A 60,948-nucleotide genomic window follows, 5' to 3' on the forward strand; every position below is an offset into this window, starting at 1 on the left:
GATCTGGGGACCCATGCCAAATCTTTTCAGTCTCCTGAGGGGGAAAAGGTTTTGTCGTGCCCTCTTCACAACTGTCTTGGTATGTTTGGACCATGACAGTTTGTTGTTGATGTGGGCACCAAGGAACTTGAAACTCTCGACCCGCTCCACTACAGCCCCGTCGATGGGGGCCTGTTCGGATCGCCTTTTCCTATAGTCCTGGATCAGCTCCTTTGTCTTCCTCACATTGAGGGAGAGGTTGTTGTCCTGGCACCGCACTGCCAGTTCTCTGACCTCCTCCCTATAGGCTCTCTCATCGTTGTCAGTGATCAGGCCTACCACTGTTGTGTCGTCAGCAAACTTAATGATGGTGTTGGAATCGTGTTTGGCCACGCAGTCGTGGGTGAATAGGGAATACAGGAGGGGACTAAGTACACACCCCTGAGCGGCCCCAGTGTTAAGGATCAGCATGGAAGACGTGTTGTTGCCTACTCTTACCACCTTGGGGCGGCCCGTCAGGAAGTCCAGGATCCAGTTGCAGAGGGAGGTGTTTAGTCCCAGAGTCCTTCGCTTAGTAATGAGCTTCGTGGGCACTATGGTGCTGAACGCTGAGCTGTAGTCAATGAACAGCATTCTCACATAGGTGTTCCTTTTGTCCAGGTGAGAAAGGGCAGTGTGGAGTGCGATTGAGATTGCGTCATCTGTGAATCTGTTGGGGTGGTATGCGATTTGCAGTGGGTCAAGGGTGTCCGGGAGGATGCTGTTGATGTAAGCCATGACCAGCCTTTCAAATCACTTCATGGCTACCAACGTGAGTGCCACAGGGCGGTAATCATTTAGGCAGGTTACCTTTGCTTCCTTGGGCACAGGGACTATGGTGGTCTACTTGAAACATGTAGGTATTACAGACTCGGTCAGGGAAAGGTTGAAAATGTCAGTGAAAACATTTGACAGTTGGTCTGCTCATGCTTTGAGTACACGTCCTGGTAATCCGTCTGGCCCAGCAGCTTTGTGAATGTTGACCTGTTTAAAAGGTTTTGTTCACATCGACTGTGGAGAGCTTTATCACACAGTTATCCAGAACAGCTGGTGCTCTCGTGCATGCTTCAGTGTTGCCTGCATCGAAGCAAGCATAAAAGGCATTTAGCTCATCTGGCAGGCTCGCGTCACTGGGCAGCTCGCATCTGGGTTTCCCTTTGTAGTCTGTAATAGTTTTCAAGCCCTGCCACATCCGAGCCGGTGTAGTAGGATTCAATCTTAATCTTGTATTGACGCTTTGCTTGTTTGATGGTTCGTCTGAGGGCATAGCGAGATTTCTTATAAGCGTCCGGATTAGTCTCCCACTCCTTGAATGCGGCAGCTCCAGCCTTTAGCTCGATGCAGATGTTGCCTGTAATCCATTACTTCTGGTTGGGATATGTACGTACAGTCACTGTGGGGACGACGTCTTCGATGCACTTATTGATGAAGCCGATGACTGAGGTGGTGTATTCCTCAATGCCATTGGATGAATCCTGGAACATATTCCAGTCTGTGCTAGCAAAACAATCCTGTAGTGTAGCATCCACGTCATCTGACCACTTCCGTATTGAGCAAGTCTCTGGTACCTTCTGCTTTTGTTTTTGCTTTGTTAACATGAATCAGGAGGATAGAATTGTGGTCAGATTTGCCAAATGGAGGGCGGGGGAGAGCTTTGTGTGCATCTCTCTGTGTGGAGTAAAGGTAGTCTAGAGGTTTTTTTCCCCTCTGGTTGCACATTTAATATGCTGGTGGAAATGAGGTAAAACACATGAGTTTCCCTGCATTAAAGTCTCCAGCCACTAGGAGCGCCGCCTCTGGATGAGCGTTTTCCTGTTTGCTCATGGCCGTATACAGCTCATTGAGTGCAGTCTTAGTGCCTACATTGGTTTGTAGTAAATTGACAGCTACGAAGAATATACATGAAAACTCTCTTTGTAAATAGTGTTGTGTCGTGTCTTTGCTATGGATTTAATGATATGACATGCTATTTTATAAAATCAATTCTCTGTAATTAATATTACCTGATTAAACAGGTAAATGTAATTAACTAGGAAGTCGGGGCACCAAGGAAGAATGCTTATATAGCTGTTGTCTTCCGAATAAACTCTTAAAGACCTGGTAATCTTTTATATCAATAGCAGTCAATTATTAATCGTCACCTTATTCAGTCTCATCTGAATGTCGTAAAATTCTTGGTAATCTTCACAAACCCTGGCTAACAAGTTGAATCAGCAATACAAAATGTGGTTTAATTATTTATTTACTAAATAATCACATAGAATTACATATACACAGGATGGATCATACATTGATTACTAATTATGTCATAAAATAAAAACATCCCTAGCGGACGAAACTGATATGACGGCTGGTTACACAAAGAAAGGGGGTTGGGTTTGAATGAAAGCGTGGGAAGACTGAGGAACAAAAGGATTGGGTTTCTATCGGACCTTATGAAGCTATGCCATCGTAAATACAGAATCTTATGCATTCTAAATAACCGCCCATTCGGAAAAGGAAAATGCAAAAAATACATTTACTCTGAGCTGCGCTTCAATAGGTTGGTCAAAGATGGAAGGCTGGGTTGACCAGCAGAGATCTCCCTTGTCCTTGGAAGAATATCTCTGGGCGGATACGTTGTAGTCGGTTGTGTGGTAGAATGGATACGTTGTAGAACCCTGTCATTCTGAAGAGATTGTCCGTCCTTTCCTAGGCCACGCACAACTCGACGTCTAAGATGTATCACTTCTTTAGTGAATAAGAGTTCAAAGTTCATACCAAGTTGCCATACTATAAGCTCATGCTATATTCTGGCTGGTGTAGTCAAATTCATCCTTCCAGCATGGCGATCGTCACCTCCACCTTGAAATTTGCCCTTCTAAACAGATGGACATCAGTCCTCATGTCATTGGGAACACAATGTTAATTTCATTAGGTTGTAGTCCTTCAATCATTCACAACCAGAGCTCACGCTGAGTTTGGCTTAGTTCGCCGTGTATTGGGTCACGGGGGCCCTTATAGAAATGTAGAAAAGGGGTTGGTTCATCATTTCCAACCAATTCACGTGGGCATGGCCACCGATTGAGCATATTCTTTCATATTCTCATTTTAAAAACTCCAATTTCATTTAATCTTTTCACAAATAGTTTCGTATTTAAACATTTAAATTGCACAACAATTCCATGTGAATCTGATAAGTAGAATGTGTAGATTTGCCAAGATACAGTTTGTCATCCAATCATCAGTAAAAATGTCTCAGACGACAACTGATCTGACATCATATTCTTTAAGTGCCAACGGATACATTCAACTGGTTGGATTACTGAAATATTGTTCGGTTCACAACCTTTTGATGTTACCATACTCTCTCTATGTTAACAAAGGGCTTTCCAAGAGTCCATTCTGTAGAGTAGAGAGAGAAAAGGGGGAAAGGTATTTATGGGGTCATAAACCTCACCAACAGGGCAATGTCATGACAGTGGTCTACAGCTTATCATGAGATACTCTACCTCAGGCGAGCAAAACCTTGAGACTTCCTTAGATTTCGTGCACCAGATGTTGTTTACAAATGTACACATGACCGCCACCCCTTGTCTTACCAGAGGCTGCTGTTATATCCTGCCGAAACAGCGTAAAACCTGCAAGCTGTATGTTATTCATGTCGTTGTTCAGCCACGACTTGGTGAAACATGATATTACAGTTCTTAATGACCCGTTGGTAGGATATATGTGATAATTTTCCATTGATTGTACGTTGGCTAATAAGACCGATGGTAAAGGGAGATTACCCGCTTGCCGCCGGATCCTTACAAGGCACCAGGACCTTTGTCCTCCATATATCCGTCTCTTTCTCCTGCGAATGACGGGGAGGAGGGCCTTGTCGGGCGTCTGAAGTAAATCCTTCCCATCCGTCTCGTTAAAGAAAAAGTATTCCTCCAGTAAGGGGTGAGTAATCGCTGTCCTGATATCTAGAAGCTCTTTCGGGTCATAAGAAACAGTGGCAGAAATATTTGGTACAAAATAAGTTACAGATAACGCGAAAAAAACACACACAGTAGCACACTTGATTAAGGGATTGTAAAACGGCAGCCATCTCCTCCGGGTGTGCAAAGCTCAGAGACTCACAGGTGTAATGGCTGCCAAAGGTGATTCTAACATGCATTGACTCAGGGGTGTGAATACTTACGGAAATTAGATTTTTCTGAATTTATTTTTCAATAAATTAGCTAACATTTCTAAAAACACATTTTCATTTTGGGGTATTGCGTGTAGATGGGTGAGAAGAAAAAAAATCTATCTAATCCATTTTGAATTCAGGCTGTGTGGAATAAGTCAAGGGGTATAAATACTTTTTGAAGGCCCTGTATCTATATGTACACACTATGGATCATTATCCGTTGTTTGACTTTCATATAAAAGTCCAATTAGAATATAATGAGGATGTTCTCAATATGGCTTATTCATACTCCTTTATCACACCCAAACAGTAATGTCAACACAAGCTAAAAATAATAACCTGTCTAAATTGTAAAACCAATACTGTAGGCACACAGACAGTTGAAGTTAATGGCTCAAATGGTGATTGTAACTAAAGCTACAGTGTAGTCCACCAGTCGACTAGCCCTCTCTCTCTCTTTGTTTGTCATGTTATTGGTTGTCACATCTTCATTGTAGTAAAGGTGTCACGAGGCAGTGGTTTCTTTCTTCCTGTTTTTTTGGAGCTTGTTGTCCAAGCCTATGAATGACATTACATGTGTGTACCGAGTCTGTCCAGAGGGTTATCGTTTGGGAGAAACAAACTAATAATTGGATTTCTATAATCAATAACTAAAAAGTCTATTGAGTGCTCTCCTGTATACGGTCAACTGTGAGTACTGCTTTTTACACGTTACTGTATGGGCATAGAGTCAAATATTAAATATTAGCAAAAAAATATATATTAGCAAAAAAGACTATAAAATAAAAGCTATATTGTATGCTCCAAAAATATTGACAATTATACATTTTCTCAGAGAAATACACTTTGTTTAACAAGTAAGATATATTTTTCAAAAAACTACAGTGGTCAAAATTATTACCACCCCCGTTTTCAATCCCTTTCAATACCTCACCTTGCGAGGATAACAACATTGAGCCTTTTTCTAAAATGTTTTAGGAGATTGGCGAAAACATTGGGAGAGATGTTAGACCATTCCTCCATCCAGAATATTTCCAGATCCTTGATATCCTTCATCTATGCTTATGGACTGCACTTTGTAATTCAAGCCAAAGGTTTTCAATGGGGTTCAAGTCCTGACATGGCCATTGCAAAATGTTGATTTTGTGGTCAATTAACCATTTCTTTGTAGGTTTTGATATGTGCTTGGGGTTAATGTCTTGCTGGAAGATCCACACTCGGCCAAGTTTCAACTTCATGGCAGAGGCAACCAGATTTTTGACTAAAATGCCCTGGTACTGGGTAAAGTTCATAACGCCATTGACCTTAACAAGGTCCCCAGGACCAGTGGAAGCAAAATAGCCCCATAACATCAAAGATCCACAACTATATTTTACAGTAGATATGGGGTTGTTTTCTGCTTAATCCTTATTATGACACCAAACCCTTGTTAAACGCCGAACCCTTTAAAAAAAAGTATAATTGAGCATACAATACAGCTCAGTATTCGTATTATTTATTTTAAAATGCCCAGCGCAGTCAAGATTGTTAAATGTATCCTTTATTTAACTAGGCAAGTCAGTTAAGAACAAATTCTTACTTACAACGACGGCCTACCCCTGCCAAACCCTAACAACGCTGGGCCAATTGTGCGCCTCCCTATGGGACTCCCAATCCCGGCCGGTTGTGATACAGCCTAGCAAAATTCTTGCTTGAGAAAATAATCTTTATATATAGATGCCATTTTTGTTTCTTGTTGATCATTTTCATTTAAAAATAATTACAGTAAGGTACTTCATTTTTACCCAGACATTATTTGGTATTGAGATAAAAATGGCTTCATTCCACCTTTAGACAGTCTTTTTTGCTCATCTTTATCAAGGGTACCAATAGTTTTGGACCTGACTGTACTTGATATGGTACTTACTGTGGGTTACTTCAGCAAGATATCCAATAAGTGGATGTTTACTAATAAGTGGATGTTTTATGTTTAAATGATGCAGTCTTGAAATTATCTTTGCTACACTTCAGAAATCGAGTCATGTTGTGTTGTATTGCTTTGTTTCCCGAAAGGTGAGGGACCATGAACTCCACAGTTGGGATGGAGAATTTCAGCCTGAGCACCACATATGACCCAGACAAACTGTGTAATCCAGCTGACTACCCCAAAGAGAGGTGGCCCTTTCTCTTTATGTACCTGGTCATCATTATCATTGGGATTCCCTCCAACTCCTTTTTCCTCTATGTGTCCTGGCAGCACATCAAAAAGAGGAACACCCTGGGCATCTATCTGTTGAACCTGGCCCTGTCTGACCTCCTATTCACTGTGGGACTGTCTCTTTGGGTGGAATTTATGTGGCATGGTGTCTGGTTTCACGGGGATGCAGTGTGCATTCTCTCCGTCATAATCCTCTTTACTAACTTCTACACCAGCGATGGGCTGCTTTGCTGTATTGCCCTGAACCGTTACCTGGCTGTGGTCCACCCGCTAAAGTACCCCATCCTGAGGAGGCTCGACACGGCCTTGATGATCAGCGTGGCTATCTGGGTGCTGGTGGTCTCCTTCAACGCCTCCACCATCATCTGGATCGACTCGTACAACTCAGAGGAGCAGAGAGCCATGTGTTTAGACATGTTCCCCTTGAGGGACAGTCTGCTACAGGTCAGCGTGGCTCGTTTCGTCCTGGGTTTCCTGTTTCCTGTCCTGCTGGTGTCGTTCTGCTGCCGGGGGATCTGTGTGGCAGTACGTGCCAACCAGGCCACGGAGGAGCAGGAGAGGAGACATGTGTCCCAACTCCTGGCGATGGTGCTGCTCTCCCTGGGGCTCTGCTTCGGACCCATCCACGTTATGATGCTCTTGCGGGGGCTGCTGGAGCACTGTGGGAGACCCTCCTGGCTCTTCCTGCCCTATAAGCTCAGCATGGCGATATCAGCACTCAACAGCGTGGCTGACCCCTTCCTCTACTGTTTCATCACCAGGCTGGGCAAGGCAAATGTCACACAGGTGGTACACTACCTCCAGCGGAAGAGAAAGGGGAAGGGTCAGGAGGTGGTGTAATGTAGTAATGTAACCTCAAACCAGAACATTGGAGAGTTGATGGTCTCAGATACCTCAGTTTACATGCTGCTGTTCAGTCATTGTTACATTTCTAACATGATATAGCACAAATACTGGGACTGCATGAAGGTGGACAGTTAAACATTGATTTGATTAGATTTTATCAAATAACAATGCTGATGTAGTAAAGTGGTTCAAGGTCTATTTTTGTGTGCTATTGGTATATTTCAGGTGTATTCAACCGGGGATCCGCGGACCCCTGAGGTACTGCAGCAGGTGCGCGAAAATATCAATATATACATGAATATTGCTAGCAACAGAAAACACATATTTTTAATTACAGTAGAAAACTGGAGAACATCTTCTTTCTAATGTTGTCAGCTATATTTTTCAACTCCTAATATTGAACAAATTACACTAATTTAAGCTAATTACACTTACTGGAGTATTTGACATAGGCTTTGAAAAAGCACCCGCTAGTACCAGTCGCAGCAAGTGCACATGGCTAACAGCTGCTATTAGCGAAAATGTGTTTTGGAGTTACTTTTCTATCTAATAGGCTGTTAGAGTTTACACTTCCTCTTCATAATGTGGGGAGATCAAAATAATAAAAAACTATCTACCAAATCTATTCATTTTAAAACGTTGATTATACTTTACATTGACGTTCACCTGATAATAAAACGTGAATTATAATTGTTTTGCTAACATATGATGGGGGTCCCTGCATCGCCGGTTTGCCTGAGAGGGTGTCCCTGGGCAACAAAAGGTTGAAGACCCCTGCTATAGTTGGTTACCTCTGAAACACTAGCCTGTAATTAAATGGCAAGACAAACCTGAAAGTAAAGAACTAAATTCATCCTTCTGTAGTGTCACATGGAGGGATGAAATGACTAGTAAAAGGGTAATGTGATTGCTATCAGAAAATCATGTCTTAGTAATGATTTCCTGGCACAATGATCGAAACCACAACACAGTATGTGTCTTCTTGACAAAGCATGAGTCCATATCTGTCACTCACAATCAGAAAGCAGTGGGATCTCATTTTTGTTTCAATGTATTTGGCACCCTCTTCTGTTCTATATGTGCAGCCACTACACACTGGAGCCAGACTAAAACAATCACTCCCCCTCTCTCTCTCAGCTTGCTGTAATACAAACACATAAAAATACCCATAGTGTAGTTGTATTGGCAGGCTTCTCTGTACAGTGTGCATTGGTTTCTATTTGAGAAGTGACTAGATGCCCAAACAAAAATAATTATTTCCTACTAATAAACGTTTAAATAAGAGTGATAACTCAGTTTTGCTCTAAATAAGAACTTGGTATGGATCATTAAACATGGAACATTAACAGAATATTTACAAGGATTTGTTTAGTCATTTCCATTACTTAGTTAATTAGCTATCTTCACTTTCCTTGTGTTGTATTAAATGATAGTAAGAGCTCTACTTGTGTTGTTGCCCTTGGAGTTGTCTTTGCCTTCTTAAATTGTGTTGGGAAATGAAAGTGCACCAAGAAGAGGTCTACCACCTGCCAGAACTGCTTTTAGCATTGGCTGGCTGACTTAGCCTATTAACAGTGTCCTTTATCGTTGCAGAAGAAGTTCCTGATCTTTCTGTTTGTGTAAGTTATCTCATAGGTTTGTATATAAAAGTGTCTGGTAGCCTACAGTTGTATGTACTTTACCAATACACACACACACTCATAATTCATTGGTCATGCACAACCATTCCTTTTTTTTCTCGTTTTGGCGCCAAACATTTTGTCTGCAGCTCAAGCCGTACTTATCCATGCTATGTTATCTTCCCTTCATGCATTTGTTGATTAAAGGTATAATATCAAGGTGATCATGATTAAGAGTTAAGCTAAAGAAATGTAAATACATACTTTATTTATCCTCATAATTGTATTGGGGTTGCTCCTGGATGGAGATTTTGTCAGTCAAAGTGAGATAGACTACAAGAGAGCGCCATGTTTTGACTGTGTTGTGGTTCATGCCAACCTATTGATTGTCCCGGGGGAGGATAATTGAGTAACATTAAAATGTGTAACTTAAGGCATGGTTTATGAGCTTGATTGCAGTGTTTGCTATTGGTAATATGTAGCCTATATTTATTGCCTACATATATTGATATTGTCAGAATGCCTATTTTGAATTAATTGGTCATTTGTGTAGGAATGGATTGTTTTATGGTGAAATTCATTGTGGGTAAAATGTATTTAAACCCACTCATTCCCTGTTGTGATTGACCAGTCATGGGGTCATGGCTATACTATGCTTGTGCATGCAAATTGTTATCAGGAATTAAAGGCATGTGTTAGCCTGTCAGAGCATTGACCTATGTTGCTTTTTGTCCTGTTTATTATTTTGTAAATATTATAAGTGCTTTCGGTACCTATTTATTCTTAACTATGCAAATAAAAGCATTTACCTTGGGCAGAAAAACTGCACTATCCTTATCTGCCTCTTTTCTGCACATCCACGTTTGTCCAAAAGTCACCATTTGTTGTTAATTTCATAAAAATCACATGGCAGTGATGTATTGGTTTCCTACTGTAGCAAGGTTTATGTGTGTTCAGCTTGTATCTTTCCTCTCCATGCCTGCCAGACAGCGTGACAGGCAGGTCCCTCAGCAATCCTCCTGGTGAGCTGACCCCAGCTCTACTCGGCTCTACCCAGCTCTAGGCTACTCAGGGATCCAGGCTCAGTCTCAGAGGAACACTCCCTCTCACCTCTCTTAATCATTCATCCTTCCTGTGCTCCCAGCACTTTTACTGCACCTCTTCCACCCATTCTTTAGCTATCCCGCAGAGTACTTTGAAGTATTTTGGTGGGGGAAAACATTTGAATAAAATTGTCAGTCTATTTCTGTCTGTGTTTCCTGCCTTCGGAGTAGCCTACTGTAACGTTTGGCAGAGGATGATGTTCCTGTTCTTGATCTTCGTTCACAATGTGTACCTGGCTGTCTATATTAATTACTACTTGTCTATTTCATTGAGAACTTCTTATACGATCATTATCAGCTCAGATTTATATGTTTCAAATAAGTTTAAAACCCAACCAGTCCTTCATTGTCTCTTATTTTCATCCTCGCTATGTTTTATTGACATAGTACATTTGAAACGACAGTTCAGAAAGGAAACACCACATAGAAATATGTTTAACCATTTATTAAATAATGAATAATGCAAGTCTTGGCGATATAGGCACTGCTCCTTCAGGGTAGCACACTGTCCAAGCAAAGCGTCAATATATAAAATGATCTACAAGCAGTGACCACGGTAAGCTATGCCAATCTCCCAAAACAGCAGAAACATACGCCAGATGACTTTGTGTAGCTACGACAGAAAGCATTGTTTACGTATGATCAAATAGACCAGTTAAAGTCATCTTGCCGTAACAAGACTATACTGTGTGTGAATATTAACCATGTGTAGATTTGTTTTGCGCCCCAAGTGGGATTCGAATTTACAACCAAGTGACAGTAGATGTCCACCTTACCACTGTGAGCTAACTGTCCAGAGCCATGTATTCTTGTGAAGCTCATCATTTTATTATCAGAGTGTGCCAGTGGACCTCTGGTAAATATGCTTTAGTGAGAAAGTGTTGGGATCAGCTACAACTGTGTTTACCCACCCCCAAAATGTATATTTATGGGCAATTCCCCCCACCCACAACTTCTCACCTGAATGCATTTTTGGAAAATGTGGGTTTGGGCAAAGACTGAAATTGTGGTTGAGACCTCAGGAGGAATACCGTCCCATCCATCTACTACTTCACCCTCAAGATCATGGGCCCATGATCCTCTGCTGCTACGACATTACATTTGATTGATTCTGAGATTGTGGCACCTACCTCAGTTCCTGCAGTATTGCTGTCTGATCATGATTGTGTCAGCCCTATGATCCAGTAGCTATCTATGTTACATTGGTAGAATATCATATACCAAGATGACAGCTCATCCTGCCTCAGCGAAGCTACCCGGCGGTGCATTAATATTGCAGGTGGTTGGCTATGTTCATGGCAGGCGGGTTCATTCTACTTACGGTTGCTTAGTTAGATAGGTAGAATATTTTCCATTTGCCAAGATGACAGCTCATCTTGCCTCATAGAGGGTACCCGGCATTGCGTCATATGAGAAATAGACATACGACGGCATTAGCTCATGCTACACATTGTTAGTATTCACATATAGGCCTAGTCGACAGTGATGTAATGGTAGAATAACCTTCACTGGACTATTGAGAGCTCCTCAGTGGCGATGAGTTTATCTGCCAGTACCATGCCTTGTTAAGTTTGCTATGATGTGTCAGCCGTGGTCAATAGCCAAAATATTGTTGTCTTGCTGGCTACTTGATACAAATTACATTGCATATACAGTGCATTCAGAAAGTATTCAGAACCCTTGACTTTTTCCACATTTTCTTACATTAGAGCCACATTTTAAAATGGATTTAACCAACATTTTACTTCATCAATCTACACACAATACCCCATAATGACAAAGCGAAAACAGAAATACCTTATTTACATAAGTATTCAGACCCTTTGCTATGAGACTCAAAATTGAGATCAGGTGCCTCCTGTTTCCATTGATCATCCTTGGAATGTTTCTACAACTTGATTGGAGTCCACCTGTGGTAAATTCAATTGATTGGACATGCTTTGGAAAGGCACACACCTGTAAATATATAAGGTCCCACAGTTAACAGTGCAAGTCAGAGCAAAAACCAATCCATGATGTCGAAGGAATTTTCTGTAGAGATCCGAGACAGGATTGTGTCGAGGCACAGATCTGGGGAAGGGTACCAACAATTTTCTGCAGCATTGAAGGTCCTCAAGAGCACAGTGGCCTCCATCATTCTTAAATGGAAGAAGTTTGGAACCACCAAGACTCTTCCTAGAGCCCCCGCCCGGCCAAACTAAAAAGGGGAGGTCAGGGAGGTGACAAAGAACCCGGTGGTCACTCTGACAGAGCTCTAAAGTTTCTGTGGAGATGGGAGAACCTTCCAGGAGGGCAACCATCTCTGCAGCACTCCACCAATCAGGCCTTTATGGTAGTGCGGCCAGATGGAAACCACTCCTCAATAAAAGGCACATGACAGCCCTCTTGGAGTTTGCCGAAAGGCACCTAAAGACTTTCAGACCATGAGAAACAAGATTCTCTGGTCTGATGAAACCAAGACTGAACTCTTTGGCCTGAATGCCAAGTGTCATGTCTGGAGGAAACCTGGCACCATCCCTACGGTGAAGCATGGTGGTGGCAGCATTAGGCTGTGGGGATGTTTTTCAGCAGCAGGGACTGGGAGACTAGTCAGGATTGAGGCAAAGATGAATAGAGCAAAGTACAGAGTGATCTTTGATTAAAACCTGCTCCAGAGCAATAAAGGACCTCAGACTGTGGGCGAATGTTCACCTTCCAACAGGACAACGACCCTAAGCACACAGCCAAGACAACACAGCCAGAGCCCGGACTTGAACCCGATCGAACATCTCTGGAGAGACCTGAAAATAGCTGTGAAGCAACTCTCCCCATCCAACCTGAGAGAAGAATGGGACAAACTCTACAAATACAGGTGTGCCAAGCTTGCAGCGTCATACCCAAGAAGACTCAAGGCTGTAATCGCTGCCATAGGTGCTACAACAAAGTACTGAGTTAAGGGTTTGAATACTTATGTAAATGTGATATTTCAGGTTTTTATTTTTAATAAAGTAACCAGAATTTCGAAAAAATCTGTTTTTGCTTTGTCATTATGGGGAATGGTGTGTAGATTGATTAAATTGTTTTTCCTCATCAATTTTAGAATAAGGCTGTAACATAACAAAATGTGGAAAAAGTCAAAAGGTCTGAATACTTTTCGAAGGCATTGTACTTGACTCTCTAAAGAACAATCTCAGCTAAAACCCCACACATACTTTCTCTGTTTTCATGCCCATGGGGGGGGTATAAGGGGATACACAAGAGATGGATGGGTGAGAAGGGGACTGATAAGCAACCTCGGTTGCTGGGTGGAATTGTCAATTTTTTTCTCAACGATCTACACAAAATACTCATGTCAGTGGAAGAAAAATTGTAACATTTTGTAAAAAGATTCATGAAAAATAACACTATCTTCATTAGTTAAATATTCAACCCGAGCCAATCATCTTTGGCAGTGATTGCAGCTGTAAGTCTCTAAGAGCTTTCCACACCTGGATTGTGCAACATTTGCACATCATTCTTTTCAAAATTCTTCAAGCTCTGTCAAATTGGTTGTTGATTATTGCTGGACAACCATTTTCAGGTCATACCATAGATTTTCAAGTAGATTTAAGTCAAAACTGTAACTCGGCCACCAGGGGCGGAAATCCCAGGGGGGACAGGGGAGACACGACCCCCCCATCCTGGGAAAAATATGATTTGTCCCCCCCCAATATATCACTGTAAACATAACTATGTAATTTAAATAATATTAATAATACGCAATGAAAGCAATTGTGCTGATTATAGACACTTAATAGCGCATTATTAAGTTTCAAAAGATTGCGACCCCCCACCCTTTGCCTCACAATGGTTTGATCCACTGCCAGTTCCTTAGTTGGCAAGGTAACAGAGGGTTCGTCTGTCTACTGTCTGAAAGGCACTCAATGCACGTAACTGGCGTGAGGTTAATCCAGTCAATCGCGCCATAGCAATGTTTTGTTTTATGTTGGCAGGGTTCACACACACACACACTAGCTGAATTTGCAGAGCTAGCGCACAAATATTAACTATTAAGCTAGCTAGTACCTATTCCATTTATGTGGAGTCGTCAAAGATGGAATCTTTGCTATCGTCAATTTATTCCAAGTGCTTCAAAGTCCCTGTGATAAGGTTAGCAATAAACTGAAGTCCAAACTGAACAGAACTACACTCTCTTCTACCATTGTCTTAAATATATTTAATAGTCTCGTTGCAAAAGCTAAATTGTTGCAAGGGAACTTTTATTTATTTATTTTTTCACCTTTATTTAACCCGGGTAGCAAAGTTTATAGCAAACACCACTGAAACGGAATTGGTGCTCGCTAGCTTTGCAAATTCAGCTATTGTTGGAAGCCAGCCAATATGAAACAAACAAACGATTAAAATTACAAAAGGTTGCAGCATATGTTGTGTAAATGGTGAACTCATACAGCTGTCAACTCTTGTCACTGCAATCCGTTTCACATTTGCTAGCTACCTTTTAGATCGAAGCCCATATAGAATGATAGAAGATAAGATGATAGAAGCCCATCTCCTACTGTAAATAACCTACACACTGTGTGTGTGTGTGTAGCCAGCCAGGTAAAAAAATGGCAGAAAAAAGAAAAAAGACGGACATCAGAGTATTTTTCAGTACACCAAAACGCAAAGTAAGAACCCTAGTAGCCTAATATCTCAAAGACTAGTTGATAAAATGTTCATAAGAAAGAAGTGAAATGCTAATGGAAATGTTTCACAATGATGTCATTAGGCAGAGCAGGAAACAGATGGCACACAGACAGCAGAGTTGGGGACAGATATGCAGGGACAGACTGGCAGAGACAGGGAGTCTCAGGTAAGTTTGTTGAGTCTTTGTTTGGCAACATTATGAAAGGTTCTCAATTTTTTTGACTTGTAAAATAGGAACATAATTGGAAAATGCCATGGATACCCCCACTCTCAACTTAAACTGGTGACTGAACTAAGATTTGTTAAAGGCAATGGTATTGCTGTGATTAGTTGTGTAGTTTTGGGTACCGGTAGTTAGGAATACGGCAAACACCTTATTTCTTTGGTTCCTCAATATACATTTACCATATTACAACGTAGGCTACGTGTTACAGCACTACTTTTGGTGTCCCCCTCAGGAATTGCTCTTGAGAAAATTTAATGTAATTGTCCCCTCCAAAGTTGATATCCGATTTTCGCCCCTTTCGGCCACTAACATTCACTGTCTTCTTGGTAAGCAACTCCAGTGTAGATTTGGCCTTGTGCTTTAGATTACCGTCCTGCTGAAAGGTGGATTCATCTCCTAGTGTCTTGTGAAAAGCAGACTGATGCAGGTTTTCCTTTCCTCTGCTTAGCTCAATTACTTTTATTTTTTATCCTGAAAAACTCCCCAGTCCTTAACGATTACAAGCATACTCACAACATGATGCAGCCACCACTATGCTTGAAAATATGGAGAGTGGTCCTCAGTAATGTGTTGTTTTGGATTTTCCCCAAACATAACACTTTGTATTCAGGACAAAAATTCATTTTTTGCAGTATTACTTGTTGCAAACAGGATGCATGTTTTGGATTTTTTTGTTGTTCTATACAGGCTTCCTTTCACTCTGTCAATAAGGTTAGTATTGTGGAATAATTACAATGTTGTTTATCCATCATCAGTTTTCTTCTAAACACAACCATTCAACTCAGTAATTGTTTTAAAGTCACCATTGGCCTCATTGTGAAATCCCTGAGCGGTTTCCTTCCTCTCCAGCAATTGAATTAGGAAGGACACCTGTATCTTAGTTGTGAGGGGATGTATTGATACACCATTCAAAGTGTAACTTCACCATGCTCAAAGGGATATTCAATGTCCACTTCTACCAATAGGTACCTTTCTTTGAGAGGCATTAGAAAACCTCCCTGGTCTTTTTGGTTGAATCTCTGTTGAAAATGCAGTGCTCGACCGAGGGACCTTACAGATAATTGTATGTGTGGGGTACAGAGATGAGGTAGTCATTAAAAATTCATGTTAAACACTATTATTGCACACAGAGTGAGCCCATGCAACTTATTGTGTTACTTGTTAAGCACATTTTTTCTCCTGAACTTATTTAGGCTTGCCGTAACAGAGGGTTTGAATACTTATTGATGCAAGACATTTCAGCTTTTCATTTTTAATTAGTTTGTAAAAATGTAATATATGTTTCCAAAATCATACTGCAAATGATGCGTTTTAATGTTCAACAAAACTCTCCTGGTCAGAAGATACTATCATCAATATGTATGTGTGACGGCCCCTCTCTGCTCTGTCTACTGGGTTTTGCTTCCTGCAGGAGATTGGTGGGTGGAGCTGGGAGAGTCGTCAGTGCTGATGGGTCACACCTGTGAAAGCTCAGCTGTGGCAAAAATACACTGTTTCCCCATTCAGCAAGAGATTCCTCTCTCCATGCATACCTTTGGCAGTGCATGCTTAATTTACTGACCGTCATGCCTCATCTGATTGTTGCAAGTGTTTACTTTATTTATGGAATAAATTCATTTTGTTATTCCTTTACTCAGTGTCTGTTTTCCCATTGTTTGTTACAATCTTGAGCCAGGTTGTAGTAAGTGGGACCTCATCTGGGATCTCTGGAGTTACTCCCTTGAATTGCATTTGTTTGGTAGCATTTGCTAACTGGTTAAGGTGGTATTTCAAAGTAAAGTGTTTTGATTATTTCTTGGCTAATCCTTTTGTCTATGGGGTTATGCATAAATACCCACCGCCAGAAACAGCATGAAGACCACGGTTGAGCTGGTAACAGGTCTTGGAAGCGCCATTTGTATTTTTTCCCCTCTCCTGTGGTTGACACTGCTTCTGTTTTTGTTTGGTCTCCATTATTTGTATTTTTTTATTTTTTTATTTTTATTTAACTAGGCAAGTCAGTTAACAAATTCTTATTTTCAATGAGGGCCTAAGAACAGTGGGTTAACTGCCTGTTCACGGGCAGAACGACAGATTTGAACCTCGTCAGCTTAGGTATTCGAACTTGCATTGTGTCAACAGTCCTTTGAGGATGTTAACTCTTCTCAGTACTGCTCCTGTGTTGGCCGCTCCGCAGCAACCTTTTACACTGCAGGTGGGGGCCGGGGCGGTTCTGCTGCCGTCAGAGCCAGGAAATTGAGCATCCTGTGGCATACTTCTCCAAGAAGTTCAACAGTTATCAGCTACACTACTCTGTGGTGGAGAAGGAGGCTCTTGCACTGATCTGGTCTCTCCAACACTTCAATGTGGGTACGGGTGTAGTGCCTCTAGTTGTACATACTGATCACAACCCACTAACCTTTTTACACTCGATGCAGTGTCTGAACCAATGGTTGATGCGGTGGTGTCGGTACATTCAAGCTTTCCCCCTCAAGATTTGTCATCTTATACCTCTTACATCTAGACGTTCCGCTAGCGGAACACCTGCTCCAATATCCAATGATAGGCGTGGCGCGAATTACAAATTCCTCAAAAATACAAAAACTTCAATTTTTCAAACAAGACTCTCCTTTATCTAACCACACTGTCCGATTTCAAAAAGGCTTTACAGCGAAAGCAAAACATTAGATTATGTCAGCAGAGTACCCAGCCAGAAATAATCAGACACCCATTTTTCAAGCTAGCATATAATGTCACAAAAAACAAAACCACAGCTAAATGCAGCACTAACCTTTGATGATCTTCATCAGATGACACGCCTAGGACATTATGTTATACAATACATGCATGTTTTGTTCAATCAAGTTCATATTTATATCAAAAACCAGCTATTTACATTAGCATGTGACGTTCAGAACTAGCATTCCCACCGAACACTTCCGGTGAATTTACTAAATTACTCACGATAAACGTTCACAAAAAACATAACAATTATTTTAAGAATTATAGATACAGAACTCCTCTATGCACTCGCTATGTCCGATTTTAAAATAGCTTTTCGGTGAAAGCACATTTTGCAATATTCTAAGTAGATAGCCAGGCATCACAGGGCTAGCCATTTAGACACCCACCAAGTTTAGCCCTCACCAAAGTCAGATTTACTATAAGAAAAATGTTATTACCTTTGCTGTTCTTCGTCAGAATGCACTCCCAGGACTTCTACTTCAATAACAAATGTTGGTTTGGTTCAAAATAATCCATAGTTATATCCAAATAGCGGCGTTTTGTTCGTGCGTTCAAGACACTATCCAAGGGTGACGAAGGGTTACGTGCCCGACGCGTTTCGTGACAAAAAAATTCTAAATATTCCATTACCGTACTTCGAAGCATGTCAACCGCTGTTTAAAATCAATTTTTATGCAATTTTTCTTGTAAAAAAGCGATAATATTCCGACCGGGAAACCTTGTTTTAGTTCAAAGACAGAGAAAATAAAAACATGGGGTCGCCTCGTGCACACGCCTCAGTCTCATTGTCCTCTGACCCGACCACTATCCAAATGCGCTAATGTTTTTCAGCCAGGGCCTGCAAAGCCACCATTCAGCTTTTTGCCGCCTTCTGAGAGCCCATGGGAGCCGTAGGAAGTGTCACGTAACAGCAGAGATACCCTGTTTTGGATAGAGATGATCAAGAAGGCCAAGAAATGGTCAGACAGGGTACTTCCTGTACAGAATCTTCTCAGGTTTTGGCCTGCCAAATGAGTTCTGTTATACTCACAGACACCATTCAAACAGTTTTAGAAACTTTGGAGTGTTTTCTATCCAAAGCTAATAATTATATGCATATTCTAGTTTCTGGGCAGGAGTAATAATCAGATTAAATCGGGTACGTTTTTTATCCGGCCGTGAAAATACTGCCCCCTATCCATAACAGGTTAAGGGGGCGGATGCGTTGTCCCGTGTGCCCTCTCCTTAGCCGTCCTGTTTAATACTGTTGTCTGTTCTCCAACAATTTGGTCTCGTCTCTCTTCCTCTCCTTTTCTTAATTTGCATCCAGGTGCCATGCTTGGTGTGGGTTGAGTAAGTGTTGGACCTGGGTGGTTGGCTGTTCAAGGAGTGCAAGTATATTTGGATTGTTTATTAAAACATCTTGGTTTTGTTTCGGGGACATGGGAGGTCCCTGTTTTTATGGATGGGGGTGTGACGGCCCATCCCCTGCTCTGTCTACTGGGTTTTGCTGTGCTTACTTCCTGCAGGAGATTGGTGGGTGGAGCTGGGAGAGTTGTCAGTGCTGATGGGTCACACCTGTGAAAGCTCAGCTGTGGCAAGATGACACTGTTTCCCCATTCAGCAAGAGATTCCTCTCTCCATGCATACCTTTGGTTGTTTCGTTGTGGCTTTGGCAGTTGACACCTAATTTACTGACCTTCATGCCTCATCTGATTGTTTTACTTTATTTATGGAATAAATTAACTTTTATTCCTTTACTCAGTGTGTTTTCCCATTTTTACAGTCTTGAGCCAGGTTGTAACATATGGGTTAGATGATTACCTGATAACAACAAGATATATATATACACCCCGTGGAGACTGACATATGTCTGCATATTAGTGTCTGAAACAAGATCTTAACAGAATGTTTCCATTAAGGGCAATGAACTCTTGATCGCCAACAGCTGATCACCATGTGGGTGTCTAGCAAGCCCATGACATGCTAGGTAATGCTAGTCTCAACAGCCAATACAACACAGCTGGAAGCTATAACTAGCCCTGGTTGGTCATTGCGATGCAGCATCAGCGTCCCTACTAAGTTCAAAGGTGATAACCGAAATCTGATAAAATATTAGGGTCAGTGGCAGCCCACCACTTAAGGCAGGTGGGGCAGAGCCCCACCAGTTTAGCAAAAATAAAACAGCCTTGCCAGTTTCGCATGTTATTTAGGCATTAATACGTGTCACATATCAGTTTGTAAAAAATATAATTGCGTTCACATACAAACATGGTCTCTTTGTTTTCTTGAGTAAGGCAGCTCGAAAATGCAGGTGTTTCAGCCTAGCTCAGTGCTTTCTGTGGTGGTGGGGCACGCCAGCAGAAAACACGGAGCGTTGCGTCGTGATTGGCTCAGTGTTCTGTCACTCATGGGGACTTTAAGGCACTGCCAAGTGTAAAATTCGAGCCCTTCAGCTACTGCCATAGAAGTGCCCATCCAAGAAGGCTCAAGGTCATTGGCCACAGATAAAATGTCAAATCCCGTTATAGCTACAGTAGCTTTGATTGGACTGATCATGTCAGCATCATACTTTCACAATCTTAGCTAGCAGGCATGAATCAAGTCGACAATCTACTGCCAAATCTTTTTTAATCATTGTCATATGAAAATAAATTATAGATCAAACGTATCGGTGCTTATTGGACACAGACATTACACAAGTTGTTTATCACAAGTTCAACAATGAGTGGTTTGGAAGGAATCCATGACAGTGGCTGTGTGGTCCCAAATCTGGGATTAAGGGGCTCTTTACCAAGTTTCAAATTATACATTCAGCATTGGCCATGCTGTCTACATTTGTGCCGTGCTCAAAACAACTTAACTCGGAGGCCCGCCGAGCACAATGTGAGTCCAAAAATATTTTGTGTGTTGCTTCATAAATGATGTAATATGTCAGGGAGATATGTATACTGTAGCTAAGAAAGTAATACTAAGTGTATGTTGTGTAGTAAGATTGTAGTAAGATTTTAGTAGCCTATGTGCCTCATGCTAATGGTGTGGACAAGAAAAATCATATTCCATTTACTGTGAAAGAAAACATTAAACTGCAGGAATGGATACTACTGTACATGCATAAATATGCTGTCTAAAATAATTCATAATCAAATAATCTTCAAGCAAAGAACAAAGTAACAAAATGTCATACTAATAAATCATTCTTAAGATGTACAGAAATGAATTTGGTTCAATGGCCATCAAAACCTCAGAAGTAAAAATAGTTTAAATGTAATAGTTTTTAAACCCCAGCCCTTAAAATCCCTTACTTTTCTAGTAGTTCCACTTAAACAGTACTAAATGTGAATGCAGTACATTTAATTTGGTTGAAATTATAACAGGACAGCTGGCCCTAAACTTTAAAGTTTCTATACTTCATATCGACAGCTTTAGAACACCAACTTAGTGTCAAAACCATACACAATCAGAGGGTTTTGTTATAAAAGACTAGTAGATTATCCTAGGGCTACATTTCATAACCAATGTACGAATAATTGTACACATCATTTCAGTAAATGCACGCATTGTATATCGATCCAGTTCCCCCTCAAGTCATATTTGTTCAGCAGCCTGGGCAAAAAATAGCTGGTGTGAAATGAAGAATAATAATAATAATAATAAAAATAATAACAATAAGTGAAGATGTATATAGTTGGTGCCAATTTAATTGGGATGGTTCACTGGGTTCCTTGCTTACATAAGCCTCAGGTAACAAAGAGAAGATATATCCCACGTTACATCTTTTTTGTTGGGATATTGTTAAAAAGGAAAGGAGATTCTGGTAGGTCCAGTACTATCCAAGAGAAAAGAGGTCTTCACCAAATTAGACCAAAGCCTCTGTCTCTTTTCTCTCCACTTTACTAGGGCACAGTGACTGTTGATTTTGAACAGAACAGTCCTATTTACTCAGAACAGTCTAAGCATAGAAAAAACAGCAAGGCACAATTTGAGACATAAAAACAGGCTTCTTCTCTCTCACTCAGTCTCTGTATCTGCACACTCTAGCTGGGACTCAAGCTCTCTTCCTTCCAATATTCTATCGTTCTCCCTCTCTTTGGCCTGAGCCGGTACAAAACCGTTCAGTTTAATGTGCTCGTCTGCATATTCCAAATTTGTCAAGCTGGTGTTGCCCTTCTTCCTCTCGCCCCCTTCCTCCTCCTTCACGTCCTCCTCTCTCTTCTCCATTGCTTCACAGGCCCCCCGCACATCATCGGGAATGTTACTCTTCAGGTCACAGTTCTTGTGTCTCTTGGTTAGCTTGGTGAGGGAGCGGAAGCGGAGGTTGAAGAGCTTATCATCCTCTGATGAGGCCTGCTGGGTCTGCTCGCTGCCTCTCCACTGCTCATAACAAAGCTCCCCTGCCCCTCGCAACCTCAATTTATTCAGCTTGGTGTCAATGCTCTCCTGGGAGGAGGTCTTGAAGCGGCCCTGGTCCAGGCTGACAAACACGGCCCTCTTCTCTGGGGAGAGCATGTCCAGCGTGTGGGTCCTCTGCTCCAGGCCCAGCTGCCTGCGCTCCATGCTGCGGATGGTGGCGGCCCGCTGCAACTTTTCGTGGATCTCCACACTCAGTCGCCGACGCGTGTCCCAGAACTCGACCTGCACATTGGCCTTCCACTCAGCGGCGTGGACCTTGAACTCCCCCACCTGAAATCACACAAATATGGAGATTGAGGCATGAGGGTGGAGGGGGTGCTTTGGAAATCTAATTGATTAGATCTTGTACAACTTCCCCCTCAGACAAAAGCAAGGCACCTTCCATGGAAAGTTAATATCACAGTATCCATCCATACTGTACTTACAGATAAATAGCTCAGTAAGCTCACTATTCACTCATCAGCCTAAACACTACCCACTGGGCAAAAACTGGTTGAATCAACGTTCTTTTCACGTCATTTCAACAAAAACATTTCATGTGATTTATGTTGAATCAATGTGGAAAACTGATTGGATTTTAAAAAGTCATCAACATAAGGGAATTTCATATTTTCTTCACAACTTTTAACCTACAGTAAATACAATGACATGGTGACATGGTGGTTGAATTCACGTAGGTTGACAACTCAACCAAATGTTAATCAAAACTAGACGTTGAACTGACGTCTGTGCTCAGTGGGTAATGGATATCTAACCACTTCTCCCACACAGCTGTCTGACTGTCTGTCTGTCTGTCTGTGGGGCTCCAGACAGGGGCATCAACGAGGCATAATAACAAAACAGTCACTGAAGGAAGGCAGGGAGGGAAAGAGTGACCTTTTAGTTTCCACTGCTTTAGATAATGTAATGACAGGCACTTTAATTGAATGAGCAGCACCCACCTCCTCTTTGGTCTGTTTAGAAAGCACTCTGGGCCAGTCTCCAATCATGCTCAGGACCGCAGCGAAGTAGGCCAGACCCACCAGGATCCAGAACCAGACCAGGGGCTTGTACCACTTCATGTACTCGATCTTCCGATCCCCACCTGGGACAACAGTGGAAGAGTTGTTACATTGGATGCCAACTACTGGATTATCTATGTATATACATTGATGCCAGCTACTGCCAAATTATTGTCAACAATAAAAAATGTAGCACAAAAAAAAAACAATTTTAATTAAAGCCAGATTAGTAGGACCAGGGAGGCGGAAAGTTTCAGTTTGACAAACACAAAGTTTGTGATTGGGTTTTGAATTCTTTTGGATTAGTCTTTCTCTAATATTCCCCTAGGCAGTCAATTATAGCATAATTATTCACGGGATTATCAAATGCAATTACGACACAACAAAACAAGTACATAACCTCTTGGGTTGATGGAGACTCCATTAGCTCATTTCATAGAGATAATCTAATTTCACATTACATGGATTGAATGCAAATGCGAGAGAGGAGAAAATGGTGAGTCGAAACAGAGGACTAAACAAATGTATGTCTAAGGCACAGTACATAAACCTGTTACAACACTATCATACCTGCCACATAGTCCCCGATGCCAATCGTTGTTAGCGTGATGACAACAAAGTAGATAGCATCCAGAGTCGTCCATCCCTCGATATGTTTGAAAATCATCGCCGGGACACCGACGAAGACTATGCACCCGGCCAGGATGAAGAGTATGGTGGAGGTAAATCTGATTTTGGTCTGGCTTATTTGTTTCTGTTTTTGCTTCAGGACAAAAATGACATTGGTCAGAGGTGAACGGTAAGTCAACAAGAACTCAAAAGATAAAACTGTTTACTAAATACATATTAACTACATTTCTCGCTGAAAGACACAGTATGTTTGAAGAGAATTAGTTTAGTCAATGGCCCTATGCATCAATATCCATTAGCCAAATCACCCCAGAGACCAAAGAGAAAAGCATCCAAAACCACCCTCCATTAATCCAGTAGGAAAAGCCTGATTCCCAAATTCCCAATTTGTCACAGAAACTCAGAGTAGGAGAGCTGATTTAGGATCAGTTTTAGATCACAATAAATATGATTATATGGACAGGGATCAGTAGTCCTACTCTGAGACATTTGATACATACAGCCTGCTCACAGAATCTCAATCAGGTCCTGGCCCTCTACCTTCTCAGCCTCCATCAAACACCTCTGCCCTCACTACAAAGAGCACATAATCTCAGCCTCAGCTAGCCTGACTCATGTGTTAACTCCTTGGGGGCGGGGGGGGGAACAAGAGTTCAAATCCATTCACTGAGCCTGGCCTAATACCTGGATAACAGACGTATAGCCTTTACAGGGATAACTGTATCAAAGGCATTGTGCCGTTTACAATGAATAGGGTCATTATGGGGTGGAGGTAACATGCTTGGTTTTCACTGTGGGAAGCATATTGCCTCTTTAGAGTCAATGGAACAGTTTATGTTATTATAGGTGCTATTATAGTTACTGCTCGGTTACACAGCAGGCGCCAAATACTCATTTTCAAATACCCTTTTCTTCACCAAATAATTCATCAAACACGGTGTGTCTAAATTAATTTAACATTCTGATCGAAAGTTGCTGATAGTTAACTTGAATCACCTCATAAAGCATCCTGTGCTCATCTGCAGTTTCAGTAAATCCCCATGTACATAACCTTAAATTCTCAAGTAATCCAATTTACCCTGTATATCTTCTCCACCCTCAAGACGCTCTTGACAAATATGGTCCCCAGCTGGTCTCCGATGCCAGCCAGGAGGAACCCAAACAGTGGGATGCCAAATAAGGAGTACAGGATGCAGAAGATCTTCCCTCCCTCCGTACTGGGAGCTATGTTCCCGTAACCTGTCACAGTGGTGTTTTGTTATGCAAGGCCTGTGTTATGTTCCAGGAGTTGGAGGTTAGAGGTAAATAAACACCAAGAGAGAAAATAATCAGGTTGGACTCAGAGAACATGACATTAATTACAACCTGCAGTGAATGGAGAGATTGAACATGGGCGGGGATGACTAGAGCACAGCTTCATCTGAACCAGCACGGTGGGATGTGTGTCCCTATCCACAGTGAGAGAAGCAGAGTAATTGTGTAAACAGATGAAATAGAATTCATATGCTCTGCTAAAAACACATCCTAGTGACACGGTTCCTTCCCACCTCCTGATAGAAAGCTATTATCATCAGTAAATGATGTACTGTGAAGACACACTGTGAGACTTGAACAGTAAACATGCACACACACATTAGCATGAAGTACATCCTGTGAACGATGCATTCTTTTTCCAGTCTTTCTTTTATCCATTTCCCTGCTAGCACACATTACAGTTGTGTAACGTTGACAGAGCTGCACTTGAATACATTGAGTCACAGCACCTGTAGGTTACCTCATAGCCTACACGTCAAAGTAGACTAGTGCTATTGCTTTATTGTACTCAGTTAATCAGAGGAGCGAGTCACGAGTTAATAGGTTTGGTAGTGGAGGATACCTATCGTTGTGATCACGGTCCCAGCGAAGAAGAAGGCACTTCCCAGGTCCCAGTGACTGGAGTTGTAAGATGTGTCTCCGATCGGACTGACTCCTGCACTGACAGCGTCTATGGCATGCTGGGAAAGAGGACGAGAGAAACAGACAGAGCATAGAGTCAGTTATCTTAACTGGTACATAAACTACACGTTGAACTGTATGCTATCTACTTAAACATACAAATGAAGAACAAAATTAACCCAGAACCAAACACAGTTGGTTGATATCTTGGCACCAATGGATAACCAGTTGTCTTTCAACACATGCTAGACAGTAAAGAGGACAGTACCAAACCACCCCTCAGATGATGTAAAGACAAAACCATAGGCCTAACACGTGTCTGACTGCATTTAATAGCCGATATAAACTCATCATACACACCATGCCATTCACACCATTGGTTACTTAATGCATGTGAGAGCAGATGACTGATGATGGTCCCAACTGTGACTCTCTCTTCAGATGAACCTGGAAGGTCACCAGTGGTGGGAGGACAGAGGGAGTGATGGGAGAGAGGGAGGGAAGGAGGGAAGGACAGATGGAAGGGGGAGGCTGTGAAGCAGGACAGGGTGTGGTGGTGATCAGTGTTCTCCACAGTCCAGATGGTTAGCTGTGTGCTTGTGGCGTGCAAGGCATGCAGCAGCAGGGCTCTGGCCAGGTGTGTGAGACTCAGAGTCAGCCCATCTAAAGGGTTGGGTAAACACTGTTAGGGTACATCCCTAAGGATCTGGTGGGGAGGGATCACTTCCTTTGTAATGATTACTATCAGGACATCATGGGCTTTGTTTTTACTGAGTGTTGAATGAAAGATGGCTGCATGCCAAACAGCTGATTAGTCCATAATATCTTGTGTAGTGTGTATATAAACAAAGGAACGTTTCACAGTCAATGCTCACACCATACAACTCCATTCTTAGCACATCCTTACATAAATGCCAACATCTTCTACTACAAAGACTGTTAAAATGTCTGGTGGTTTGTTGTCCGTGTGTGGCCTTGCTTAAAATACTTGTGTTTGTTCCACTTCCTTTGGTATTTCATCCTACACGCACAGAATGACCGTGAAAACTGTCACCTACCGGAAGACTTTTATCTCTTTGATCTTATTTGATCTTTTCTGCTTTTTTTATTTTTTTATCTCAGGCTCGTCCACCGAGGCAGGGCATTAACATTAAAGGACTGCAGTCTCCTATTGCCTCGCACACTCACCAAAGACTCTCCTTAATCTGTACTCTAGTCTCCAAAAATGCTGTACAATATCACATTTTTCTCCATCATATAATCACAATGTTTATGTGTGGTATACAATAAGGACTTATTGTATAAATTGATAATGAATTAATATTTCCCTGAGGACCTTTAATTAGGGATAGGGGGCAGTATTCGGAAGTTTGGATGAATGAGGTGCCCAAAGTAAACTGCCTGTTACTCAGGCCCAGAAACTAGAATATGCATATAAATTGGTAGTATTGAATAGAAAACACTCTACAGTTTCCAAAACTGTTAAAATAATGTCTATGGGTATAACAGAACTGATATAGCAGGCGAAAACCCGAGGAGAATCCATTAAGGAAAAATGTTTTTGGGAGGTGACACCATTTAAAATGCCTGCCTATGGGGATATCAATGGAATACCTCCCAGATTGCAGTTCCTAGGGCTTCCAGCAGATGTCAGTCTTTAGAAAGATTTTCAGGCTTGTTTTTTGAAGAATTAGCGAGAATTAGTCGTTTTTCTAGGTGGCTCCCATTTTAGCTGATGTGTTGTGGCGCGTCAGTGAGGGCGCACACTTCATTATTTATCTCCGGTAATGAACATACTATTCTCCGTCTTAAATGTTAGCGTTTATTTACATATTAGGGTACCTGAGGATTGATTAGAAACGTTCTTTTACTTGTTTGGACGAAGTTTATTGGTAACTTCCGGGAAACCGGTGGATTACTGAGTCAAGCGCGCCAACTAAACTGACTTTTTTGGGATATAAAGGACTTTATCGAACAAAAGGACCATTTGTTATGTAGCTGGAACCCTTGTGATTGCAAACAGAAGAACATCTTCAAAGGTAAGTGATTTATTTTATCGCTATTTCTGACTTCTGTAATGCCTCTGCTTGGTTGGAACATGTTGGTAATGCTTTTGTACGCGGGGCGCTGCCCTCAGATAATCGCATGGTGTGCTTTCACCGTAAAGCCTTTTGAAATCTGACAAAGAGGCTGGATTAACAAGAAATTAAGCTTTTAAACGATGTAAGACACTTGTATTTTCATGAATGTTTAATATTACGAATTTTGTATTTTGAATTTCGCGTTCTGCAATTTCACCAGATGTTGGTCAGTCACACCTAGCCCAAAGAGTTTTAACTGCCTTAGAATAAACGGCAGTTCTGCTGAAGTAGAGCCATTTCAGGGGAGGGAATCGTGGATTAGAATGAACATTCAAATTAAATTGCCTCAGCACTTGTAGCCTTCTTGATGGGAATATACAAATACAAGACCAAGACACGCCTGCTTAGTGAACACCTCCTCACTTGTCCTTCATGCTGTCAACTGGTGGTGATGTGTACTCCCTCATGAAATATGGATATATCTACCCTCCTGTCACAAATACGGAGCGAGATGGACTGAACCGCATATCTTCAGCAAAAGGAGCATTACTTTCTACACATCACTGAACATGCCCTCTCATATACACTGAGTATACAAAACGTTAAGAACTCTGCTCTTTCAATGACAGACTTACCAGGTGAAAGCTATGATCCCTTATTGATGTCACTTGTTAAATCCACTTCAATCAGTGCAGATGAAGGGGAGGAGACAGGCTAAAGAAGGATTTTTAAGCCTTGAGACAATTGAGATATGGATTGTGTACGTGCCATTCAAGTGCCTTTGAACGGGGTATGGTAGTAGGTGCCAGGTGCACCAAATTGTGTCAAGAACTGCAACGTTGCTGGGATTTTCACACTCAACAGTTTCCCATGTGTATCAAGAATGGCCCACCACCCAAAGGACAGCCAGCCAACTTGACACAACTGTGGGAAGCATTGGAGTCAACATGGCCAGCATCCCTGTGTAACGCTTTCGATATCTTCCAAGCCACGACAACTTGAGGCTGTTCTAAGGGCAAAAGAGGGGGGTGGGGGGGTGCAACTCAATATTAAGAAGGTGCTCCTAATGTTGGTATTAAAAAGTAGGACATCAAGTACGGTGTGTGTATCTAATTGGGCTGTTTAACTGTTTATTTTATAAACCTGATTACCTGGATTGGTTGAATAGGGCCGTCGGTTTTGATAGCATGATAGAACATGCTGTTTTCAGGCATACGTGTACTGTTTTCCAATGAATATGGAAATCACCTATACAGTTAACTGCTAAAATAAAGGAAACAACATAAAGTGTCTTAATAGGCGGCTTATGGTAGTGTTTTCATGCTCATCAACCCATTCAGTGACCACTCGTTCCCTGTGGATGCTGACACGTTGTACCCTCTACAACCACTGTGGTTCACCACTCTGCTTCACAGAGTTCAAGTAACAGACCCATCTCAACATCAACTGTTCAGAGGAGACGGCGTGAATTAGGCCTTCATGGTCGAATTGCTGCAAAGAAACCACTACTGATTTATTTTGAATTCAAGGCACAATTACCCAGCATGGCTACCACAGCATTCTGCAGTGATTCGCCAACCCATCTTTTTTGCGCTTAGTGGGACTACGAATTCTAAATAAATCTCTGACAGTGTCACCAGCAAAGTACCCCCACACCATCACACCTCTTTCTCCATGCTTCACGGTGGGAACCACCCATTCAGAGATCATCTGTTCACCTACTCTGTGTCTCACAAAGACATGGCGGTTGGAACCAAAAATCTCAAATTTGCACTCAACAGACCAAAGGACAGATTTCCACCAGTGTAATGTCGATTGGAGTTCCTTCTGAGAAGCCGGAGGCGAGCGAGGAAACTCCCAATGCCTTCCATTCTGCTTGCTAATTGTTCGAAAATAAAATTGATGACCTACTATTAAGATTATCCTACCAACGGGACATTAAAAAGTGTAACATCTTATGTTTCACCGAGACGTGGCTGAATTTAGAAAGGGACAATATAGAGCTGGTGGGATTTTCCATGCACCGGCAAAACAGCGACGCTACCTCTGGTAAGATGAGGGGTGGGGGTGTGTGTCTTTGTCAATAACAGCTGGTGCGCGACGTGTAACATTAAAGAGGTCTCAAGGTATTGCTCACCTGAGGTAGAGTGCCTCAGGTGATGCAACGACAATCTACCGAGAGTTCTCATCTGTATTATTCGTAGCCGTCTATTTACCACCACAAAGCGAAGCTGGCACTAAGACCGCTCTCAACCAACTCAATAAGGCCTTTAAGCAAAGAAGAAAATGCTCACCGAGAAGTGGCGCTCCTAGTGGCTGGAGACTTTAATGCAGGCAAACTTAAATCAGTTTTACCAAAATGTCACATTTATTTAACTAGGCAAGTCAATTTAGAACAAATTCTTATTTTCAGTGACGGCCTAGGAACAGTGGGTTAACTGCCTTTTTCAGGGGAAGAAGAACAGATTTTTACCTTGTCAGCTCGGGGATTTGATCTTGCAACCTTTTGGTTACTAGTCCAATACTCTAACCACTAGGCTACCCTGCCGCCCCATATGCAACCAGGGGGAAAAAAATCTTAGACCACCTTCACTACACACACAGAGATGCATACAAAGCTCTCCCCCGCCCTCCATTTGGCAAATCTGACCACAATTATATCCTCCTGATTCCTGCTTACAAGCGAAAACAAAAGCAGGAAGTACCAGTGACTTGCTCAATACGGAAGTGGTCAAATGACGTGGATGCTGCACTACAGGACTGTTTTGCTAGCACAGACTGGAATATGTTCCGGGATTCATCCAATGGCATTGAGGAATACACCACCACAGTCATTGGCTTCATCAATAAGTGCATCGATGACGTTTTCCCCACAGTGACTGTACGTACATATCCCAACCAGAAGCCATGGATTACAGGCAACATTCGCACTGAGCTAAAGGCTAGAGCTGCCGCTTTCAAGGGGCGGGAGACTAATCCGGACACTTATAAGAAATCCCGCTATGCCCTCAGACGAACCATCAAAGAAGCAAAGCGTCAATACAGGATTAAGATTGAATCCTACTACACCAGCTCTGATGCTCGTCGGATGTGGCAGGGCTTGAAAACTATTACGGACTACAAAGGGGAAGCCAGACGCGAGCCTACCAGACAAGCTAAATGCCTTTTTATACTCGCTTCGAGGCAAGCAACACTGAAGCATGTACGAGAGCACCAGCTGTTCTGGATGACTGTGTGATAACGCTCTCGGAGGCCAATGTGAACAAAACCTTTAAACAGGTCAACATTCAAAAATCCGCGGTGCCAGACGGATTACCAGGACGTGTACTCAAAGCATGTGCAGACCAACTGTCAAGTGTCTTCACTGACATTTTCAACCTCTTCCTGACCGAGTCTGTAATACCTACATGTTTCAAGCAGACCACCAAAGTCCCTGTGACCAAGGAAGCGAAGGTAACCTGCCTAAATGATTACAGCCCTGTGGCACTCACGTCGGTAGCCATGAAGTGCTTTGAAAGGCTGGTCATGGTTCACAGACAGCATCCTCCCAGACACCCTAGACACACTCCAATTTGCATACCGCCCCAACAGATCCACAGACGACGCAATCACACTCTATACCGCCCTTTCTCACCTGGACAAAAGGAACACCTATGAGAGAATGCTGTTCATTGACTACAGCTCAGCGTTCAACACCATAGTGCCCACAAAGCTCATCACTAAGCTAAGGATCCTGTGACTAAACACCTCCCTCTGAAACTGGATCCTGGACTTCCTGACGGGCCGCCCCCAGGTGGTAAGAATAGGCAACAACACATCTGCCACACTGATCCTTAACAGTGGTGCCCCTCAGGGGTGTGTACTTAGTCCCCTTCTGTATTCCCTATTCACCCACGACTGCGTGCCCAAACACGACTCCAACACCATCATTAAGTTTGCTGACGACACAACAGTGGTAGGCCTGATCACCGACAACGATGAGACAGCCTATAGAGAGGAGGTCAGAGAACTGTCAGGACAACAACCTCTCCCTCAATGTGAGCAAGACAAAGTAGCTGATCGTGGACTACAGGAAAAGGTGGTTCGAACAGGCCCCCATTAACATCGACGGGGCTGTAGTGGAGCGGGTCGAGAGTTAAGTTCCTTGGTGTCGACATCACCAACGAACTATCATGGTCCAAACATACCAAGACAGTCGTGAAGAGGGCACGACAAAACCTTTTCCCCCCCAAGGAGACTGAAAAGATTTGGCATGGGCCCCCAGATCCTCAAAAGGTTCTACAGCTGCATCATCGAGAGCATCCTGACTGGTTGCATCACCGCCTGGTATGGAAACTGCTTGGCATCTGACCGTAAGGCGCTACAGAGGGTAGTGCGAATGGCCCAGGACATCACTGGGACCAAGCTTCCTGCCATCCAGGACCTATATAATTGGTGGTGTCAAAGGAAAGCTCATAAAATTGTCAGAGACTCCTAACTGTTTTTTCTGCTACCGCACGGCAAGCGGTACCGGAGCGCCAAGTCTAGGACCAAAAGGCTCCTCAACAGCTTTTACCCCCCTTGTAAACTGTTGCTACTCGCTGTTTGTTTGTTACCTATGCATAGTCACTTCGCCCCCACCTACATGTACAGATTACCTCAACTAGCCTGTACTTCTGCATACTGACTCAGTACCGGTGCCCCCTGTATACAGCCTCATTATTGTTATTCTTATTGTGTTACTTTTTCGTATTATTTTTTATTTTAACCTAAATATTTTCTTCTTCTTGAACTGCACTGTTGGTTAAGGGCTTGTAAGTAAGCATTTCACTGTAAAGTCGAGACGTGTTGTATTCGGCGCATGTGGCAAATAAAGTTTGATTTGATTTGTTTTTCAACAGGACAATGACCCAAAACACACCACCAGGCTGTGTAAGAGCTATGTGACCAACTCTACCATTCCAATTTACAATATCATTTAAAAACAAAATACCCCTTTCAAACATCTTTTCCATAATTACTGGTATTTTATCAACCAGCACATTTGAGTTCAGCCATAATATCTGTTGAACATGAGTTTAATCAATTGCATATTTTGCTACTCAAATTAACAAATGACTAGTGCCACAAAGAGGTAGTGACTGCAACTTCGCCAAGGTCATTGCAGGAGTGTGTTTGTGCATGCCTGCAGAAGGAACATCTTGAGAAGCTGGTAATACAACCCATTATAGTTGTGCAGTAAATTACAGCTTTTCCACCTGTTAAAGACAGTATAGGGCAAATAATATACTTGCTTACTATAAAAAACTGCCTCTGGACAGTTCAGAAGCTCTATTTTGGAGCTAAGAGCTGATATGAAAAACAACAGGTCTTGATTGGAGTGGATGACACCATGAAGTTACATTGTGCCAAACACACTGAGTCATACCAACCCTTCCAGGCACTGCCAATTAGGCCCAACATCCCAGTGGGCACACAGTGGGTGGGCAGCAGAAACACTTCAGACACACACTCTGTTCTCAAAAGTGCCACATCGCAGCTGATGCCCACGTCAAACAGTTTGACAACATAGGAGGCTTGACACAACATTAATGGCCAGGATATAGAACCTGTTAGGGGAACAGATAAATCCCAGACATTTTGATGGAGTGCTTGTTTTAAAAGTGCACACCCCAAGGGCCATCTCTCAGGTGAGTACAGTTACTGGTTTTGCTGTAACTTCCTTTAGCTGCGCTTTGGAATATGGTTTGCTCTCTCAAATGAAGGCTAATATATGTATACGGGTTGTTATAAATTAAAGAAGCTGGACAAATGGCAAAATATCGATGGGTTCTTCGCTCTCAACATCAATTAAAGAGTGACAAACTGAACATCATCCAATTCACTGTTTTATAGAGTGGAGGGTGTTGAGAGGAGGACTGCTCATAATAACGGCTGGAACTGAGCGAATGGAATGGCATCAAACCATGTGGTTTATGTATTTGATATCATTCCACCTATTCCACTCCAGCCATTACCACGGGCCTGTCCTAGCTCGTGGTGCGACCAACCTCCTGTGGTTTTATACTGTAAAAAAAGAAGCAAAAAAGGCAAGAGTGCCACTTGTTCTAAATGCTTGATATTCCATGGATACTATGGAATTCACTTGAAAAAATAAACTAATGTTCTAGTTGCTCAATACCATAATAATCTAAAAGTAATGCTAGAGAATTGGCTCTGCTGGTTCAGCTGCTTATGGAGGAGTTCTGTGACTGGCGGGCCATGCAATGAATAATATATTCCCCAAGGAGCCCCTAGGCACAAAGGTTTTTATTTCAACCCCTCCTTCATGAAACACTGCCATGATTTCTACAAACACTGCAGCTGGTTGCAATAGCCTGTATTTTCCCTCTGAAATATCGGCCACCGCAGGGATAATGCTCCATTAATAGGAATGAAGCTTGGTGTGGGGATAAAAGAAAGAGGGAGAGAAAGAAAGAGGGCCACTCAGATATTCACTGGAGCAGTGTTGAAGATGCTACCATCAAATGGAGTCTAATGGAAACTGGAGCAAATCAAATGCTTTGGCTGCATGGGTCTTTGGGTTCATACCTGAATGCTGAGACAAAAATGGACCTATTCAGCTTGCCTCTACCATTCTCATTCATCACATGAATTACACAGCTTGGCACTATATGCTCCTACAAGGCTCTGTAGGCTTGGTGCCCATTTCATAGTATGTTGGAGGTTGGATTCACATATAGTAGTAAACTGGCTGCCACGAGGGTTGGATCCACATACAGTTGAAGTCGGAAGTTTACATACACCTTAGCCAAATACATTTCAACTCGGTTATTCACAATTCCTGACATATAATCCTGTCTTAGGCCAGTTAGGATCACCACTTTATTTTAAGAACGTGAAATGTCAGAATAATAGTAGAGAGAATTATTTATTTCAGCTTTTATTTCTTTCATCACAATTCCAGTGGGTCAGAAGTTTGCATACACTCAATTAGTATCTGGTAGCATTGCCTTTAAATAGTTTAATTGGGGTCAAACGTTCCGGGTAGCCTTCCACAAGCTTCCCACAATAAGTTGGGTGAATTTTGGCCCATTCCTCCTGACAGAGCTGGTGTAACTGAGTCAGGTTTGTAGGCATCCTTGCTCGCACATGCTTTTTCAGTTCTGCCCACACATTTTCTATAGGATTGAGGTTAGGGCTTTGTGATGGCCACTCCAATACCTTGACTTTGTTGTCCTTAAGCCATTTTGCTACAACTTTGGAAGGATGCTTGGGGTCATTGTCCATTTGGAAGACCCATTTGCGACCAAGCTTTAACTTCCTGACTGATGTCTTGAGATGTTGCTTCAATATATCCACATAATTTTCCTTCCTCAATTGGCCCAATGCCGTCCGGGTTAGGGGAGGGTTTGGCCGGCAGGGATGTCCTTGTTCCATCGCGCACTAGTGACTCCTGTGGCAGGCCGGGAGCAGTGCACGCTGACATGGTCACCAGGTGTACAGTGTTTCCTCCGACACATTGGTGTGGCTGGCTTCCGGGTTAAGTGGGCATTGTGTCAAGAAGCAGTGCGGCTTGGTTGGGTTGTGTTTCGGAGGATGCACGGCTCTCGACCTTCGCCTCTCCCGAGTCCGTACAGGAGTTGCAGCGATGAGACAAGACTAACTACCAATTGGATACGACAAAATTGGGGAGAAAAAGTGGCTAAAAAAATGATATAATTTTTTTACCCACTTTTTCTCCCCAATTTCCTGGTATCCAATTTAAGTGGCACAATGCCCACTTAAACCATTAAGAGTGGATTCGGGAGATAGCCGCTCTATATAAAACGAATGCTTCCGTGGTGCCCCGGGTTATTAATGGTTTAATTGTTGCATGGTTTAATTCAATCACGTAATCAATTAAATGTTAGGTAATCGATTTGATAAAATAGCATGTCATCTCACTTAACCATAGTAAAGACACGATACTTGCTTCATATATGGAACCCTTTTATAGGGTTCTTTGATTTGAACCCTAGAGGTTCTTATTCACTGAACCCTGCATGGCTCCATATAGAACCATGTATGGTGCCATTTATGAATTATGGTTACTACTATTAAATAGCAATATTTTGAGTTAAGAAAATAATTGAATAAACAATTAAATAATGGGCAAAAGAATTCAACCATTATACACACACATAGTTTGGAAATATGCACTGGTTGCCAGGGAAGTAGCTCTGTTTGAATGATGTCACAGTCAACTCTGGCTGACTTCTTTACAATATAATATACACTGAGTGTACAAAACATTAACAACACGTGCTCTTTCCATGACATAGACTGACCAGGTGAAAGCTATGATCCCTTATAGATGTCACTTGTTAAATCCACTTCAAATCAGTGTAGTTGAAGGTGGTGGAGACGGGTTAAAGAAGGATTTTTAAGTCTTGAGACATGGATTGCGTACAGTATGTGTGCCATTCAGAACAGGGTATGGTAGTAGGTGCCAGGCATAGCGCTGTTGTGGTGACCGTATTACTGCCACACCAGCTGTCAGGAGTCATGAAGGCAGTCAAATTCCACATGACCGTTTTAGTCACAGGTAATTAGGCTTCTCCAAGCTCAGATACTGCTGCTGGTCATTAGTAGCCTACCAAACTTGCTAACTGCCAAGTATTCCGCATTCTATTGTCCCTCTAATCACTCTAACATCAATGCAAATGTTTTCAAAAATCTAATCAAACACTTTATGAGAGCCCATGAGCTCATGCCCCTGTTTCGATACAGGCGCATGATAATGGTCAATTCTAAATCATAACAAATGTTACACTTATATTATTTAGTATATAAGATGTAATCAAGAATAGTCTTATTGGTGACAATATTAGCCTATTACTTTTTAATAAAAGCATTACATGCATAATTGCATTTGCGGTCACTTTTGATAATGGTGTTTTCCACTAATGGAACATTTGCACTTATAGCCAACCACGTGCACATTGCTGCACTTCTAAGGTGAAGAAATAGCCTAGTAGTTTATTAACATTTTAAACTAAAACGTTCTGATCTGTTGCATCAGCCACATTGCATTTTTTTTGGACAGACTGTTTGGAATATTTATTTCTCGCACAGAATTGGTCAACTTTTGTACTATGGGGGATAGTAGATTGACATAGGCTAGTGCTTTTGCTGTTCGTTAGCCCTACTCATCTTGTTGGCTGATGAAAAGTAAATGTGAACAGTTCATCCAATATCTTCAATATGGGCCTCGGAGTTGGATAAGGACAAGCGCAGTTGCGTCCCCGATGTGTCTGTCTTAACTTGTAGCCTGTGAGAAAGATCCGATGAAGAGCGATGCGAGTGAGAGACGCTATGGATTGCTCAGCACACTCAGGGAGAAGGGCACAACGCAGCACTCCGGGCCACAAAAGGCATGCATTTTTTTAGGGTGCATTACAGCCACAAAGGGAATGCAGCCATGGATTTCGAGGCATTATCAAGTGCTTGTCAAATTGTGAATGAGAGACTATTGGAGTGTGTACAGCCTGTGCAAAAAACAAAGCAAAGCTCATGCCTTTCAAGAGACTTTTTTCAAATCATCATTAGAGTCTCATCATGCAGCCTTACAATGTATTAAAAATCTAAACATGTAGAACAACTAAAGTCACATTAATAACTCTAAATTAAGCATATAGGAGTACCTATTTATTTGTTAACCGCTCAACACAGAATAGCCGCCCGCATGTGCGCATTCCCTCAAAACGTTTGGAGAAAATATTTATATTTTATTCAGCTAAGTTCAATTGTATTCTTCCTACTATAAAATAATATAAAATAATGCCACAGAATTAAGCAAATATTGTCTGCTAAATGAACTAGTGTAGCTCTCTGGTCACCCCTAAAGCCAACTCCTCCTTTGGTCGTCTCTCCTTCCAGTTCTCTGCTGCCAATGACTGGAACGAACTACAAAAATCTCTGAAACTGGAAACACTTATCTCCCTCACTAGCTTTAAGCACCAGCTGTCAGAGCAGCTCACAGATCACTGCACCTGTACATAGCCCATCTATAATTTAGCCCAAACTACTACCTCTTCCCCTACTGTATTTATTTATTTTATTTATTTTGCTCCTTTGCACCATATTATTTACATTTGAACTTTGAACTTTCTTCAAACTACAAATCTACCATTCCAGTGTTTTTTCTTGCTATACTTTATTTACTTTGCCACCATGGCATTTTTTTGCCTTTACCTCCCTTATCTCACATCATTTGCTCACATTGTATATAGTCTTATTTTTTTCTACTGTATTATTGACTGTATGTTGTTTACTCCATGTGTAACTCTGTGTTGTTGTATGTCGAACTGCTTTGCTTTATCTTGGCCAGGTCGCAATTGTAAATGAGAACTTGTTCTCAACTTGCCTACCTGGTTAAATAAAGGTGAAAATAAAAAAATTAAAAAAACATCCATTTAGCATAGCCACATCAGGGCCTAACAAAGACATATCAGAGTATGCTATTCTTTTCTTCTGAAATAGAATACGTTTTCTTCATATCATGCTTCTTTAGACCTGTCTAGAATAAATAATGGATTTATTGTGAAGATGTAGGCTATATTACATGGATTTATTACACTTTTTAAAATGGCTTGTAGGCTATGTGTGGAAGCCAGGAGATGCTAAATGTGTTTATTAATTAACAGTCAATTACCGTGAGACCGACAGTTATTTGCTTGACAATCACTGGCTGACGAAATTTCGTGACCGCCACAGCCCTAGCCAGGCGCACCAGTTTGTGTCAAGAACTGCAACGCTGCTGGGTTCACGCTCAACAGTTTCCTGTGTGTATCAAGAGCGCAACGTCAGCCAGCAGCCCTGTGGAATGCTTTCGACACCTTGTAGAGTCCATGGCCCAACGAATTGAGGCTGTTCTGAGGGCAAAGAGGTGGGGGGGTTGAGCACAGGTTCAAGCTGCTGGATGGTGATCATGTTACAGGGTTAAGGACCTTGCTCAAGGGCCCAACAGTAGGGGACGTTTTGAGGATGTGAACCCTCCAGTTGTTAGATCAATTCCACCCATTCTTTCCCCCCAGTGCCGGCCCGGGATTCAAACCAGCCACCTTTCTTTCACAGATCCAACTCCTGCAACAGCTCCAACTCCTTAGCCGCTGGGCTACCTGCTTGACTGGTTCCAGAGAATAATAAAAAATGAGCAAAAACATGAGTTTAGACAAAATGCAATGCGTTCATCCACCTCTGGCCTGCTGGCCCCCCTACCTCTGAGGAAGCACAGTTCCCGCTCAGCCCAGTCAAAACTGTTCGCTGCTCTGGCACCCCAATGGTGGAACAAGCTCCCTCACGACGCCAGGACAGCGGAGTCAATCACCACCTTCCGGAGACACCTGAAACCCCACCTCTTTAAGGAATACCTGGGATAGGATAAAGTAATCCTTCTAACCCCCCCCCCCCTTAAAAGATTTAGATGCACTATTGTAAAGTGGTTGTTCCACTGGATATCATAAGGTGAATGCACCAATTTGTAAGTCGCTCTGGATAAGAGCGCCTGCTAAATGACTTAAATGTAATGTAAATGTAAATGCAGACAAATAATTATTATGACGTAGAAGAACAACTTCCATGCAGTTGTCAGCAACAAGCCAAAAGAGATCCTCTGCCTCTGATAGTTCTGGGTTACTGCCAAACTGAGCAAAATAAGTCATGTAATGATTACAGTGGCTTGCGAAAGTATTCACCCCCCTTGGCATTTTTCCTATTTTGTTGCCTTACAACCTGGAACTAAAATAGATTTTTTGGGGGTTTGTATCATTTGATTTACACAACATGCATACCACTTTGAAGATGCAAAATATATTTAAATTGTGAAACAAACAAGAAATAAGACAAAAAAAACAGAACTTGCGCGTTCATAACTATTCACCCCCCACAAAGTCAATAATTTGTAGAGCCACCTTTTGCAGCAATTACAGCTGCAAGTCTCTTGGGGTATGTCTCTATAAGCTTGGCACATTTAGCCACTGAGATTTTTGCCCATTCTTCAAGGCAAAACTGTTCCAGCTCCTTCAAGTTGGATGGGTTCCGCTGGTGTACAGCAATCTTTAAGTCATACCATAGATTCTCAATTAGATTGAGGTCTGGGCTTTGACTAGGCCATTCCAAGACATTTAAAATGGCGCCAGAAGAAATGGCAGCAGTTTTACGGGTGCCCAACCAATTGTGCTGTGTTTTTTTCGGGTTATTTGTAACTTATTTTGTACATAATGTTTCTGCAACCGTATCTTACGGCAGAAAAGGGCTTCTGGATATCAGGAAAGCGATCACTCACCACGGATTAGACAGATTTTTTCTTCAACAAACAAGACATTCTCCAAACACCCGGCAGGGCCGACATCCACGTTATTTGCAAGAGGAAGCGACACAGGTACAGAGGACAAAGAGCCGGATGCCTGGTCAGGACCCGAAAAAGGCAATTGGGAAAGCTGGCGTTACCGTCAATACTACTCGCCAATGTGCAATCATTGGACAATAAACTAGACCAGGTACGATCACGAATATCCTACCAACAGGACATCAAAAACTGTAATATCCTATGTTTCACGGAATCGTGGCTGAATGACGACATGGATATTCAGCTAGCGGGATACACGCTGCACCGGCAAGAAAGAACAGCACACTCCGGGAAGACGAGTGGGGGAGGCCTGGGCATATTTGTAAACAATAGCTGGTGCACGAAATCTAAGGAAGTCTCTAGATTTTGCTTGCCTGAGTATATTGTGATAAATTGCAGGCCACACTACTTGCCTAGAGAGTTTTCAGCTACACTTTTCGTGGCTGTTTATTTACAACCACAGACAGATGCTGGCACTAAGACCACACTCAGTCAGCTGTATAAGGAAATAAACAAACAGGAAACCACTCACACAGAGGCTGCGCTCCTAGTGTCCGGAGACTTTAATGCAGGAAAACTTAAATCAGTTCTACCAAATTTCCATCAACATGTTAAATGTGCAACCAGAGGGAAAACAATTCTAGATCACCTGTACTCCACCCACAGAGATGCGTACAAAGCTCTCCCTTGCGTAAATCCGACCACAACTTTATCCTCCTGATTCCTACTTACAAGCAAAAATTAAAGGAGGAAGCACCAGTGACTTGGCCTATAAAAAAAAGTGGTCAGATGAAGCGGATGCTAAACTACAGGACTGTTTTGCTATCACAGACTGGAACATGTTCCGGGATTCTTCCAATGGCATTGAGGAGAACACCACATCAGTCACTGGCCTTATCAATAAGTGCATCAAGGACGTCATCCCCACAGTGACTGTATATACATACCCCAACCAGAAGCCATGGATTACAGGCAACATTCGCACTGAGCTAAAGGGTAGAGCTGCGACTTTCAAGGTGTGGGACTCTAACCCGGAAGCTTACAAGAAATCCTGATATGCCCTGCGGTGAACCATCAAACAGGCAAAGCGTCAATACAGGGCAAAGATTGAATCATACTACACCGGCTCCAACGCTCGTCTTATGTGGCAGGGCATGCAATCTATTACAGACTACAAAGGGAAGCACAGTCGCGAGCTGCCCCGTGACACAAGCCTACCAGATGAGCTAAATCACTTCTATGCTCGCGTCGAGGCATGCAACACTGAGGCATGCCTGAGAGCATCAGTTGTTCCAGGCGACTGTGTGATCACGCTCTCCATAGCCGACATGAGTGAGACCTTTAAACAGGTCAACATACACAAGGCTGCGGGGCCAGACGGATTGCCAGGACTTGTGCTCCGGGCATGTGCTGACCAACTGGCAGGTGTCTTCACTGACATTTTCAACATGTCCCTGATTAAGTCTGTAATACCAACATGTTTCAAGCAGACCACCATAGTCCCTGTGCTCAAGAACACAGAGGCAACCTGCCTAAATTACTACAGACCCGTTGCACTCACGTCTGTAGCCATGAAATGCTTTGAAAGGTTGGTAATGGCTCACATCAACACCATCATCCAAGAAACCCTAGACCCACTCCAATTTGCATACCGCCCAAACAGATCCACAGATGATGCAATCTCTATTGCACTCCACACTGCCCTTTCCCACCTGGGGAATACAATAGGTAGGTAAAGAAATAAAACAGTAAAAAAGACAGGCTATATACAGTAGCGAGGCTACATACAGACACCTGTTCGTCAGGCTGATTGAGGTAGTATGTATATGTAGATATGGTTAAAGTGACTATGCATATATGATGAACAGAGTAGCAGTAGCATAAAAGAATCCCCCCCCAAAAAATTCCACTGCATTTCAGCCCTGCCACAAAAAGACCAGCTGACATGTCAGTGATTCTCTCGTTAACACAGGTGTGAGTGTTGATGAGGACAAGGCTGGAGATCACTCTGTCATGCTGATTGAGTTCGAATAACAGACTGGAAGCTTCAAAAGGAGGGTGGTGCTTGGAATCATTGTTCTTCCTCTGTCAACCATGGTTACCTGCAAGGAAACACGTGCCGTCATCATTGCTTTGCACAAAAAGGGCTTCACAGGCAAGGATATTGCTGCCAGTAAGATTGCACCTAAATCAACCATTTATCAGATCTTCAAGGAGAGCGGTTCAATTGTTGTGAAGAAGACTTCAGGGTGCCCAAGAAAGTCCAGCAAGCGCCAGGACCGTCTCCTAAAGTTGATTCAGCTGCGGGATCGGGGCACCACCAGTACAGAGCTTGCTCAGGAATGGCAGCAGGCAGGTGTGAGTGCATCTGCACGCACAGTGAGGCGAAGACTTTGAGGATGGCCTGGTGTCAAGAAGGGCAGCAAAGAAGCCACTTCTCTCCAGGAAAAACATCAGGGACAGACTGATATGCTGCAAACGGTACAGGGATTGGACTGCTGAGGATTGGGGTAAAGTCACTTTCTCTGATGAATTCCCTTTCCGATTGTCTGGTGCATCCGGAAAAAAGACAAGGTGAGCGCTACCATCAGTCCTGTGTCATGCCAACAGTAAAGCATCCTGAGACCATTCATGTGTGGGGTTGCTTCTCAACCAAGTGAGTGGGGTCACTCACAATTTTGCCTAAGAACACAGCCATAAATAAAGAATGGTACCAACACATCCTCCGAGTGCAACTTCTCCCAACCATCCAGGAACAGTTTGGTGACAAACAATGCCTTTTCCAGCATGATGGAGCACCTTGCCATAAGGCAAAAGTGATAACTAAGTGGCTCGGGGAACAAGACATCAATATTTTGGGTCCATGGCCAGGAAACTCCCCAGACCTTAATCCCATTGAGAACTTGTGGTCAATCCTCAAGAGGCGTGTGGACTAACAAAACCCCACAAATTCTGACAAACTCCAAGCATTGATTATGCAAGAATGGGTTGCCATCAGTCAAGATGTGGCCCAGAAGTTAATTGACAGCATGCCAGGGTGGATTGCAGAGGTCTTGAAAAAGAAGGGTCAACACTGCAAATTTTGACTCTTTGCATCAACTTCATGTAATTGTCAATAAAAGCCTTTGACACTTATGAAATGCTTGTAATTATACTTCAGTATTCCATAGTAACATCTGACAAAAATATCTAAAGACACTGAAGCAGCAAACTTTGTGGAAATTAACATTAACTTTTGGCCACTACTGTATATATACTGAGATCATGTGACAGATCATGTGACACTTAGATTGCACACAGGTGGACTTTATTTAATTATGTGACTTCTGAAGGCAATTGGTTGCACCAGATCTTATTTAGGGGCTTCATAGCAAAGGGGATGAATACATATGTACGGACCACCATTTTTTTTTAAACATGTATTTTTTCATTTCACTTCAGCAATTTTGACTAATTTGTGTATGGTCATTACATGAAATCCAAATAATAATAAATTTTAATTCCAGGTTGTAAGGCAACAAAATAGGAAAAATGCCAAGGAGGTGAATACTTTCGCAAGCCACTGTAACTAGGCTACTGAATCACCAAGACTTCTAGTTAAATGTATTATAAATACCTCCTCTCAGACAGCAACAGTCTTCTAACGGCTTCATGAAATATAGGCTAGTTCCTTCAAATGACTACACACTGAAATACTGAAATAAAACAAACAATTAGCTAACTTCCAATGTCTGGCTGGGTCTGTAGCTCTATTTGGCATATCCCATAAAAACAATTATGTATATTTGAAAGAGCTAGCTGGCTAGCTTGTAAAGTGGCAAATTAAAGGAGTTTAGCTAACTTTAGCTAAATTAGCTAGCTAACTATAGCTAGTTAGCTTACAAATATGCTCAAATTCTAATAATGTTTCAATTTATTTATCTATCAAATATCATATGACTTTAGCTTCATATATTTGAATTTACCAACAATAATAAAAAAACATTGCTTACCTTAATATATTGAAAAATAAAGCGCTGACTGGTAGGCTTGCAAGTTAGTTCAACCACGTCCTCAAGTTATCATGCTGGAATGGATTGGTTTTTGAATTAGAATGACAGATTTATAATTTACCAAAAGGTTATATAGATGGAGTGAAAGGCCGTACCCATTCACTAACATGATCCTAAGCAGGACAGCACGAAATGAGACGCAGAGACATGACTGTATTGGGTGTTTTTCTTTCCACTCTCCCCTAAACAAACAAACAAACAAACAACAAAATGACCAGTTGGTACTAACCGCCAAACCAACAGCTTGAGTCGAACCTATAACAGAGAATCATAGTGCTGTAGAATTCGTAATCATTCTGCCTCTTTCTGCCCTTCAGTCAGGTCTTTAAGAGAGCACCAACAACAATTAGTCAATTACCCTCAGGTGAGCTCATCAGTAGTGGCTGTACTGCGGCCCACCTCCAGGAGAGGGCGCAGTCGAACCACTTGATCGGGCTGATCCCTCACACATCACCCCCCTCAAGCCAGACACAGGGAGGCTCGCGCCAGCCGGACCCACCAGGTCTCGGCGAGAAAGTGCATCCACATTACCGTGTAGTTTTCCGGGCTTGTGAAACACCTCGAATTTAAAAATGGCTGCAGAGCTAGGAACCACCTCGTTATCCGGCTATTGTTGTCCCTCTGTCCCGTCATCCACTTGAAGGTGGCATGGTCGGTGACCAGGAGGAAACTTCTCCCCAGGAGGTAGTACCTCATAAACCCCAGCGCCCACTTAATCACCAACACCGCTCTCTCCAACGTAGCATATTTTCGCTCCCTCGGGGACAGCTTACAGCTGATATACACAACGGGGTGTTCTTCCTCCCCCTCCCCCTGCGATGCGTCTATGAACACAGTAAAAGGCATGTTAAAGTCTGGCATCCTCAAAACAGTGTTCGTGCATAGCACAGTCTTAAGTTCATTAAACTCCTTTTCGGCCCTGTTGGTCCATACCACCTGCACTGGTTCTGATTTTCAGGTAAGGTCTGTCAGTGGCACTGCTATGGCGGAATAGTTCAGTATGAAGCGCCGGTAGTATCCTGTCAGGCCCAGGAAGGTGTGCACCGCCTTCTTGTTAGCGGGCCGAGCCCACTGCCGCACGTGTGCCTGTGTTTTCTCCTTCTGGGGTTTGATGAGGCCACTGCCAATAGTGTACCCCAAGTATTCGGTTTCATTTAAGCCTAGGTGGCACTTCTTAGGATTGTCCGTAAGCACGGCCGCCTCCAGGCTCGCCAACACAGCTCGTACCTTGTTTAGGTGGTCGTCCCAGTCCTCCGTGTATATGACGGCATCGTCAATATAGGGGGCTGTGTAAGCCAGATGGGGTCTAAGCAGGTTATCCATCAGTCGTTGGAATGTTGCCGCCGCTCAATGTAGACCGAACGGCATCCAGACGTATTGGAAAAGCCCCTCCGGCGTGGCAAAGGCGGTCTTGTGGCGATCCTCCGGGACTAAAGGGACTTGCCAATAGCCCTTGGTTAGGTCTAAGGTGGAAATGTACTTAGCTTTCCCTAGCCGCTCTATGAGCTCGTTGGCACGTGGCATGGGGTAGACATCGAATAGGGAGATAGCATTTAGGGCCTTGAAGTCGTGACAACACCTTGTTGACTAGGTATGCACAATATATCGGTGAACATATCGGAATTGAACGTTATTAGCTAAAAATGTCTAGATTAACGCCGATGTTAAAAACCGATGTCAAAGCTACCATGCATACCTATATAATGTAGGTACATGACGTAGTAACACCATGTAAAATGTTGCGCTACACATGCAACACGGTATTCCTAACCGAGCCCACAATGTCTGCTGTGTGGATCGAGCAGTCAACAAGTCGAGCAGTCATTTGAAAGAGTAAGAACATTTCAGCGAGACAACTCAAAGGCAAAATCCATTAAAGCCAAGATAATGGAATTCATTGCCCATGACAATCAACCATTCTCTGTCGTGGGTGATGTTGGCTTTCGCCGACTGGTAGCTAGCCAGTTACTCAACCCAGTTGCTCAACATTATAAGCAGCCAGCTAGCTTCATCTGGCTAGTGATGCTCGACCGGACTGGGTTATGTGTTGTGAAGCTAGCCACAATAAGGACTAGGCACAATAGTGGAATTTGCGGTTTGCCTTCAAAATAAAACTATGTAATTGACAGTGATGCAAATTAATACAAATTGGCATAATTATACTATTTGTATTAATTTGCATCACTGTCAATGACATGCTTTTATTTTGAAGGCTAACCGCAAAGTCCACTATTGTGGCTAATCCTTATTGTGGCTAGCTTCACATAGATGGGTCCGACAACCATTAATAAAATAAGGACTGTCTTATGAATTAGGGTTATTTTAGATGATGACACCTAGCTATATAGTTAGCTAGCTAACTATACCTACTGAAACCGATTATATCGTGTTATTTGACAAGTCAAATAGTGTTATTTGACGTGTTTCTTTTTTGACACACAAAGACCCAAATGGTGTTCCGTAGAAATCCTGGTTGAGAATGAAATGACTGAACAAATGAACAACAAAACAGCACAGCAAGTAAGTGAAAGAAATAGGTTTTGATTATGTTTTACTGGTAATGGGGACATACGTAAATGCCAGCAAAATTACTTTTTGGTGAGTGTGGTGTGTGTGTGTGTGTAACCTTTATTTAACTAGGCAAGTCAGTTAAGAACAAATTCATATTTACAAGGACGGCCCGGACGACGCTGGGCCAATTGTGCGCCGCCATATGGGACTCCCAATCATGGCTGGATGTGATACAGCCTGGATTCGAACCAGGGACTGTAGTGACGCCTCTTGCACTGAGATGCAGTGCCTTAGACCGCTGCGTCCATGTGTGTGTGTTAACTATTTAACTGTACTTGAATGCTTAAAATGCCGCTAAAATTTTAAATATCGTTATCAGTATCCGGAAAATATCGAATATCGGTATCGGCCAAAAATGTCATATTGATGCATCACTATTGCTGACCCATCCGGTTTGGGCACCAGCACGATCGGGCTAGACCACGCACTTGTTGACGGCTCCACCACTCCTAGTTGTACCATTTCTCCCACTGCGGCATGCCTCATCTCTCTCCTAGCTTCGGGGATTCTATACGGCCTTAACCTTTCCGCATGTACCAACAAACAGGTGTGATCATTATATAGTGGTCCCTATTGCATACAATCAAACCGGTGTGATTAGAACGCTTGATTAGAACGCTTATTTAGAACGTCCATTTTCGATTTGAGTCAACAATCAGCATTTGAGCTGGCAACACTTTTTTCCACAGAAACATTTTGCACAAACCCAATCCTTACAAAGTTATGTCCAGAATGTGACCAGTTTACTTTTGGATGCAATGTTCAGCCATTCACAGAAGTAGTTACAGCATAACACAATCATCCAAACCGGAAAATGTAGGCTACATTTGTCCTAGCGCTAACTGAGGAAAGATTGACATAACACAAGCGCTAATATGTTTATAACTCTTGGCTGACAGAAACAACAATATGAATTAGCTAACAGCAATTACTATTTATAATTAATCACATCTCGGGTGAGCTCACCACCGGTCAAAATAATTGAGTAAAACACTTTCTAGAAATCGAAAGTAATCCGACAATGTGTAGTTTGTGCGCACCGGAATGTTTTTGTTGTTGTTGTATCAACCAAAGATAATAAGAGGAGACAAGATGAGTTTGGTCTGTTTATAGTATGCATGTTGAAGGGGGTGTGTCGTCTACGATCATCCACTTCCCTTCAAAGTTTACCCGAAAAATGAGTGAACCATTCCTTCACCTCATTATAACATCTTTGGTCTGACAGACATGACACCCAGAATGCCTTGTATAATGTCAACAAACATGGCGCCACAGGTAGCTGGCAAAAGCTTAGCTCATTATAATCAGTACAACCTTCAAAAAAGTATTTCACACACATCATAGGTGTCTATTACAATATATGCAAAACTCGGAATGCATTATTTGTCACCTGTACTTGTGAATAAAACTGGAAATATATTATGCTCCATACATACATACATACATACATACATACATACATACATACATACATACATACATACATACATACATACATACATACATACATACATACATACATACATACCATTTGCGCCTACAGTAGAAACGACAACACGATATACAGAAAATAAGGAACTTACTTACTTTAATAGGAACGCACACATGTCCAAAGTTATTATTTGTAAATAAAACAACAAGGTAAAGCGAGTTCCAGCAAAAAAAAATTCAATATCTTCCAAGAAACATCCCTTTTTAAGGACCCTGTGTTTCAAAGATAATTCGTAAAAATCCAAATAACTTCACAGATCTTCATTGTAAAGGGTTTAAACACGGTTTCCCATGCTTGTTCAATGAACCATAAACAATTCATGAACATGCACCTGTGGAACGGTCGTTAAGACACTAACAGCTTACAGACGGTAGGCAATTAAGGTCACAGTTATGAAAACTTAGGACACTAAAGAGGCCTTTCTACTGAAGGCACCAAAATAAAGATGCTCAGGGTCCCTGCTCATCTGCAAGAACGTGCCTTAGGCATGCTGCAAGGAGGCATGAGGACTGTACTCTGGAGCGGGATCGATTTGGAGGTGGAGGGTCAGTCATGGTCTGGGGCGGTCTGTAACAGCATCATCGGACTGAGCTTGTTGTCATTGCAGGCAATCTCAATGCTGTGCATTACAGGGAAGACATCCTCCTCCCTCATGTGGTACCCTTCCTGCAGGCTGAAAATAAACGCAGTTGACAGTGAGAGGAGGTTTCTTTTTTGCTGAGTTCATATGCATACTTGATCTGCACAAACATGAGTGAAGTGCTGTGGGCTCTCCTCAAAGAGAGAAGTTTATCCGGCTCAGTAAAACCCCAAACATAAATTGTCTGCAAAGCTGAATGTGAATCAATGAGGAGGCGGAACACACCTCAATTCAAACTGTTGTTATAAAATACAACTTGTTAGAAAATAAGTTGAAATTGACAAGTTGAAACATAGCCTATAGATAATTAGCCGGCAGCGCATGGTAACTGTCCTGTTGCGTAATAATCACAGTTTGGAACAGTGAGTGCATTCTGACATCATGTGCATAAAACAACTCACGCTGGGGGCGACCGTTAGAGATATTTGGAACTCACATGTGAAAAGGTTAAACATACTTTGGCCCCGGGGTCTGTCCTGATATGGTGCTGGATCAGCCTGCGCAGCCTGGCTCGCCCCATGTGTTTGTTAACCACTGGCCATATAGTGGCCATCCTAAGGACTATGTGATCGAACGAGCGGTAGGGCAATGGTTGGTTCTCCCAGGCTTCTTTTGCTGAAATCCAAAATGCCTCTGTATGGTCGCTCGTACAATAATTTGAAGGGGGAGAACCCGGTAGAGGCTTAACTTCTTGGGGCTATGTGGGACGTTAGCGTGCCACCCGTGGCGCACCCTATCAACAGCAGGTGCATTTCAAGAGCGGCAAATTTGAAACCAAATAAATGTCAAAATTCAAGTTTTTCAAACATACAACTATCTGGCACCCTTTGAAAGATAAACATCTCCTTAATCTAACCACGTTTTCCAATTTCAAAAAGGTTTTACGGCGAAAGCATAAAGTTAGGTTATGTTAGGAGAGTACATTGACAATAGCTGTGTGTAGTGTATTGTCAATTCAAAGACAGGCGTCACCAAAACCATAAAATCAGCTAAAATTATGCACTAACCTTTTACAATCTCCATCAGATGACGCTCCTAGGACATTATGTTAGACAATGCATGCATTTTTAGTTCTATCAAGTTCATATTTATATCTAAAAACAGTGTTTTACTATGGCGTTGATGTTCAGGAAATCGTTTCCCTCCAATACCGGCAGTCAAATCATCACAACAAAATAATTAATTAATATTAGAAAACATTGGTAAAATATTATATTGTCATTCAAAGAATTATAGATTTACATCTCTTGAACGCAATGGACTTGCCAGATTTAAAATGAACCTTACTGGGAAATCACACTTTGCAATAATCTGAGCACTGCGCCCAGAAAAATACGCATTGCGATACAGACTAACCGCCATGTTGGAGAGATCTAAAATCGAAAATACTATGTAAATAATCCATTACCTTTGATTCTCTTCATCAGATGTCACTTCCAAAGAATCCCAGGTCCATAACGAATGTAGTTTTGTTCAAAAAAGCTCATCATTTATGTCCAAAAACCTCCGTGTTGTAGCACATGATCTAAGCCAGCCGGACTTCACTTCACTTCAAGAACGGAAAAAATATATTTTCGTTCGTTCAAACATGTCAAACGTTGTATCGCATAAATCATTAGGGCCTTTTTTAACCAGAACATGAATAAAATTCAAGGCGGACCATTGGGTTCTCTTTTAAAACGTTTCGGAATGAGAGTACCCACCATCAAATCGCGCGCCAGGTGTCTAATGGGCCATCGCCGTTCCAACGCTCTTCTTCAGTCAGATCTCACTGTAGAAGACTCAAAACACTTTGTAAAGGCTGGGGACATCTTGTGGAAGCAATAGGAAGTGCCAAAATATTCCTCCTTCCCTTTGTTTTTCAATGGTATAGGCTTAAAGTCAATTCAACACATCAGGTATCCACTTCCTGTCAGAATCTGTCTCAGGGTTTTGCCTGCCAAATGAGTTCTGTTATACTCACAGACACCATTCAAACAGTTTTTGAAACTTTAGGGTGTTTTCCATCCATATATAATAAGTATATGCATATTGTAGTTACTGGGTAGGATTAGTAACCAGATTAAATCGGGTACATTTTTTTATCCAGCCGTGAAAATACTGCCCCCTATACCCTAACAGGTTAAGAAACTTTGCGCAGGGCAAACATAAGGTGGAGCAACAGCATGTCCCAATTTATTCTGTCCTTATCCACTACACATCTTAACATGCTCTTGATGGTTTTATTCAGCCTCTCGCACAGTCCCTCCATCTGGGGGTGATAAACACTTGTTCTAATCTGCTCTACACTCTACAGTTTACACAGGTCTATCATGAGCCGCGACATAAAGGGAGTGCCTTGATCTATTAGAATAGTCGAGGGTAATCCCACTCGCAAATACAACATGATCAGCTCCATGGCTATGCCTTTTGTCGCCATGGTGCGTAATGGAATAGCCTCGGGATATTTGGTCGCGTAGTCCACTACTTCGAGGATGTATTTGTGTTCTCAGGATGATAGTGGCACCAGCCACACTAGGTCCATAGCAATCCGTTCAAATGGTGTTTCTATAATGGGAAGAGGTATCAGGGGATTGCGAAAATGGGCCTTGGGGACCGTACGTTGACACCTATTGCATGACCTGCAATATTTGGCAACGTCCCTGGTCACCCACAGCCAGTAGAACCAATGTCCGCCTAAGACATGGGAGTGGGCCAAGTGCAGCACAGTGTCTTGATATGACCTCGGTACTATCAATAGTTCGAACTCGCCCTCCCTTCTCCTACATACCCAATATAATAGGTCGTTCCGAATGGCAAAATATGGGAAACGTAACTCACCCTCATCCTGTAGCCACTTCCCATCAATAACTGCCACTTTGGCCATAAGCCTTAGTACCTCCGGATCTTGCTGTTGGGCCGTGCCAAACTGACCCATACGGAAACTTCAGTAGCCTTCGGACGGGGTGGGAGGGGTGGTCTATGTCGCCGTCGTTGGACTCCGTGCCAAACCCCGGCCAGGACTCCTCTGGTGTGGACTCAGCGAAGATCTGTCACAGCCGCTCTCTTTCCTCCTGACTCCTATCCTCACCCGACAGGCTGGCTCCCTCTTTGCCTTGGCTCTCGACTCCGTGGCACGTCTCATCACTGGACGTCTTTTCGAAGATCCGCCGCAGCTGTCATGTAGACTCCTCATCCTGCTTCTCCCTTTCTCCTAGTAGACCGTCTAGTTGCCCAGTGTGGTTTCTTTTCTTTCGCCGGAGTTTATGGCGGGCCACCGGGTTATGTGCCAGGCCCATGTGGCGCTGTGAGCTCCTCTTCTCTTGTCGGCCACACTCCTGCTTCTTCGCATTGGACCACAACCAATCGAAGAGTGGGCAGTCTCGGCCGAGGAGGACAGGAACTGACAAGTTTGGTGACAGGCCCATCGCCATAGTGACTTTTCCCACGGATGTCGTCATCTTTACTCGGGCCCGGGGGTACCCTTGGACGCTACAGTCTATGCACGATACCTTCACTTCACCTTCGAGCACTGTCCAATTGTCCTGTATATCCCTTTGGCTGAGGGAGACCATGCTGCTGGAGTCCAGGAATGCAAATGTTTCAGTTCCGCCTATTCTCACCGGAACGCGCCGGGCGGGGGCCATCTCTGCCTGGTAGCAGGGCACTTGAGGCATGTCCCTTGCCTGGGAGGGGCCGGGGCTTGGGTTAGGGGACTCGGTGGGCATGGGCTCATCCGTTTTCAGGCAGTGCCATGCGATGTGCCCTAGGGCTTGACATTTAAAACCCTGGATCGTGCGGGGAATAGGTTTGTGTCTTGTTGCTCTGGCTTATTGTTCTTAGTAGGCTCGGCGGCAGCTCTCTCAAGCACAGTAGTTCCACTGCAGACCCCAGTCAGCCTTTCACTAGGTGGACTAACTGGAACGCTTGTTCTCTGGGTGATTCACCATCCCTGTAGATCCATCTGTGGAACCTCTGGGCTCTCTCGCGAGGGTTCAGGTTATACCGAGCCAACACCTCTGCCTTCAACTTGCCGTAGTCCAGCTCAGCTTCTTCGCCCAGGTCGTAGTATGCTGCCTGTCTAGGCCCTGATAGCAGGGGCGAGGTCAGCCCTGCCCACTCCCCTTCAGACCAACCTTCTCGCCTGGTCGTCCATTCAAAGGCCATGAAGTAGGCCTCGATGTCGTCCTCCATGCTCATTTGTGGGATCAGGCTGTTCATGCTCGGCGTGGCTCTCCTGGTGACAGGCCTCTCCCGTGCCCGGTCCTGTTGGATTGCGGCCAGTGATTGCACCTGTTGTACGCCGCATGCCGCAAGCTGGGCTAGAATGGCCTTGCTCATCTTCTGCACTTCGCTTTCGTCTCTGCTATAGCGTGCGAGAGGTAGCGGGATCGATGCCCGCATTCTCCACCAATGTGAAAGGCCGTACCCATTCACTAACATGATCCTAAGCGGGATAGCACGAAATGAGACGCAGAGACGTGACTTCAACAAAAAGAAGGAAACTGTATTGGGTGTTTTTCTTTGAACTCTCCCTCTACAAAGGCCTGTGTAAGGGCTATCTAAACAAACAAAAAAATCAAAAACTACAAGTTGGTACTAAATGCCAAACCAACAGCTTGAGCATAACCTACAACAGGGAATCATAGTGCTGTGGAATTCGCCATGGCCTCCGGCTCATAATCATTCTGCCTCTTTTCAGGTCCTTAAGAGAGCACCAACAACAATTAGCCAATTGCCCTCATGTGAGCTCGTCAGTAGTGGCTGTACTGCGACCCACCTCCAGGAGAGGGTGCAGTCGGACCACTTAATCTGGCTGATCCCTCACAATGGTTTAGCTGACAAAGTCACGAAAACGATGTGCACGCTTCACTGGGGCAGAAGTCCTTGGGTTGTTGTGATACTGGATGGCCAGATACATGTAGCTACCAACAATGACAAGACAACTGCCATGTGGGGAATCGTAAGTCACTCATTTCAGCTAGTTCTGTCTTGTTTTGAGGTGTTTTGACTGATTTTATGTCATTGCTAATATGGCTCAAATTCGCTAGCTAGCTAACCAACAACTGTAACAATATATTTGAGAGACAACAAGTACTCATTGTGCTGATTTATGTTTTTAATAAAACATTGGAGACAAATTATAGTTTACATGTAGTCAACAATCTAAGCCAGTGATCACCGACTGGTCGATCTCCAAGGCATTCCTAGTCGATCATCAAACACTTATGTAAAAAAAACAATGATAAAGCCTTACGTTCCTATTTTTTTATTTGTTTCAGCACAGTCAACACTTTGTACAACACATATAAGCTATAAAATGTGCATTCTCCCAACCAGCACTGCAGCTGCAATGAATGAGTATACCAAAGTGTTCTGATAAGCTTGCGTTGTTATTATTAGCAAGGAATATTTAACTTTCTCTGGTCATAGGAGTAATAACATGAATAGGTGCATGAGGCAGAAATAATGCAGTGCGACTTGAGTTTGCCATCAGCTGGAAGACTGTGTTCCCTTTTCTCAGTGGAGGGAGGGAGAGCAGAGGGACGATGAGTCAGGAGAGAGGCAGCCTCACCACTGCTGCCTCCCTCCCTTCAGACTGACCACCAGATGCAGGCCATCAGTCCAGTAAAACAAATATATGGTATAGTATATTATATTACGCTCACTTAGCTGTGTATCACAAGTAATACAACAAATGATCTATTACCAGTGTGGTCATATACCTTCATTTTTTAAATATAATTTAAAAATGGTCTGAGAACAACAACATTGACAGGGCAATTCAAGTTTGAAGTGATAATATATTTGGCCTATAGCCTACTCCGCAAACCTCATTGCTAAAGAATAGTTTTAATTGGTTAATGTTGCATAGGCTTAAGTTTGTCATGTTTAAAAAAAAAAATCTGAGCGTTGGATCTCGGCTTGCATTTTGACACAAAGTGATCTTGACTCAGAAAAGGTTGGTGACCACTGATCGAAGCCAATAAGGTCTGTTCCCCCCCTAGTTGCACACACGGGTAACGAGTGCTCTGAGAGTCAGTAAACAAGTTCAAGGAGTGAGTGTTTTATTAAATAAAAGAAACAATGAACACGAAACACAAACAACACACTGACATGAAAACAGAGCCAATAACACCTAAGGAAAGAACCAAGGGGAGTGACAGATATAGGGAAGATAATGAAGATAATCGCCAGATGGAGTCCAGGTGAGTGCAGGTGACAGGTGTGTGGGATAATCAGCAGCCTGATGACCTAGAGGCCGGAGAGGGAGTATAATCAGCAGCCTGATGACCTAGAGACCGGAGAGGGAGTATAATCAGCAGCCTGATGACCTAGAGACCTAGAGAGGGAGTATAATCAGCAGCCTGATGACCTAGAGACCGGAGAGGGAGTATAATCAGCAGCCTGATGACCTAGAAGCCGGAGAGGGAGTATAATCAGCCGCCTGATGACCTAGAGGCCGGAGAGGGAGTATAATCAGCAGCCTGATGACCTAGAGGCCGGAGAGGGAGTACATTCAGCAGCCTGATGACCTAGAGGCCGGAGAGGGAGTATAATCAGCAGCCTGATGACCTAGAGGCTGGAGAGGGAGTATACGTGACATGCTTCGGTTTTGTTGCTAAACAATCAACCTGTCTAGAACCCCTTTTTTATCTAAGAGTGTATGCTGTTTTTAAACACATTATTTCCTCGTGCTTCTAGCTATCATTTAGTTTGTATGAGCCTTGCTGTTTGCCACTCAGACCTCGGCAACAATGTTTCAAAACATGAATTTGATCTTCTTGCCATAGAGAGCTAATGCCATCCGAAGTCAGCTAGCCATTTTTCTGACCAGGTGAAATCATGCAGCAGCATCCTTAACGGATATAAATGTCAATGGAAAACAGTTCAAACAAATTAAAAGGGAAAATTAGCTGTCATTTCAGAGCTTGATGTGACTTGGTCAGCTTTTGATTTCTAAAATCCCAATTACACTCTGATTGGTTGGTAGATCACTGAAATTGATCCAAACGATAGCTCTCTTTATCATTTTCCACTCTTTTTGTAGTTATCGTTGTAGTGTGATCGCTCCTGTTCACTAGAATTAGAAGGAAAAAAATATATATTTATCCTTATAGTTATCGTCCTTTAGAGCCAGTCTGTGATTGGTATTTTCTGCTTGTTATTTTCACAGTTTTTCACAAGTTCTGGCTCAGGAACTGAAAGGTTCATGAGCCTAGGTTTTACAGGTCCTTGCAGAAAGAGGCCCAACCGACACATTTAATCAGTTTCTGTGTAGGTCACTGTTTACTAGAGGCAGTAAACATCATTCTAGCTTTAAATCAACTGCAGGTCCTCAGATCCAGGTTCATCTTAGAGACTAATTTGCATCATTGGTCAGTCTAAGGTATATTCTGGGAGGGTTGTGCTAGAGATGTGTGCTTACTGGTATGTACAATATAAACATTTTCTCATAGAGCATACTTCCAATAATACTCTGCCAATTGTTTACAATTTTTCCCTTTTTCCCACACAAACAAAGCTCTGTTTCTACAGCTTGTTGTTACATAAAAGAAACATGAACTCTGCCATGACCAGTGACCACCAGCTTATTTTCCTGATTTAGCAATGTGTGGGCGTCGTTAAAGAGCAACAAATCAATACATAGCCTTAATTATTCACAATATCAGGCCCAAGGACATTTCTAGAGGTCGCAGCAGTTCCAACTTTTTACGTAAGGCTGCATTTCTTTCCCAGACAATCAGCTATTAAGTTATTCTCCCAAGTCCTGTTTCTCTGCTAACAGTTATGTAACATAAGACTGCTGGTCACTTATGCCACTTAACTAACATGATGCCTGTGGATGTTTATATACATGAGGTGTCATTGTTCATTATACTGTAGCTATCACGGTTAATTCCATGGCTACTGACAGACCCTGGGGCTCTTATCGTGTTTACTTTAAGAAGGGCACATGACATAAACATATTAATTAGAACACACAGCCGGCCAGTGTGTAGTCAGTGGGGTGTGTGTGTGTGTGTGTGTGTGTGTGTGTGTGTGTGTGTGTGTGTGTGTGTGTGTGTATCCATGGTAGGTTCACAGGAAGGAAGTTCCTTGCTCATAACTCATCCTGACTCATGGGCACCACTGGAGGAACTCTATCAAGCTACTAAAGCAGGATTAATAGTGTAACATCTATACAAACAACCCTATTTTACATTTCACTAGCTGGGCATCTATATAACTCCTCAGATCTATGAATATCTGCACTACTGCTGCACATCTAGAACTTTTGAGATGTGCCAATACCTAAGTCCATTTACTATGACATGGGTACTCAAAATTGCTCCAGAACATAGAATAGAATTTCACTAAGAGGTTAGTGTTCATATAAACAGAAACTAAATATGCTTTTCTGCATCTATGCTCAAAACTCAAAGATTGTGAGTCTTAATGTCACGCCCTGACCTGAGAGCCGTTTTTCTCTGTTTGGTTAGGTCAGGGTGTGATTATGGGGTGGGCATTCTATTTCATTGTTTTGACCGAGTATGGTTTCCAATCAGAGGCAGCTGTCTATCGTTGTCTCTGATTGGGAATCATACTTAGGCAGCCTTTTCCTCACCTGTGTTTGTGGGTAATTATTATTTATGTGTGTGTTTTGTATGCGGCTCAGTTGCGTCACGTTCCTTTCCCCTGTTTATTGTTTTGTTCGGTTTATTCTAATAAAGTATGTGGAATTACAAGCACGCTGCGCCTTGGTTGATCTACGACAGGGAGTTCAAAGATAGCGAACGTGACACTTATTCAGTACATTTAGTTATTGTTTGCTTTTTAAAGTCTACCAACCATGCCAGCAGGCATGCCAGCTAAGATAATTAGACAAGCTAGCTACTCTAACTTGATTGATAACCTGAAATGGCTTCTTGGTATCTAGTTTTGAGGTTGGGAGATTGGAAACCTATCTGGTCTAGCTAAAGCCAACTTCATAAAATTGCTAGGTGGCTAGGTGTATTACAGAGAAAAACAAACAGGATAAATCTGAGGGGCCACATGCCCCTGTGCCCCTATGGGCATGACACCTCTGATAACCATCACCATTCATCGTGCCACTTGCCATTGACCCACACGCACACACACAAATGCACACATTCACACACACCACCAGCAATACTCACCTTGATCAGTGCTTCCAGCTCAGCAGGCGTGACACATGGGTGCCTCTGCAGGAACAAAGCTTTTTCTAGGGTGATGCTGTCCATCTGGTTGCTCTTGAAGGGCTGCTCCAGGGCCCGGAAGGCCAGGCCGCCCCCCACCAAGAAGGCTACGACCACCACGAAAACCGCCACCACCGTCTTCCACTTCATCACAGAGTGGGCTGAGAGGTCGCCGGTTGTGACCATGCTGGCCACCACGCTGGTGGAGCGGGAGGAGACGGAGAGCCGGGGTAAGGGGCAGTGGCCATTGTCCCCCTTGGAATTACAGCCCATGGGGTTCTGCATGGCCGCCACACTGGCCTGGACAAGGCTAGACTGGATCATCCCTGATTTGACCTTCTTGGGAGGGGCCAAGTTGGTCTGGACCGCCACTAAACCGAAGTAGAGAGCGTATAAAGTATAAGTTAGCAAACAATTTTCATAATTAACGTCTAAGAATGTAGCTTTTAGGAGCTTAAATGCTGTCATTAACCTTTCCGTCCCTGAATAATACTCAAAAACAGCTACAGTATGGGGCATGGTCTTCTGTAACTTCAGTATCAAAGTCCTAGAAACTAACAGAGACGCAGATGGGATAACTGTATCCATCTATCCCAGCAGATTAATGATACAAGTCATTTGTGTGCTACTCCAGCCTGTAGCCCTGGACAGATGCCCCATTCCATATAGCCTGGAGTAGCATTGCCAAGCACTTAAACACCTCCACAGAATTGAGCACAGGCTCAAGTTTTTGAAATGAACCTCAGACTCCTTTTATTTCATTTTGCATGATACTTCAAAAACATAAAATTCTGAAACACTGTACCTAGATTTGTCCTCTGTTGTTGCATAACTTTCTTTGTTTGCTGAAATCCATACTTTTTAATAAAACGTTAATCAAATACAACCCCTGACAGTTTACTTGTTGAGATTCATTTGGCACATGTGGATTAGCACTTGTTGCCATTTTAGAGCAACAGCAATGAGGAAACAGTCGGTGGTTGTATTTGATTAACGTTTACCAATGAATGGTGTAAATTTAGAGCTGTCCACCCAACAACAAAAAAATCTTGACCGAGTCTTCCATATATAGACACACTATGTGTGTTTTAATATCAAATCAAATGTATTTATAAAGAGATCAAGATCAACCAGAAGAAAAAACCCTGTTTCCAACCCCCCTCCTCATGGATGGCCTGTCTGCAATGAACTTGAAACACTAGCAAACTTGCAACATTGTATAAAATATTCTTGGCCCTCAGTTTTCTGCACATGTATGCAATTTGTGCACAGGAGAGAGAGCTGGAAATATGTTTACTTTGAGAAGCTCCACAGGTCATTAGTGCTGGTGAGATAACACCTTCAGAAATACTATCAGACATCCCCAAATGAGCACATTTATAGGCCTACATTTGCGCGAAGGCCAGGTAGCCTAGACCTACTTTATATGCATAATCAGGTGCACGTCCTTACTCAACATTGACAGGAGTGCTCCAAACAAAAGACAATGAATAAATTAGAAACACTCGTTAATGCAATGAAATAAAAAGAAACCTGTTTCTCACAAGTGTAGCATAGGTTGTGTGCTCTGCAAATAACGTGTCCACTCCGACAATGACAACAGTAAACGACTGTAATTATAATAATAATAATAATAATAATATATTGAATGCATTAATTACCGTAACCAAACAAACATTGATGATTAGAAATCATGGGTATTAACGGTAAATGTAGGCTATTACTGGTGATATATGTAATGGCGAATTGATAGACACTAACAATCAAAGGGCAAACAATTCACACAAGGAAGTTATGAAACAATGAAATGGCATTCTGGAGAGAGATGTGACTTGTGCATCTTAGCCACACTCCCCTTCTTCTTAGACCAATGCCACAGTCTCCTGAATGGATTAGTCTACTGAGACGGGCGCAAATCGGACAGGTGTCTCATGTGAAGTGATTTTTTAAAATACATTTGCCACTGCTCGACTACAAAAACAAATCTTGGTCAACCAACAGCCTATTGACAAAACAATCAACCAGTCAACTAAATGGGGTCAGCTCTAAGCCAAATCCTTGACGAGAACCTACTTCAGAGTGCAAACGACCTTAGAATGGGGAAAAGATTTCCGTTCCAACAGGACAATGACCCCAAGCATACAGCCAAAGCAACGATGGAATGGCTTCAGAACAAGAATGTGAAAGTCCTTGACTGGCCAGCCAAAGCCCGACTTGAATCCCATTGAAAATCTGTACAAAGACTCCCCATCTAACTTAAGAGAGCTTGAGAAAATCTGCCAGGAAGAATGGGATGAAATCCCCAAATTCAGATGTGCAAAGCTGGTACAGACATACCCAAGACAACTCACAGCTGTATTTGCCGGCAAAGGTGCTTCTACAAAGTATTGACTCAGGGGTGTGAATACTTATGTAAATTAGATATTTCTGTATGTCATATTTCAAAAAAGAATGTTTTCCCCGATTATTTTTAAATATATTTTTATCCATTTTGGAACACAACAAAATATGGAATGAGTCAAGAAGTATGAATACTTTCTGAAGGCACTGTATATGATAATTATTATTATACCTCTATTTCAACAAGGAACACAGACTGAGACCAAGGTCTCTTTTACAGCTGGGCCCTGCGTATACATGTTACACATACAGTTTAGGTACAATGATTAAGAAACTACACAAGACAAACTAAACGATCACAGATAACACAAAACACAGCAGCAGATTGATACATTTACAGACAGGTTATTCCCCTAACAGCACAAGAACTTGCATTACCCAAATCAGTTACAAGCAATACAAAAATAAAAATCCTCCAATAAATGTTTAAAATGGGCAAGGGGGACAAGAGTCTCAAGTTTAAGTTTAGTCTGCAGGCTATTCCATAAGCAAGGAGCGTAACAGGAAAAGGCAGCCATACCGAACTCTGTGGAGATCGCAGGGGCCTCAAGTGTAATCTATGCTTGAGATCTGATTTTAGGAATTATAATTCTAATATTGATGAGTGATGATAAATAAGAAGGTAGATTATTCAGAAGTGCTTTATAG

General features: G+C 42.6%; 2 protein-coding genes across 2 annotated transcripts; one reads left to right on the forward strand and one right to left on the reverse strand.

Annotated features, from left to right (window-relative positions):
- Positions 1-6,239: 6,239 nt before the first annotated feature.
- LOC115161790 (psychosine receptor-like) lies at positions 6,240-7,214 on the forward strand. The gene has a single exon (XM_029712569.1). It carries the CDS (start codon positions 6,240-6,242, stop codon positions 7,212-7,214), a length of 975 nt encoding a protein of 324 aa, XP_029568429.1.
- A 14,333-nt stretch (positions 7,215-21,547) lies between these two features.
- LOC115161791 (potassium channel subfamily K member 10-like) lies at positions 21,548-58,466 on the reverse strand. The gene is made up of 6 exons (XM_029712570.1): positions 57,862-58,466; positions 25,457-25,574; positions 24,659-24,819; positions 23,521-23,713; positions 22,891-23,033; positions 21,548-22,219 (listed from the first exon to the last, which is right to left on the reverse strand). The coding sequence occupies exons 1-6, from the start codon at positions 58,417-58,419 to the stop codon at positions 21,548-21,550; spliced, it is 1,845 nt and encodes a 614-aa protein (XP_029568430.1). The 5' UTR covers positions 58,420-58,466.
- Between the last annotated feature and the right edge of the window lie 2,482 nt (positions 58,467-60,948).

The sequence above is a fragment of the Salmo trutta genome, chromosome 25 (genome assembly GCF_901001165.1).
Source record: "Salmo trutta chromosome 25, fSalTru1.1, whole genome shotgun sequence".
NCBI classification, from domain to species: domain Eukaryota; kingdom Metazoa; phylum Chordata; class Actinopteri; order Salmoniformes; family Salmonidae; genus Salmo; species Salmo trutta.

What these genes read in the sequence shown, in the direction of transcription:
- LOC115161791 (XM_029712570.1), bottom strand. Translation starts at nt 58,419, where the DNA reads ATGCCCCATACTGTAGCTGTTTTTGAGTATTATTCAGGGACGGAAAGG. An exon ending in CATCGGGGACTATGTGGCAG is followed by an intron (nt 23,034 to 23,520) that starts GTATGATAGTGT and finishes CTGTTGTCCCAG; the next exon opens with GTGGGGATCGGAAGATCGAG. An exon ending in CTAAACAGACCAAAGAGGAG is followed by an intron (nt 22,220 to 22,890) that starts GTGGGTGCTGCT and finishes GTGTGATTTCAG; the next exon opens with GTGGGGGAGTTCAAGGTCCA.
- LOC115161790 (XM_029712569.1), top strand. Translation starts at nt 6,240, where the DNA reads ATGAACTCCACAGTTGGGATGGAGAATTTCAGCCTGAGCACCACATAT.